Source organism: Chionomys nivalis, chromosome 20 (assembly GCF_950005125.1).
Source record: "Chionomys nivalis chromosome 20, mChiNiv1.1, whole genome shotgun sequence".
Taxonomy (NCBI): domain Eukaryota; kingdom Metazoa; phylum Chordata; class Mammalia; order Rodentia; family Cricetidae; genus Chionomys; species Chionomys nivalis.
The window spans coordinates 11,378,460-11,450,548 of NC_080105.1; the positions used below are offsets into that span (position 1 = coordinate 11,378,460).

At 41.2% G+C, this 72,089-nt stretch overlaps 1 protein-coding gene across 1 annotated transcript; it reads right to left on the minus strand.

Moving 5' to 3' along the window:
• Positions 1 to 16,120: 16,120 nt before the first annotated feature.
• LOC130862565 (zinc finger protein 431-like) lies at positions 16,121 to 32,628 on the minus strand. Its single transcript, XM_057752213.1, has 4 exons — positions 32,497 to 32,628; positions 19,919 to 20,045; positions 19,271 to 19,331; positions 16,121 to 18,131 (listed from the first exon to the last, which is right to left on the minus strand). Exons 1-4 carry the CDS (start codon positions 32,497 to 32,499, stop codon positions 17,090 to 17,092), a joined length of 1,233 nt encoding a protein of 410 aa, XP_057608196.1. The 5' UTR covers positions 32,500 to 32,628; the 3' UTR covers positions 16,121 to 17,089.
• Between the last annotated feature and the right edge of the window lie 39,461 nt (positions 32,629 to 72,089).

The window sequence follows — 72,089 nt, forward strand, 5'->3', positions numbered from 1 at the left end:
TCCAGGATAAAAACAAATTTAAACAATACATAGCCACAAATCCAGCCTTATAGAAAATAATTGAAGGAAAATCACAACCCAAGGAGTCCAACATTGACCACAATAACTCAGACATCTAATGACCCTTCACCAGCACAACTTGAAAGAGGGAAACACACAAACTCTACTACCAAAAACAAGAAAGAAAGAAAGAAAGAAAGAAAGAAAGAAAGAAAGAAAGAAAGAAAGAAAGAAAGAAAAAATGACCGGAGTTAACAACCACTGGTCATTAATATCTGGACTCAACTCTCCTATAAAGAGGCACGGGCTAAGAGATTGGATACAAAAACAAGATCCAACATTCTGCTGTTTACAAGAAACACAACTCAACCACAAAGACAGACATCTACTCAGAGTAAAGGGCTGGGAAAAGGTTTATCAAGCAAAGGGACCTAAGAAACAAGTAGGTGTGGCCATACTAATTTCTAACAAAGTTGACTTCAAACTAAAATCAATCAGAAGAGATGGAGAGGGACATTTTTTACTCATAACAGGAACAATTCATCAGGACAAAGTCTCAATCCTGAATATCTATGCCCCTAATATAAAAGCACCCACTTATGTAAAAGAAACATTACTAAAACTCAAGGCAGTCATCAAACCACACACACTAATAGTAGGAGATTTCAACACTCCTCTCTCACCAATGGACAGGTCAATCAGACAGAAACCTAACAGAGAAATAAGAGGATTAAGGGAGGTAATGATTCAAATGGACTTAACAGACATCTATAGAACATTCCACCCAAATAGGAAAGAATATACCTTCTTCTCTGCAGCTCATGGAACCTTCTCGAATATTGACCACATACTCGGTAACAAAGCAAACTTACACAGCTACAAAAAAATATTAGTAACCACCTGTGTCTTATCAGATCACCATGGATTAAAGTTAGAATTCAACAACAATGCTACCCCCAGAAAGCCTACAAACTCATGGAAACTGGACAGTCAACTACTGAATCACACCTGGATCAAGGAAGAAATAAAGAAAGAAATTAAAGTCTTTCTTGAATTCAATGAAAACGAAGACTCAACATACTCAAACCTATGGGACACTATGAAAGCAGTGCTAAGAGGAAAGTTCATAGCACTTAGTGCCCACTTAAAGAAAACGGAGAAAGCACACATTGGAGACTTAACAGCCCACCTGAAAGCTCTAGAAAAAAAGAAGCAGACTCACCCAGGAGGAGTAGAAGACTGGAAATAAACAAACTGAGGGCTGAAATCAACAAAATAGAAATTCAGAGAATCATTAGATCTTACTACAAAAGCCTGTATGCCACAAAATTGGAAAACGTAAAAGAAATGGACCATATACCAAAGTTAAATCAGGACCAGGTGAACAATCTAAATAGACCTGTTAGTCGCGAAGAATTAGAAGTTGTTATAAAAAAACCTCCCTACCAAAAAAAGCCCAGGTCCAGCGGGCTTCAATGCAGAATTCTACCAGAACTTCTGAGAAGACCTTATACCTATACTCCTTAATGTATTTCACAATATAGAAACAGAGAAGTCATTGCCAAATTCCTTTTATGAAGCTGCAGTTACTCTGATACCAAAACCACACAAAGACACAACCAATAAAGAGAACTACAGGCCAATCTCACTCATGAACATAGATGCGAAAATCCTCAAAAAAATACTGGCAAACCGAATCCAAGAACACATTAGAAAAATTATCCATTATGATCAAGTAGGCTTCATCCCAGGGATGCAGGGCTGGTTCAACATAAGAAAATCTATCAATGTAATCCATCATATAAATAAACTGAAAGAAAAAAACATATGATCATTTCATTAGATGCTGAAAAAGCATTTGACAAAATTCAACATCCCTTTATGATAAAGGTCTTAGAGAGATTAGGGATACAAGGGTCATACCTAACTATAATAAAAGCTATTTATAGCAAGCCAATAGCTAACATCAAATTAAATGGAGAGAAACTCAAAGCCATCCCACTAAAATCAGGAACATGACAAGGCTGTCCACTCTCTCCATACCTCTTCAATATAGTGCTCGAAGTTCTAGCAATATCAATAAGACAACATAAGGGGATCAAAGGGATTCGAATTGGAAAGGAAGAAGTTAAACTTTCATTATTTGCAGATGATATGATAGTGTACATAAGCGGCCCCAAAAACTCCAGCAAAGAACTCCTACAGCTGATAAACACCTTTAGTAGTGTGGCAGGATACAAGATCAATTCCAAAAAAATCAGTTGCCCTCCTATACACAAAGGATAAGGAAGCAGAGAGGGAAATCAGAGAAGCATCACCCTTCACGATAGCCACAAATAGCATAAAATATCTTGGGGCAACTCTAACCAAGGAAGTGAAGGATCTATTTGGCAAGAACTCTAAGTCTTTGAAGAAAGAAATTGAGGAGGATACCAGAAAATGGAAGGATCTCCCTTGCTCTTGGATTGGGAGGATCAACATAGTAAAAATGGCAATTCTACCAAGGGCAATTTATAGATTCAATGCGATCCCCATTAAAATCCCATCAAAATTCTTCACAGATCTTGAGAGGACATTAATCAACTTTATATGGAAAAACAAAAAACCCAGGATAGCCAAAACAATTGTATACAATAAAGGAACTTCTGGAGGCATTACCATCCCCGACTTCAAACTCTATTACAGAGCTTCAGTATTGAAAACAGCTTGGTATTGGCATAAAAACAGAGAAATCGATCAATGGAATTGAGTAGAAGACCCTGATTTTAACCCACAAACCTATGAACACCTGATTTTTGATAAAGGAGCTAAAAGTATTCAATGGAAGAAAGAAAGCATCTTCAACAAATGGTGCTGGCAGAACTGGTTGTCAACCTGTAGAAGAATGAAAATAGATCCGTATCTATCGCCATGCACAAAACTCAAGTCCAAATGGATTAAAGACCTCAATATCAGTCTGAACACACTGAACCTGATAGAAGAAAAAGTGGGAAGTACTCTACAACATATGGGCACTGGAGATCACTTCCTACATATATCCCCAGCAGCACAGACATTAAGGACAACATTGAATAAATGGGACCTCCTGAAACTGAGAAGCTTCTGTAAAGCAAAGGACACTGTAACTAAGACAAAAAGGCAACCCATTGACTGGGAGAAGATCTTCACCAACCCTGAAACAGACAAAGGTCTGATCTCCAAAATATATAAAGAACTCAAGAAACTAGACTTTAAAATGATAATTAACCCAATTAAAAAATGGGGCACTGAACTGAACAGAGAATTCTCAACAGAAGAAATTCAAATGGCCAAAAGGCACTTAAGGTCATGCTCAACCTCCTTAGCGATCAAGGAAATGCAAATTAAAACAACTTTGAGATACCATCTTACACCTGTCAGAATGACTAAAACCAAAAACACCAATGATAGCCTTTGCTGGAGAGGTTGCGGAGTAAGGGGTACACTCATCCATTGCTGGTGGGAATACAAACTTGTGCAACCACTTTGGAAATCAGTGTGGTGATTTCTCAGGAAATTTGGGATCAACCTACCCCAAGATCCAGTAATACCACTCTTGGGAATATACCCAAGAGATGCACTAACATATGACAAAAGCATTTGTTCAATTATGTTCATAGCAGCATTGTTTGTAATAGCCAGAACCTGGAAACAACCTAGATGCCCTTCAATGGAAGAATGGATGAAGAAAGTGTGGAATATATATACATTCGAGTACTACTCAGCGGTAAAAAACAATGACATCATGAATTTTGCATGCAAATGGATGGAAATAGAAAACACTATCCTGAGGGAGGTAACCCAGACCCAAAAAGATGAACATGGGATGTACTCACTCTTAATTGGTTTCTAGTCATAAATAAAGGACATTGAGCATATAATTTGTGATCCTAGAGAAGCTAAATAAGAAGGTGAACCCAAAGAAAAACATATAGTCATCTGCCTGGATATGGGAAGTAGACAAGATTGCCGGGCAAAAACTGGGAACTTGCGGGTGAGGTGGCATGGGGCTAAGGGGAAATGGGGTGAGAAACGTGAGAAGGGGAGGATGCGGGGAGCTTGGGGGAATGGGATGGTTGGGATATAGGAAGGGTGGATACGGGAGTAGAGAAATATATATCCTAATTAAGGGAGCCATCTTAGGGTTGGCAAGAGACTTGACTCTAGAGGGGCTCACAGGTGTCCAGGGAGATGTCCCCAGCTAGTACCTTGGGCAACTGATGAGAGGGAACCTGAAAGGACCCTATCTTATACTGATGAATATCTTGCATACCACCTTAGAACCTTCATCTGGCAATGGATCGAGATAGAGACAGAGACCCAATTTGGAGCAACGGACTGAGCTCTTAAGGTCCAAATGAGGAGCAGAGGAGGGAGAACATGAGCAAGGAAGTCAGGACCACGAGGGGTGCACCCACCCACTGTGACAGTGGAACTGATTTATTGGGAGCCCACCAAGGCCAGCTGGACTGGGACTGAATAAGCATGGGATGAAACCGGACTCTCTGAACATGGCAGACAATGAAGGCTGATGAGAAGCCAAGGACAATGGCACTAGGTTTCGATCCTAATACATGAACTGGCTTTGTGTGAGCCTAGCCTGTTTGGATGCTCACCTTCCTGGTCCTAGATAGAAGTGGGAGGATCTTGGACTTCCTGCAGGGCAGGGAATTTGGACTGCTCTTCAGTACCTAGAGGGAGGGGGAATGGAGTGGGAGGAGGGGGAGAGGATTGGGGAGACAGGGAGGGGAGTGGGGGGAGGGGGCGATGTGTGGGACTAGGGGGAGGGAAATGGGAAATGGGGAGGAGGCAGAAATTTTAATTAAAAAAGAGTAAAATAAATAAATAAATAAATAAATAAATAAAATTATCTACTTGATACAATTGACTATTTTTTTCCTGGATTGTCCCCACATTAATTAATATCAATAGGCATTACAACTATGTCAACCTTATAAAAAGCAAAAAATCCAGGAGTTTTTAGAATACATCTGTATTCTTTTTTTTTTCTTGATAAAATGCATGAATTGCTTTAATGAAGACATGGACAGATAGCATTATTTCATAAAGCATCTGAAATGTCCGTATAAAATATAGACAAGTTCTGGCAGTAAAATTAGGGGTAGATTTGTGACTCACTATTGTACACAAATGTAATCTCTCCATTTGTGTGGGTCAGGAAACTGGACCAAGTTCACTGGGTGGCTCAGGTTTGTGGCTTCTCCTGAGGTTATAAATCAGGGTGGCAGCTGAGACCGTGGTCATCTGGAAGCGTGACTGAGACCTAAGGGTGTCTTTCAAGAAGGCTCATTCTGATAGCTGTTTACTGCAGGCACCATTTCCTGGTCATTGGCTTTCTCTTTGGGTGGCAATAGCTTTCTCACCCCAGAACCAAGGATTCAGGAGAGTAACCAGAACAGAAACCATGGACCATTTTTTTTTGTCATTTTTATCAATTTTTTTTATTATTAATTTATTTATTTATTAAAGATTTCTGTCTCTACATCTGTATTCTTATTAGATTATGACTGGGGGGATTGAGAGTCCCTAACCAGCCTTGGCTCAATAACAAACTTTGCACCCTAAAGAAGAAAAAAATCAAATGGGTGAGTGGATTGTGTCCTGTGCTCAGTAGTCTGCAATGTATTGAAACTGAAAAAAAATTGTAGAAAAGAATAGTACTCACATTAGAGTTTGCTTTGACTACCCAAGATGTCCTCATGGATTCTTTTCAGATGTGTGAAATGTCTGAAAAACAGTACAATGTTCTCTGATCTCCAACAGGCATAGTCACTGTCATTTTCCTGAGGATCACTATATGTTTTAGAATTTCACCTTTTGGTGGGTTTTTAAAAGGCCAGCAGAGCTGAGCATGTATGGTGATCTTAGGCTTTTAATACTTATCTATATTTTTCTGATGATTCTTCTATTATTATGACCTTTTTGTCAATAATCTTGTGGTAAATTCCATAAAAGCACAACATAAGTAATAGCAGGTCATTCGGTCAAAAAGGCTCCTAATGTCTGACACAAATATCTCCTATTCAATGGGGGGGAATACTGGTCATAGAGAAATGTGAATAAAATATTTTTACATTGATTCAGAGAAATGACTAGATTTTTAGATTTGCATACCAAAACAGAAGTTATGTTGTTGAGAGGAAACAGAATATTATTTTTTACTTATTGTATTGAGCTATACATTTTTTTCTGCTTCCCTCACTGCCTCTCCCCTACCCTTCAACCCTCTTCCAAGGTCCTCATGCTCCTAATTTACTCAGGAGATCTTGTCTTTTTCTGATTCTTATATAGATTAGATCCATGTATGTCTCTCTTAGGGTATTCGTTGTTGTCTAGGTTCTCTGAGGTTGTGATTTGTAGGCTGGCTTTCTTTGATTTATGTCTAAAAACCACATATGAGTGAGTCATATGATATTTCTTTCTGGATCTGGGTTACCTCACTCAATATGATGTTTTTTAGATCCATCCATTTTCCTGCAAATTTCAAGAAGTCACTATTTTTTTCTGCTGTATAGTACTCCACTGTGGAAATATACCACATTTTCCTTATCCATTCTTTGGTCAAGGGGCATTTAAGTTATTTCCAGGTTCTGGCTATTACAAACAATGCTGCTATGAACATAGTTGAGCACATGTCCTTATGAAACTGTTGAGCATCCTTTGGGTATATATTCAAAAGTGGTATTACTAGGTCTTGAGGAAGGTTGTTTCCTAATTTTCTAAGAAATCACCACACTGACATCTAAAGGTACTGTACCAGCTTGCATTCCCACCAACAATGTAGGAGTGTTCCCTTTACCCCACAACCTCTCCAGCATAAGTTGTCATCAGTGTTTTTGATCTTGGCCAGTCTTACATGTGTAAGATGAAATTTCAGAGTTGTTTTGGTTTGCATTTCTCTGATGACTAAGGATGTTGAACATTTCCTTAAGTGTCCTTCAGCCATTTTAAATTCCTCTGTTGAGAGTTCTCTGTTTAGGTCTATAATCCATTTTTTTTTCCATTGGATTATTATTTTTTGATGACCAATTTCTTGAGTTCTTTGTATATTTTGAAGATTTAAAGATTTTAAATTTCGCTTTTAGATTCATTTGTGTTTGTAAGTTGTTTTATTGCATGTATACCTGTGCACCACTTTGTCCTCATTTCTGAGGAGGTCTGAAAAGGGAATCATATCCTCTGGAGCTGGAGTTATGCCTAGCACACAAGCCTGAATGTGGAATCCAATGTTCAAAACTTTTAGAAACCAGACCTTCAGTTTTCCAATCTATCTTCCCACTGCATACCAAAAACAATGCCTGTGTGTGCACATTGGACAATGATATTACACTCATCACAGGTTCCTATGGCCAGGGCTGCAGAGCTTTTCCCTCTCAGTTAATATATGCTTAGGGAGACTACGAAGCTAAGGGCCACTGCCCAGGTCACCACATGGGCCAAGAGTCACAGTTGTCACACAGTCCATCCCAATTCTAGCAGCTTGGACTCTGACAGCTCAGACAAGTTGATGTTCCAGGTCTAGGCCCAGTGGACCCCGTATTCATCATGACACGGTTTTGTGGTCTCCCTCACCGCTATCTGCAGCTACATCAGAGATTCCTGGAAAGGACTCACAAGGTATACCTTGTTATGCCTGATTGCCAAGCTTTCCCAGAGATCTCATTACCTCGGGTCACCAACTTGGGCCTCAGGACGGCAGCAACTCCCCCACTGGGTGAAGGGATATAAAATGACTCACACAGCATAGGCCTTCTCAGTTCTGCCTCCTGTCCTAGGGCCAAACAGGGCCAAAGGCTGGAGAATTTGTATTTTAGTAGAAATTGTTCCAGTTTCCAAGAGCATTTCCTGTTCCTCTTCAAAGATAAAGGGTTGTAGCACATTACATTGCACACTCAATACCCAGTGTAGCCAACCCTTTACCTCACAGCAGGGGGATCCTGAAGTGACTTTCAAACAATAACTCATCATCATCATGTATGCCCCAGCAATGTTTAAGCATGCACGGACAGCCCATTTATGACAGTTCTCTTGTTGTTCCTGTCCTGGGCAGTCCTAGATGTCCGTTATTGTCACACCTAAGGTCTCAAGGTCTTCCTTAATGCTATCTATCTAGCATTTTGGGGGGTCTTCCTCTTCACCTTATCCCCTGCAATCCTCCAAGCAGTGCTGTCTTTAGGCATCTGCTGTCATTCATTCTCATAATATGGCTGAAGTATCTCAAGTACCGCTGCTGTATCTTTTTCTAGATGGAGATATTTCTTAAGGTCATCATTGTGCAGCCTGTCTCTTTGTGTTATATGTAGAATCCTCCTGAGACATGCCATCTCAAACACATTCAACCGCTGTTCTGAGGAGCATTTCACTGTCCAGGTTTCAGAGTTGTAAAGAAGTCCGCTCAAGACAAGTGTCTCATACACTTGTAATCTTGTTGCTGTCATTACGTCTCTTGCTGACAAAACCTTTCCCAGTGCCTGGAATGCAGCCCTTGCCATCCCTGTCCTCCTCTTGACATCTGAAATAGTTCCGTCCTTTGGACTGAGGTTTCCTTCCAGATAGACAAAGCTTAAGGTTCTGATTCTTTATTACAATGTTAAAGTCCTTGTGTGCCCTTCCCAAGTGTTGTATCTTAGTCTTCTCCATGCTTGCTTTCATACCAAGGTTCTCACTGACTTCCACCACTCTATTTACCATGGCCTGCAGTCATTTGGACTTTCAGCAAGTAGTGCTTTATCGTTGACAAAACGTAAGTTATTGATTCGCACACCACCTATCTGCACGCCTATCTCCTCATCCTCCAGGGCTGTTGCTATCATTAATTCAAGGAATATATAGAGCAGTGGTGAGAGGACACATCCCTGCAACACTCCTATGATTATCTTAAACTGATCACTTAGTTCTCCACAGACGTTGACTGATGCAAAGGTGCCTTTATACACATTTTCTAGTATTCTTATGATTTTCTCTGCGTACCTGCGGAACCTCATTGTTTCCCAAATTCCTTTCCTGCAAATGCTGCCAAATGCCTTCCTGAAGATGATGTTATAGACATATAAGTCTTTTCCAAACTCTTGGTATTTTTCTGCCAGTGAAAGTGAAGATCTGATTAGTCATGCGCCCGGTAGCTGCCTCATTGATAGCAAGAATGTAAATGACCAGCTCAGTTCTATGGAAACCTGGGGGGTTTAGCACATGGGTGGAAAGAGGTCCAGCTGGTAGGCTAAAGGCTACCACATGAAGAGGAAGAGACCTGGTCAGTTGTCCTCATCAGCTCAGACCATGAAACCCAATATGGACAAGAGAGAGTTGTTACTATTTAACTGTTGTTAAAGCAAAAAAGGGCATGTATTACAAAACAATGAGGAGTCTATGCGAGGGCTTGGAGGCAGGAAAGATATGGTAAAAATTATGTAATTTTAGTCCCATCCATTTCAAAAAGCTGAAACAGGCTTTACAGCCATGTGCTCCAGAGACTAGGGCTTTGTATTAGAGAACAGCGGAGATTACTCATCTCTTTTCTCTACGAATGCACATATTAAACCTGAAAAATACAATCCTGTTGGGCAGGGCCACATCATTTTACGGTGTTCTATTTTGGTGGAACAAGTGTAAGTACAGCAATTTGAGTTCACAGTAAGTTTAGGTCTTTAAATGTGAAGAGAGCCAAGAGCCTTATGCACACAGATAAGTACTGGAAACGCCAGGAAAGTTAAACACACAGTTACCTCTTCAGATGAATGGGGTGCTAAGGCGCATAGCTGTTCTTCCAGGAACACAGTGATGTCATTTTACAACCTGGTGATCATTTGTTGTCTGATGAGACAGGCTCTGGCCTTATCTTCCAAAACTTATGATTTTCACTTACCCAAGACCTTTTCCCATAAAATTTGAGCATTACTTTTAGACCATAAAACCCACTTTTATGAGTGAGGTCACTTGTGTTATCTGAGTGCTAGGTCAGTTCTAACACCCACAGGCATTATATTTACTTCAGTCAAACTTCCTAGACCCTAAATCTTGGGCACTATATCTGAGTCAACAGTACTCATTTCTGTGAAAGAAACCAGATGTACTTTATAAGGAATCTCAGTGTAAACATGTCTTAAAATGTGTACTTGGGAATAAGTTAATTGTTATCTGAATACATTTTCAAAACTGTGCTATGCTTAAATAAGGCTAAAGTAAAATGATCTGGGTCAGAGTCTAGAAGTGACTAGACCACACCGGTTACAATAAAATTAGGCTGAGCCAAGTTACATTCTTTTCTCTTTATAGGTTTTTTTTGTTTGTTTGTTTTTTGTTTTTTGTTTTTTTCTCCTGCCTGCTGTAAAGCCTGAAGGGAAACAAGAATATTTACCCAGATTCCTTATTGCCTGGTCTGTGGCCACAAGAAATGGCTAGTCAGAGCCAAGCAGTGGTAGTGCATGCCTTTAATCCCAGTACTCAAGGAGGCAGAGGAGGTGGATCTCTGTGAGTTCAAGGCCAGCCTGATCTACACAGTGAGTTCCAGAACATCAAGAGATGCACAGAGAAACCCTGTCTCAGAAAAAAAAAAGAAAGAAAGAAAGAAATGGCCAGTCAGGACGTATGTTAGTCATCTATAATTTATTACCTCACTATTTATTGCTAATGTCAACCACTCTCAAAGCAGAAAAACATCCACCCCACTTCTTACCCCTCCCTTTCTGTGCTGTGTCTGTAGCTGCATTAAAGCTGGTCAGTGAACTTAATTCTTATACCCTTCCCTCTTCCAATAAAAGAGGGAACTTCTGAATGTGGGTGACAGTTGCATGGCTGGGGCAGACTGCAGGACCACTGGCAGTGGCACCAGGATTTATCCCTACTGCTCGTACTGGCTTTTTTGGAACCTATTCTCTTTTGATGGATACCTTGCTCAGTCTAGATATAGTAAGGAGGGCCATGGACCTTTGGCGAAGCAATGTGCCTTACCCTCTCTGAAGAGGTGGGGTGTTGGGGGTCATGGGGGTGCAGTGGGGGGATAGGTAGAGGGAATGGGAGGAGAAAGTAGGAACTGGGATTGGTATATAAAAATTCAAAAGATAGTTTCTTTTTAAATAATAATAATACTTCTAAAAAAAAGTCAGAGAGGCTAGATGACACTCATTAACTGGTCTGTTTTTCCTTCTCAGTGACCAGGCAAGGCCCAGCCTGTAAGGAGTTGCAGGACTGTCTTCCCAGTCCTGGGCAGCAGAGGTAGGATCAGGTGTTCAAAGCAATTCTCAATTACATAGCTTGAAGGAAGCCCGAGCTACAGGAGGCACTGCTCTAAACAGAAATAATCAACAGTACTTGGGAGAAATGGAAAGAAATTATTAATGACCGAGGAACACTGGAGAATAAAAAACAAATAAGAGATTAGAGCAGTGATGCCTTTCAAAAATAATATTTTAAAAATGAAACTAATACTTGACTTTTTAAAATTATAGATGCAATTGAGAAAACATATAGCTATACTGGCTTTTAAAAAGAGCAGGCCGTTCCCTGGTGAAAAGAATGGCATTAATAAGATATTGTTTGATCTTAAATCTATATACAATGTCACCTGCGGAGCTCTGACACACACAAATCAAGCCAATGGCCTGTGTTTCAATCCTCTGAATTGACTTAATTGTGTAAAGGAGCTATGTCAAACATATGTGCATAGGAGAGTTCCCTAATTGGAAATCCGATATTTATTGACTCGAGTTAACCTTCCCAAACTGAACACCCACCAATCTGGTCTGCCTTCATTCATATGACATGCTGGAAAATTACAATAACCATTCCCCGTTTCAGGTCCTTTTTCATAAGACTCCAACCGATAATTGCCTACTCTGTTTACCCCTATGTTACACACAAGAAACTATTCTTCTCATTCTGTTCTGAAGGCAGAAGCTATAATCCACAGGTAAATCCTTTTCTTGTTGCTGAAATGGACAATTGACTGCATGGCTCAAATGCGTATTGTTAAAACTCAGTGGTAGTAGAGCCATTTAAGAATTTAGTTGACTTGAACAAGAGGAAAGAAAGGTCCTTGCCCTGTGGAGCAACAGAGTGAGATCCAGGCTACCTGGGGTCAACAAAGGAGAGCTTATCTTGGAAACATTTTTTCTAAAAGGTTGGAGGTACAGCTGTTCTAGAATTAATATGTCTTTCAAAAGAGAAATCACTCCCAATACTTAAAAGATTAATAAACAAACTTCTCTGTAATACATCTCTGGATGTCCAGCTCTGCATAATGCTTTGGAGTCGTGTCAAACCCCGGGAGTCCAGATCCTAAGGCTGCACGCAGGTTGCCAAAAGAATACATCAGAGTAGCAAGGACTTTAGGAAATTTTCTTCTCTCTCTAAAGGAAAAAACTCAAATATATGATCTGAGGATCATGCTCTTTTTATTCTCTTTTCCTGTTCCAATTCTCTAGTTCTAAACCTTTAATTCCAATTCTCTATTCCAATTTTTCTTCCCAATTCTCCTCGGCTCCCCTATTCACAAAGCTTATATATATTTAACTTTCGGCAACAAAAAGATTACAAAACTTTCTCAGAGTCACGATGTATTCTTGAGTAAACAATAAGGGGCAGGACTACTTACCATGACTAGACACAGGCAGGGCAAAGACCACTGGGCACTTCAGCACTTTCCTCAAGGCTGGCATTCAGTGTCCAAAATTTGAAGATACATTTTCTTGTCCTGTGTGCAGTCCCAGAGTTCCAGGAGGGAGGTACAGGAGGGATGCTTGTAACTTTGTAAGACTGAGGCTACATTCTGTAGTCCGGCCATCTGTGAAGCCTTGCCTATGTGAAGCTGTTTCTCTCTGCACTTGGTCAATTGCTATCCTTGTCCTTCATCTAAGTTTTAGGACTTAAACAGTTAGTTAGCTGAGTCTTGAATTGTGTACCATAAGCTGAGATTAGAAGTTTGTGCAGAGTGTTAATTGCTAAGGAATTTAATAACCACTTATCTGCTATCAGCCAGGCCTGGCTAGAAAAGACAGCATAATAGTTCTAGGTTGCTCTGCACTAACAAGCTTGGTTAGACACCAGCAATTATGTCCTTGTGCATAACTGCAGTTTTTAACTTACAATCCATTCACAGAGACATTTGGTCTAGTTTGAATTTGCTCTTGAGGTTATGAGCCAATTAACTGTATGTGGCTTGTCTGACAAAACAGAGCCTAAGTGTCTTACAGCCCTCGTGGGAAAGATCTGGTTATGAGGCATATTCTAGTATGTTTTCCATACATACAATTATGCAGTTTAATGAGAAGTCATCTTCTGACCATTCACAGACATATGTGCCCATAAGATTGAGTGTAATCATGAGATTACATATACACAAGAGATTACACATTACAGTCCAGGTACTGGTGAGATACCATGTCTGCAGGTGATTGGCTGACAGGAACAGTCAGTATTTATAGGCAGTATTTTCATAAGCCTTGTCTATGAATTTCATCCGTCAGATTAGTTGATCATTACCTGGTGGGTTGGTCTTATAAATATCAGTTGTCATCTGTTAGAATCATGTCATGGCCAACAATACCTTGTGACAGAGTCTTGTAGAGATTTTGCAGTCCACACATGCTGTCATCCTTAAGTCTTTTTTAGATTCAGGTCTCAGACTATACTTTGAACAAGTTAAACAGGAACAAGAGACTACAAGTCTTGCCACTTAGACAGATGGAGATTTACAGAGCAAGTCTAAACTTTAGATTATATGGTCTAAAGTATACACTTAAAAGATGTATCAATGCGACAATTCTGACACATAAAAAGAACAGAGAATACAAATACAGAAATCGTCAAGGAAACACCTGCATCAGCACTGTCGATGCTGGTCTTAGATGAACAGTCCTGCCAAGCTAGCCAAATCTCAGAATGATGCTGCTTTTGCTCCTGAGAATGCTGACTTAGGGAGAGGTCACAATTGCTTCCGTGCAGTAACAGATAGAGCTCATCTTACCTAGCACTGACTGCTATCTTTCTCAGGATTGTGACATCATCACAGAGAATTTTGTTTTCTTTTTAAACAAATCTTATTTACTCATTTTTATTTTATGTCTACTGGTATTTTGCCAAGAGTGTCGGGTCCCTGGAATTTGAGTTACAAACAGTTGTGAGTCATGTGGGTGCTAGGAATTGGACCGAGATCTTCTGGAGGAGCAGTCAGTGCTCTTAAGTGCTGAGCAATCTCTTCAATCACAAGAGTTCCATTTTTTAACTTTATTTTTATGTTATGTATATAGATGTTTGCCAGCATGTCTGCGCACAGTACGGCAGAGGCCAGAAGAGGGCATCAGATGCCTTAGGAGTGGAGTTACAGGAGGCTATAACTAAGCTATCAGGAGTTTTCTGGGAATAGAATCTGTGATGTCTGTAATGTCAATCAGTACTATTTCTCCAGCCACTTTTTAATTTAAAATTTATTTTTATATTTTAATTAAAAGTATTATAGGGGCCATATTATACAGGCCCATATTTCTATATGGTATGGTGACCAAAATTTCAGGCCACAGTTTGCACCTGCCACACAGAAGGTGGTCACCTAGCCTTTTGAGACAAACACCATCCAAAACAAAGGGTCAGGATATGCTAATGTCGCTCTGCTCCTTCTAATTTGGGAGGTTGCCTGGAAAAGAGGTGTTAATTCAGTCTACGTGACAGAGCAGGCATACAGAGCAGGAAATGGACATAGAAAGGCGTGGACATGACCACAGTCATTGTCCTGGTTACCTAGGAAACAAAATGCTAATAACATTCCCCCTCAGTTTACGATTTGGTATAAAAGCTGTTTGGAGAATAAATGCGGGTGATTTTTCAGGATGTGAACTCAGGATTTCATGGGGGATCCCTAAAAACTCCCTCCTGATAAAGTCATGTGAGTTGTGTCTGTATTCCCATGCCTCCTTGCTGGTCCAAGAGATAATTTTAGGTCCAGACTGGCCCCAGACCCCGACAAAATATCCCATCACTTTCTCCCTTTCTTGTCCTCTCCATCCGTTCCCAAACTGCCCCCTCCAGTTGCTTGGGAAGTACGTGTGAATAAGTATGCACAAATACATGGATACCACTGACTGAGTCCATTTCTTTTAGTTGTGTGTATATGGTTTCAGGGCTGAACACATCGCATTTGGATATGTAATTAGGGAGCTCATTCCTGCCTCAGGCTAATTCTCCCACCTGCGGGAGAATTCCACTCTTTAATGATCAGCAGAATTCTGACCCTGAAGTGACCTAGGCTGCGTTGGACAGGAAACATCAAAAACAGAAAACACTGAGTGGCAAACACCTCAGCTAACACTTGCTAGTGTGATGGACCTAAAGTTCTGGTGCTGCAGGGAAGACTGTGGACATTGGCCCAAGACAATCACAGTCTCCCTAGGTTCTGTGGGCCTCCTACAAAGGTTCCTACAATAACCCATTGACCATTTTCACCTTAGATGACTTTGAGATCCTGTAATTCCTGACTCCACTTTCTAAGTACACCTTTCCAAGCCATCAAGCCTGGCTTAGGTGGCTTGGCTCATTTAGTGAGGTGTTAGAATGACAGGAGGATAAGACGGGCAGTTGCACTTAACTATATTCAAAGCCTAGCTCTGTGAGTCTGGGTTTCACCATGTGTAGATTAAGAACATGACTTTGAACTGGTCCACTGATGAGTTATAACACTCAATGATAAATAAAACTAATACTGCTCATAGAAGACAGTGGACTTTAAAGCAGGAGGGCTGCATCTGATGAGAGCCTCTTCTGTTCATGGAGACAGGACCAGAGGCTGTGCTGTGGTTACCATAACCAGCCAGGTTCAGCCACTCATCGTTATTAGGCCAATTAAAAGAACCAAGGAATCGAGTTGTGACATGCCCACTATAACGCAGACACTCTCTAGACAAGGTGGGCAGACCCCTGTGATGTCCTAAGACAGACTATAGAGTGAGTTTCAGGCCAGCTAGACATTCATAGTGAAACTACTCCCTTAAAATAAAAATAAACAATAGAAAAGAAAAAACAAATAAGAAAAAATGAAAACATATTTATTCAGTGTGAATAATCTGTAACAAAGATTATGACACAAGGTAACCGATTGATCCTAGGAGTACAAACAGGTTAAGTGAGATAATGTACCCAATTGATTCTGGGAGTGCAAACAGGTTTAGACAGATGGCAAGAGATATGCACAAGTAAGTAATCTAAGCCATACAATGAATTATTTTCCATCCCTAAATCCCTCCCAATTCTCAGCTTTCTCCAGTGCAAGGTATTCAGATAAGGGGTAAATGTGTCTTCAACGGAGAAGTTTTCTTCTGGAGGACTCAGTCTTTGCCCAGAGTGAGACTCCTGGGAAATTAGAATTTCATGGCATCCACTGCTTCATAAGTTGTTAGTCAAAGGGAGACATATAAATGTCTCTTTAGAATATTCTTATTCCTACCAGGAAGGAAGGTGACAGGGATTAAAGTGTGGGGACCGAGGTGTTTCAAAGTCCAAGTACTGTCCACCCAAAGGGGTTCTGCAGGGTGCTGACACTTACAGCTACATGTAATATTTTTAAAAAAAAAGGAGGAGGAGGAGGAGGAGGAGGAGGAGGAGGAGGAGGAGGAGGAGGAGGAGGAGGAGGAGGAGGAGTGGATGACATGGAGGGACCACCATATCCATTAAGTTTCACACCTGGAAGAATTATTTCATGTAATTGAAGAGAAGTCTGAAATCAAAAAGGGTTACCTTATCATTTAAATTCATTGGGCTTTTGTCCACATGAGTTTATAGGAGCAAATAAAATAATGAGGTACATCATCATGCTTGAATAGATTGTTGACACTTGGCAGAATTTTTTCTTCAGAATAAAAAATCTTGTTTAACCGAATGTAAGTGTGTTGGCTAAAGTTCTTACCAAACCCTTTGCAATCCCTCTGACTCCCTTTAGTCTGAGTTCTTTCAGGGTCTCAAATATTATTGTTATACGCAAAGTCTATGACAGACTGATTACACTAGAGGTTTTCCTCTTGCATAAAGACTCACGAAGTGCAAGGACTTTACTACATGGACTACATTTTTAGAGTTTCTCTCCAGTAAGATTTTTCTTCATGACTTCAAAGATTAATGTTACATACAAAGGGTTAACTACATTACTTGCATTCATAGGGTTTCCTTCAGTATGTGTTCTTTTATGTATTTGGAGACTTCTGTGATGTGCAAAGGCTTTACAACACTGAGTACATTGGTAGGGTTTCTCTCCAGTATGTATTCTTTTATGAATTCGAAGATAACTGTGTTCTGAAAAGGCTTTATCACATTGATTACATTTATAGGGTTTCTCTCCACTATGAATTTTTTTATGTATTCGGAGACTAGTGTGACGTGCAAAAGCTTTACCACACTGATTACATTCATAGGGTTTCTCTCCAGTATGTGTTCTTTCATGTACTCGGAGATAACTGTTATGTGCAAAGGCTTTACCACATTGAGAGCATCCATAGGGTTTCTCTCCAGTATGAATTCTTTCATGCCTTTGAAGATAACTGTGACGTGCAAAGGACTCACCGCATTCATTACATTTGTAGGGTTTCTCTCCAGTATGCATTCTTTCATGCTTTTGAAGATGACTGTGACGTGCAAAGCCTTCACCACACTCATTACATTTGTAGGGTTTCTCTCCCGTATGCGTTCTTTTATGTACTCGGAGAATATTGTGCTGTGAAAAGGCTTTGCCACATTGATAACATACATAGGGCTTCTCTCCAGTATGCGTTCTTGTATGTATTTGGAGACTAGTGGGTTGTGAAAAGGCTTTATCACATTGATTACATCTGTAGGGTTTCTCTCCAGTATGTGTTCTTTTATGTCTTTGGAGGCTGCTAAGATGTGCAAAGGTTTTACCACATTGCTTACATTCACAGGGTTTCTCTCCAGTGTGTGTTCTTTTATGTATTCGGAGATAACTGTGATTTGCAAAGACTTTACCACACTGATTACATTCATTGCGTTTTCTTCCTCTAGGAATTATTTCATGCCTTTGAAGATGACTGTGAGATGGAAACACATTGGCACATTGAGTATATTCACAGGGTTTCTCTTCAGCAAGACTTCTTCCATGGCTGTGAAGAAAATTGGCACATGTAAAAGTTTTAGCACATACATTACACTCATGGATTTTTTTTTTTTTTTTGCCTTAATGAGTTGTAAAGAGGAATCAGATCTTAAGGTTTTATCACTGTGTTTAATTCATGCTGTCCCCTTTCTTACGGGTTGTTTTGAGTTTTTTAAGAGACCTGTGATATTAAGAGTCTTTATCACATGGCTCACATTTATAGCATCATTTATATGAGTTTTTTCATATATTTGAAGAGAACTGGAAAAACTCAAGAGCTTTGACATCCTGCATTCACAAATACTCCTATACTGTGAATCATACATTTACAAAATGGACCAGGACAAACCAAAGAATTGTCACATGCTAATACTCATAGAGCTTTTCTGCAGTGTAGTTTACTGATGTATTCCCAATGAAGTAAAAAAAAAAAAAAAAAAAAAAAAAAAACCTAATTAAATGTAAACTTGCATCACATTTAACGAGTCTACTTAAAGTGGGGGCTATTACATAACTTCTAATTACTCTAGGAAAGAGATTACTTTTACCATATCCCTATGCTCATAGGGCTTGTACCCACAGTGACATATGATATACCTCGTAAAGGAAGAATAGCAAATAAAAGTTTTCCACATTGCATTTATACAGATTGACTTTATGTTCCTCAAGGACATGTGATATAGGGATTGAGGTTTCTCCACAGCTTTCTTGACTCTCAGAAAGTTCCCCTTTCACTAAATTTAGCAAAGTCGCTACAAGTGTACGTGTAAAACCAGCTTTACTATGAGCTATTTAGTTATTACAAGATTTTGGACATATATTTATCATCTATCCCATGTGTATACCTTTAGTATTATCTCAGTAGTCTGAAGCTAAATGAACTGGCAGTTCTACAGCATAGCTCACATGGGACTAAGATTCACATGGTGATATCTGTTAAGGCACTGTTTCCTTGTCTTCCTTCTTAAAAGAGTAACTTACAAACAAAAATCAGTTGGCCGACATTGAGGTACATGACTTTGTGAGAATTTCAGAATCATCAATAAACTTAAGGCTGAGCTTCCTTACACTGCTGTTTCCCTTAAAAAAAGGACACATTAAAATCTCTTCAGAGGCACATTTGTATCACTTGTACATGAAAATTACCTTCCATGTCTTCTAGAACTTTGACAAGGTTCTTCAATATTATGGTCTTCCCAGCTGTAGCCTAAAATATAGTATAAGAAAATGTATGATATATTATTGGAAATTATATAAAATGTAATTTATTATCTTCAACGAACCTTAGAACCCCACGTGATTTATTCAAATCATTCTTCTTTGATGGAGGAAGGTCATTGGTTAAATAATAAAGAAACTGCTTGGCCCTCATAGGTTAGAACATAGGTGGGTGGAGTAAAAAGAACAGAATGCTGGGAGGAAGAGGAAGTGAGCTCAGATGCAGGGCAGCTCCTCTCAGGCAGACGCGATGAAGCAAGCCGCCAGGTCAGACATGCTGAAACTTTCCCGGTAAGACTGGTACTACACAGACTATTAGAGATGGGTTGATCGGGATATGAGAATTAGCCAGTAAGGGCTAGAGCTAATGGGCCAAGCAGTGTTTAAAAGAATACAGTTTGTGTGTTGTTATTTTGGGGCATAAGCTAGCCAGGCGGCCGGGAGCTGGGGCGGCAGGAACACAGCCCGCAGCTCCCACTACACTTCTTCTTTCTCAGTAGAAATGACAGAAGAGCATCAATAATCAAGAAAGAGCTGTTCCCTTGTTTTAAAAAGTGAAGGAAAATCCAGTCTTACCTATAGCAGTGAGGTTCCTGTAGGTCTCCAGCATCACATCTTTGTAGAGATTCTTCTGGGAGGGATCCAGCAAAGCCCACTCTTCCCGAGTGAAGTTGACATGCACATCATCATAGGTCACTGCATTCTAAAATATTCCACACGTGTACAATAAAAAACATTGATAGTAAGTAATGTGTAAATGTATTCTTCTTTGGCAATATATTCATATATTTCTGATGCTTACCAGACTTATTCCATAACACATAAATTCTAAAGTAATCACAAAGTCAGTCTAGAAGAAAACCGAATAGGAGGTTCACCCCTGTCATTTCTGTGCCCTCTGACTGGGACATAGCCTTGCAAGACAAATGCTAATTAACAGACTTTAAAAAAAACAGAGACAAGCAAACAGAGTAACAGTACTGAGTAAACACCAGAGACATTGTATGCACAATTATTAACTACAAAAAAAAAAAAGGTGGACAAGCTGAATGTACTGCCTAAAGCCTATAATCCCAGCATTCAGAAGGCAGAAACAGGTGTGTTTCACTGAGTTGGATGCCAGCATGATCTAGGCAATGAGTCCCGGGATAGACAGGAATACATATGAACACCCTGTCTCCCCCACAAATATCAACCGATCAAAGAAAAAAGACAGAACTCAGCAGTTTTTAATGAAGTTCCTAGAAGATTTATGCATTCACTCCAGATCTGTCTTCATTTTCCTGAAACCTCAAGTGTGCAGTTTAACTGGACCATTAAAAGGATTTTATTAGGAGGGAATGCATGTCTAAACAGTTACAAATGGACAGATGAATATATTAGTCATGTAAATGTGGATCATAAATAAACAGCATAGGGCAGGAGAGATGGCTCAGCAGTTAAAAATGCTTCCTAATCTTGCAAATAAGTGGGCTCAGTTGCCGTGGGGGCTCACAACTATCCATTACTCCAAGCTCAGGAATTCTGAGGTTGTATCTGACAAGGCACAAATGTGGTACATGTCCATGCATACAGGCAAATTACTCATATTCAGCTAAAAAAAACCCTCCAAAACATATACAACAGGTGTTGTAATATGAGCGGCGGGCTAGGTTCCTGGCACCTGGCCGCCTGCATGGCTAGCTTTATACCCGAAATACTTACACGGAAACTGTATTCTTTTAAACATTGCCTGGCTCATTAGTTCCAGCCTCTTATTGGCTAGTTCTTACATACTGATCTAACCCATTTTTAATATTCTGTGTAGCACCACGAGCTGGTTTACCAGGAAAGATCTTAACCTGCGTCTGTCTGGAATGGGAGAATCATGGCGACTGTTTGACTTGGCTTCTTTTTTTTTTAGCATTTTGTTTTGTCTATTTTGCCCACCTAAGGGTTGGCCTATCAAATGGGCCAAGGCAGTTTCTTTATTAATTAACCAATGAAAGCAACAGATTAGAAAGAAATCTCTCCCACATCAAACAGGTAAAAAAAATGTCACGCAACTGCAATCCAATAGTTCAGAAGGCTCGGGCAGTATTAATGTCATGAATACATGCTATCCTGGAAAACAGAATGATACCCTCTGCCAAATTTCAAAATTCAAGACATAGCTGAAGATCAGCACAACAGCATATGCTTGACAAGCACAAAAACCTATATTCCAGACCTACCAGCCAATAACATAAAAACTAAAAGAGCCAGGCGTGTTGGCCCACCTTTCATCAATCCTAGCGCTCGGGAGCCAGTGAGAGGAAGAGCTCCGCATTGGAGGCCGCCAATCTACGTAACTATTTTCAGAACAGTCAGGGCTACACAAAGAAACCTTGTCTTCAAAACCAAGAACAAAAAAGAATGAGTCATCAATAACATTCCAACAGATTTAATATTACGTCTAAGAAATCAACCCATTATTTTTTAATTCTACTCAATTTCTCAGTGCAAGAATCCCATCAATGTGGGATTCCCCTCTGTATGCTGTGAATATGCTTCATTATCATTGCTTAATAAAGAAGCTTCTTCAGCCTATAGCAGGGCAGAATATAGTCAGGCTGGAAGAGCTATAGAGAGAAAGTAGGCAGAGTCAGGGAGACAGCACATAGCTGCTGAAAGAGACAGACGTCAGAGAACCTTACTGGTAAACTTACTTTAAATCTATGTATACCCTTACTGAACCTCCTGGGTATATATAGATTAATAGAAATGGGTTAAATTCAAGATGTAAAAGTTAGCTAATAAGAAGCCTGAGCTAATAGGCCAAGCAGTGTTTTAATTAATATAGTTTCTGTGTGACTATTTTGGGTCTGGGTGGCCAGAAAACAAATGAGCAGTCTTCAACTACATACCATCTCTGTGTTCCAGAACCCAACATCAGGCAGACACCCCTGATCAGACACGCCAAGCACTTCAGAAAACGAGGTAGGCTGTCCGCAGATCTATCACACTATCTGTTACCAGAGACCTAATTTTTACAGTTGCCCCAGAACTGGAATATAATACTAAAGGCAGCTTCCCCTCCCTCACCTCCACTTGTCTTTGTTGATCCCTACGATCTTCTTCCCCTGGCCTCCTGTTCCAACAGCAGCAAACAGTCTCCCATGAACACACACAGGCATACCTATAAAGACGACGTTCAGCCAACACACTCTGAAAATCCAGAGAGACAACAGAAACCAGAAACAAAACTGCCACCCAACCAAGACAAGCCCAGAAATCAGCATCTAGACCTAGAATCACCCCAAATTGAGACACATACATGTCAGCTTACAATCATAATCAACAACAGCCAAGGTATGTCACCACCAAAGCCCAGCTTTCCTACCACATATCTGACGCACAAGAAAAAGACCTTAAAACCAACTATATGATGATGATAGCATACTTAAAGAGGAAAAGAACAAATCCCTCTTTTAAAAAGTCAAGGAAAACAAAAACAATTGGAGGAAATCAATAAATCCCTGAATAAAATTCAAGAAAACTCAAAAAAATTAGAGAAAACCGATAAATCCCTTAAATAAGTGAAGAAAAAAGACACACAACTGAAGGAAACAAATGTAACTGCACGAGACCTGTGACTAGAAATAGGAGCAATGAAGAAAACACAAACCAAGGGAACCCTGGAAATGAAAGACTTAAGACTATAAAGAACAGCACAGGCAAGTTTTACCAACTGAATACAGAGATAAAAGAAAGAATCTCAGGCACTGAAGATATGATAGAATAAATGGATAAATCAGTCAAAGAAAATGTTAAATCTAAAAGCTTCCTGACACAAAATATCCAAAAAATCCGGGAAGCTATGAAAAGATCAAGCTATGAAAAGATCACCTCAAAGGTCCAGAAAATATTGTCAGCAAAATCATAAAAGAAAAAAAAAATTCCCTAACCTAAAGGAGGTGCCTATGAGGGTACAAGAAGCATGCAAAGCACCAAATAGATTGGAAGAGAAAGAAAGTCCCTTTGCTACATAATAATGAAAACATTAAACATCCAGAGGGAGGATCCTGACACCTGGTCTCCTCCCTCAGGGTTTTCAGGACAGCCCCCATTTCTCTGGCCAAGCCTTGGCTTGGGATATTTCCACCTTTGACTCCAGTCCTAATGTGCTCCTCCAATATGGAGATTACCTCCTTCCCAGCAACCCCTCCTCGCCTCTGTTCCAACGGGCCATCTCTGTTTCTAAACTACCTTTGCTCTCTGGAATATCGTGTTTCCCATGTAAGGCTCAGCTATGCTCTCTCACTGTGGTGTATTTGGGCATTCAACTCAGCACAGGGTCTGAGACCCTCACCTCTGACAGAGTCCAAGTCCTGTGGGATCTACATCCCCCGACCACGAATCAGATTTGTTCAGGCTTGGGCCTAATGGGATCCTTCCATTACTGGATCCCTAACTTCACTTTACTCTGGGGTACCCTCCTCACAGCCCCCACCCTAGCTCATCCAGGCCCCAGCTGACCGTATCACCTTCCAACAGATGAAAGGTTGAGAGTGGACACGAGGCTTCTAATACAACTGGTTGGGCCTTCAGAGCAGATCATCACTTTTCTGTTCAAACAACGAGACCCCAGCATCTGCAGCCATGCTTGAGAGCTCTAGCAGCAGTGGCTGAACTCACCGGGGAGATTCTCAAGATTATGCTGCTCCAGCCAGGCACAGTAACTCCACGCACCACCTCTCAGACCTCCGAGTCTCTCCTTCCTTGGGCCCTCACGAGTCCAAGTCTTTCGTTTATTCTTTCTAGAGAATCCACAAATTATCTTGCCTCTAGCCCTACTCTAAACCCTGCAATCCTCCTACTTGTCCCTTCCTTCCCTGGTACCTCTCACTCCTATTCAGAGGCTATGGAGGCTTTCCGCTCACCACAGCCTGGTCTCCTAGACCAAACCATGACAAACCCCCAACTCACCCTCTTTGTTAATGAAAGATCCTTACAGACGGATCAGGAACCCACCAGGCAGCATTTGCAGTGGTCACGTCCACTAAAACAGTTGAAGCAGCCCACCTGCCAATGGGGACCTCTTCACAAAACACCAAATTCATTGTTTTGACTGGAGAGCTCCAGACAGCCAAGGTTCAAGGGGCTGACATCTATACTGACCCTAAATATGCCTTTCTAATAGCCCATACCCATTCTGTCCTTTGGAGGCAAATGGGCTTCTTCACTACCAAGGGCACTCCCATAGTTAACAAACCCCTTATAGCCAAGCTCTTGAAGGCCTTCTAGCTCCTTGCAGATGCAGTCCTCCAAGGACCCAGTGGTCTCCGGCAATGCGCCAGGGCTGACTCAATAGCCCAGGGACTGGTCTCCAGCTCCTCTGGATCAACAGAACATATTTTGTTTTTAATACCCTCCTAGCAGCCTGTTATCAACCAGAGGAGGGGAACAAACTCCTTTTAAAGGGGGCCACACAGACAAAGGATGGGTAGCTCTCCTTAAATAACTGCCTCAGCCTCAGGACCAAGCATTGTTCATCATTTTAGACACCCACCAGACCTTACACACAGTCCCCAAAGCTTTCTTCTATTTCTCAGAGCCCCTCTTTGACCCCACCTATCTTCGAGCTCTTATTCTACAGGTTCACTCCTCTTGCCAGATGTGTACCAAGGCCAACCCAGTAAGCTCTCCAGATACATCAGCCCCGCACCAGCTTTGAGGACACTAACCCAGCAAGGTCTGGCAGGTTGACTTCACCCATATACCCACTCATAAAAAACTCCATTATTTTCTAACTCTTGTTGATACCTTTACAACAAGATAAATAAAGGATGAACAGAAGCACTTCCCACCTCCAGGGAAACAGCAGCTGTGGTGGCTCTCAGTTTGGTGTGCCACAGACCAAAGAAATGGACAATGGGCCAGTTTTCACTTCCAGGGTCATGGAGCTCATGTCAGAAGCTCTCAACATTTCCTGGAAACTCCACATCCTGACCGTTCACAATCCTTGGGAAAGATTGTGAAGGCCAACAGACTCATTAAACAACAGCTCAGCAAGCTCTCCATTGAACTCAGGTTATCTTGGCCTTCCCTCTTCCCCATTGCCCTTACCTACCTCCAGACAACCCCACACTCTCCCACAGGCCCTAAGTCCTTTTGAACTCCTTTACAGAAGGCCCTTCCTCCTTAACCACCACATCCCCACCTAACTCCTCCACTGATCAGGTACCTTCCTTACCTCTGCTTTCTCTGTTCACATCTCAAAGCTCTCTCCCTGCCCCCATGCCAATAGACCCATCTGCCCCTTAGCCCGCGCCACTCTCCCAGGGGACCAAGTACTCCTCAAACAGCTAATGCCTAAGTTTCTCGAGCCCTGGTGGACAGGACCCTACACCATCATCTTCACCACCCCATCAGCTTCCAAGTTCCTGGGACATCAATGCTGGTACCATATCTCCAGGCTCAAGTGGGCACCTACTCAGAACACATGGTCCATCCAGCAGCTGGAACCCTCCACCCTCCAGTTTTCTAAGATATCCTAATGAAGAGCCTATCTGCTCTTCTGCCTCGATTATTCATCTTCATCAGTACAACCAGGGCGCATCTCCATTCTATTCTTGCTGACAAGAATGGGACTCTCCATGGCTAGTCCCGTTCACAGGACCAATGATAATAATCTATTTTTTGCCTAGCAACCTGTCTTCTCTGCTTCCTCAAGAAACAGATTCCTGAGGTCTCCAGGATGGCAGTTAACCAAATGTTTCTACACCCACACCACCCGTTGAGCGAGAGTCCTCTGACTCCCCAACCCCCCCCCCCCCACGTGTCCCATGCCCACAGGAAGTAGCAAGACCATGAACCAATGCCCATATATTCAAGGAATCTGGGATGTTCAGATAGAAGCTCCAACTTGGCCCTCCTCCCCTCACTTTTTTCCCCTCTCTCCAAACCATGCCCCATCTCAGGAAACCCACCAAACGGTGGCTCCTCCCCCAAAGATGCTCAAGGCCACACCTACAGGGTATTTAAGCTGCCCACTAGTGTAACATAGACGGGCCTGGCTTGTTTGTTGTTGGGGTTTTTGTCCTCCCACCAGGTACCCCACAACTGTTTAGCCCCAAAGAAAATCACACACAAGTCTCCATAAATTATAAGCTGATTGGCCCATTAGCTCTAGCCTCTCACTTGCTAACTCTCACATCTTGATTAACCCATTTTTCTGATCTATGTTAGCCATGTAGCTCAGTACTTTTTTTCAGTGGGGCAGATCACATCCTGCTGCTTCAGTGGTCTGGGCAGGAGTGGGAGGAATCAACTTCCTCCTTCCCAGAATTCTCCTGTTCTCATTACATCATTTCTACTTCCTGTCTGGTTTTCCTGCCTGGCCAATCAGCGTTTATTTATAACATGATTGACAGAATATAGACAATTCTCCTGCACACTAGAGAACGGCCATGTGGTTTTTCAGTCTGTTCTTCCTCTCTCCTCTCTGAGGGTGGAAAAAAAAAAATCATCCAGGAGCATTAAATCTAGACTTTTAATTAAATCCCATTAAATTTCATTAAATCTAGACTTTTAATTCTTAATTTGTCTTGACTTGGATTACTGCATCGGTGGAGAGGTTTATTATCAAGGTACAGAAACCTTTCAATCAACAAGATAGACAAACCCTTACCCAAACTAACTAAAAGACAGAGACTATTTAAACTAATAAATCAGAACTGAAAATAGGTCCCTAAGAAATACCAAGGAAACTCAGAGAACCATAAGAACATAGTTTAAAAACCTGCACTCCACCAAATTGAAAAATCCCAAAGAAATGGATCATGCCTGATACAGCACTGACTGTGGAGATCTTCAAGTGTATCATCGTCAACCTCTGCTATTGTCTTCACTCATTCAGCACAATGGCCTCCTAAGACTGGTGTAGGAGGGCCTTCTGTATTTGTGTTGCTTTCACTGGTTGAATAAAGACACTGCCTTGGCCTTTTGATAGGGCAGAGCTTAGGTAGGTGGAGCAGACAGAACTGAATGCTGGGAAGAAGGGCAGAGTGGCAAACACCTGCCCGAGACGGACGCTGGTTAGAATCTTTCCTGGTAAGCCATGGCCTCACTGTGCTACACAGATTATTAGAAACGGGTTAGATCAAGATGTGAGAGTTAGCCAATAAGAGGCTAGAGAGAATGGGCCAAGCAATAATTTAATTAATACAATTTCTGTGTGATTATTTGGGGTATATTTTGGGAGTAAGCTAGCTGGGCGGGACCAAAAGCAGGCCCGCTCTCCTTACAACGTAAGACACCCAGCTTGAGCTCAACAACTTAACATTTTGGTTATTTTCATATCTATGCAGCCATTTCATAGCTGCCATGAACATGGGAATTCTGATATTTTATAATACTAATCTCAAGTGCATGGAAGACATACTGAGATGATCCCTGGGATGCAAAGCAATTCTGCCATTTATGAGGAGTCTGTAGACAGTAGGCACTCACAAACACATGGACAGGAAAAGGATGTCTGGAAAACACTATTTGCTGAGTTGTTTATGGTAATGGGGTTAGTGCGTGGAGGTAATATGTCCAAATATATCAGAATACACACACTAAATACATGCGATTTATACCAACTATAACAATGCAACACAGTTTTAATTAATTTTAGTTGGTATCTGTGGAAAATCCCAACCTACTGCTATCGGAGTTTATTTTGCACGCTGCTACACAGTCCCGTGTCACACTCAGTCCACTGTTCAAATTTCCACGCTTTGTTTTCTCAATTAAATCATACTTGGTGGACAGCTTTTATGTAACCATAACAATGTATTCTGTGTCACTAACCTCTACACTGCTGCTCTTTCTATGGTTTTGTACATTATTTCACATCAATTTCAGATGGACACACTTACTGTAGTTTCTAAACAAATGATTATGTAGAACGTTTGTTACCCTTTTATATTACTGTAAACAATGCCAATAACATGACATATTACACAAAAAGATGTTGGGCATGTTCAACTTTGCAGCATAAATTCAATACAATTCAAAGAAAAATCCCCAATTTTTTAAACTAGAAAGCTAATTCCAAACCTATATGTCATGTTGAAAAACTCTAGAGTTCTCAATAGGTCTGGGAAGGAATAGTACACACAATGACAGAGTGTGACGTCTATACTTACCACAACGGTAAAACAATAAAGAATGTGCACAGTGTTTGTGAAAAATAAGGGGATAGAGAGAAAAAGGCAGAAACAAAAGCATAAAAAGATAGTCAAGCTTTTATCAAAAGACCCAAGGAAACTCAGGCAGGGAAAATGTGAATTTAACCAATGTTTCTTATGGTTGCAGGTATATAGAAATTAAATAAACACAGACTTCACAAAAATAACTCAGTGGCTCCTACACGATTATATTTCTCACCCTCTCATCTACATAGTTACTGATCTCTCATCTACACAGAGAGGCCCCATGGTCTGGAGCTCTCTCTGAAAAATGAGGTCTTCAGGAAGCTAAGCTATGGCTCTGTAACCCCTCTCTGATGCACCCTGTGGATCCAGGCAAGCCCAGCCCCACAGAAGCCCACACATAAAACAATGTTGAAGGATAATTTAAAGTCTTCTTCCTGCCACATAAACTATGGCACAAGGTGTGGACTCTGTCCTATCCACCTGCACAACACCATGCACACCTGAGAAACCTCTGCAGCTCAGAAACTCCTTTGTCCCCTGGAAATGAACTTCCCCAATCAAGTATTGCTGAGGGATGATACCCATCATCTCTCTTCTACCACATTCTAAACTATTTATAAAATTTATCAGATAAAACTGAATGCGGAGTGCAATCTTCAAAACTTCTAGAAACCAGACCTTCCGTTTTCCCATCTCCTTTCCCACTGCACACCAAAAACAATGCCTGTGTGTGCACAGTGGACAGTTCTACTACAAGCACCAGAGTTTCCTATAGCCAGGGCTGCAAAGCCTCCCTCTTTCCAGGGAATCAGCACTCAAGGAGACTCAGAGGCCAAGGGCCACGCCCCATGTCACCACATATAGCAAGAGAAACAGTCTGGCTCATGGTTCACCCCAGTCCCAGCAGCTGGAACTCTGATAGCAGAGCCAACCTGCTCCTCCTGGTCTGGGGACAGTGGCTACCACACTCACCATGGCATGTATTGTGGTCTTCCTTACGGCTTTCTACAGAACTAGAGAAGAATCCTGGAAAGAACCAGCTAACTACCTCCTATTGCTATTCCTGATTGCTAAGCCTTCTCAGAATCCCTCATTAGCTAGAGCCACCCAGCAGGGCCCCGGGACAGTAGCAGCTTCCCTGCTGGGTGAGCAGAGATCCAATGACTCACACAGGACCAGCCTTTCCAGCTCCGCCCTTTTACCCAGCAGACAGGCCCTACTCTGGGAAATCTGTAGTTTAGCAGACTCTTCCATTCTCCCAGAGCACTTCCTGTTCCTCTTCTGAGGCACAGGGTCCTTTGTGTGCACATTCCATTACACACAACGTACAGTGCAGTCAACCCACTGCTTCATAGCTGGGAAGTCTGTGGCCAAACACAGGTCCCATTCAAACATTACTGTTGTTAAAGCAAAAAGAGGCCATAAATTAGCAAACAATCAGGAGCCTATGGGAGGGCCTGGAGGCTGGAAAGAAATGGTGGGAATAATGTAATTATAATCCCCAAAAATTATTTTTAAAAGTTGAAACAGGCTTTACGGCCATGTGATCCAGAGACTAGTGATTTGTATTAGAGCACACCAAGTACTACTCATGAGATTTCTCTCTGGCTGAACATCTTAAACCATGAAAATAATACTCATGTTAGCCACGGTCACACCATTTTATCCTGTTCTTAAATTTGGGTTGAACTTAGTGTAACTACAGTACTTTGGCTTTACTTTAAATTCAGTTCTTTATCCACATTCTTGATTTCCTGCTCTATGAACCTGGAACAGCCAGTCAGGACATCTATCAATCAGCTAATATTGTTTACCTAATTGCTCATTGCTAATGTCAACCAGTGTCACAGCAGAAAACCTTATACCCTTGTTCTTGGTCATCTGTGTCTGAGCTGTGACTGCACCCGCTTTACACTTGGTCAGTGAACTTACTTCTTATACAGGTCCCTCTTCACTTGTAAGTTCCCAGGAAAGTTACTCATTTACTAGGTTCCCTTCCTTGAAGGGAAGGACCGTCTGTCCTTCCCTTCTGACATCTTCTGGTCAGCAGAAGCAGGTGTTCAGAGCAATTCTCAATTAGAGAATGTGAGACAAGCCTGAGGTATTGGAGACATTGATTAAAACTAGTGGTCCTCAACCTTCCTAGTGTGTTGACCCTTTAGTACCTCAAGTTGTGGCAACCCCCCAACTATAAAATTATTTATACTTCTACTTCATAAGTATAATTTTGCTACTGCTATGAATGGTAATACGAATACCTGTGTTTTCCAATGGTCTTAGGTGACTCCTATGACAGGATCATTTGATCCTGAATGCCTCCACACTTCATCTTGAGGACCACTGTTTTAAACTGATATTAATAAATAAATAAACAGCACTTAATAAAAAATAAAATGAAATTCTTAGTGACTAGGAAATACCAAAAAAAATAAAATAGAGATTAAAGAAGTAATGTACGTAATCAGAGCAGTAAGTCATTTAAATAAAATAAAATTTTAAAAATACCAATAAAATTGCCTTTTTAAAATGAGAAAAATAATTGGAAGAATTACTGTACTCATTTATACTGACTCTGAAACAGCAGGCACTTCCCTGGTAGAGAGAAGGCCATTAATAAGACAATGTAGGACTTTGGCCGTGTAAAATGTTAGCTGCTGAGTGCTGTAAGCTGAAAGAGTTACAGCCAATGGCCTGTGTCTCAAACCTCTGGGCCGACTTAACTGTGTCAACCAGGATTCCAAACCTACATAGGAGTGTTCCCCAATTGGAAACTGAATACTGAGTAGTTCCGGGTTATCCTTCCTAAATTGCACACCCACCGATTCTGTGTCTTCATTTACAAGGAAAGAATCAGTCACCCTGCCTCATCATGCCCTTATTATGATGGAGACCCCTGCAGCTCACCGCCTTAAACTTCAGCCTGTCATCGAGCTATTTAGTCGTTTCCCCCTACCAGGTAGACAGCACACTATTCCTCCACTTCTGGTCTAAACGGAAAAGCCATGTTCCACACCCAAACTCTTCTCTTGTCAGTACAATGGGCAATCCATTATGTGACTCAAATTTATGCCACAGACCTGAAATCAATGATTTTAGGGTGGTTAGTCAGAAGGATAGCAAAGGCGATGCCCTGTGAGGCTACAGATCTGGTTCAAGTCCACCTCAGTCAACACAGGGGACACTCAAAACTGATTTTCAAAAAGACTGGCGACGCAGCTGTTCTAGAATTCATATACCTTCATGGCACAGCAGGACTCAGTGTTGGCTGTGACCCTGTTCTGGCCCTGGAGCAGCACGTTAGAAGGAGGAGGACGGGTCTTTCTTCTGGTTATAAATCAGGGTTGTCGCCTTTGCATGGAAACATAGCTTTATAGCCGGTTAATCCTAGGGAGCAAATCCTATTATACCAATCTCTAACAAGCATGGTTAGCATACTACTTATCTCTGAGGTATTTGGAAGGCAGCCTCCCTTATCTAAATTCTACTTTACGGGTTTTAAAGTCTCCTAATGCCATCAATTCTATCAGCACCAAATCTGCTCGTCTACACCACAGTTTGGCAGTGGGATGCTACTCTACACTGAGATACTGTTTACAAACTCCACAAAATGAACTCCAGACGGATCCTAACGCTAAATGTTCAATGTTAAAAGTGTGGAACTTCTGGAAGACATTAGAGAGATGAGAGCTCTCCGAGTTTGGCACATCTGTTTTCCACAGCAACAACAGAAACACTACAGGAGCCGGCATTTCACAGCGACGTCAACAACAAGGCTATTTCTAAGCACAGTACCACTCCCAATGCCCTGCACTGACGCAGTCCACGGAGTGAAGTTTTCAGAGGCTGCCGCCCGGCCCACAAACACCCACGCAGGACCACGCCGAACCCCGGCCACCGCTCCCACCCAGTCCCGGGAAGGACCCGCCACCCCGGCTCCCGCGGCTCAGGCGGCCGCTCCTCCCAGCCTGGGGACAGCAGCCCTTCGCTCACCATGGCGGGCCACTCCTCCCCGTCTGCAAACAGCAGCCCCTCAGTCACTGTGAAGCGGCTTTACTAGTTTACCAGCGCTCTCCCCACAGTCAAACCCACGGGGCTGCACAAGGTGGTAGCTTCCGACTTCCGAGGTGGGAGGAGCGGAGCCAGAAGTCTGGCGACCGGAAGAACCCTCCCATCTGACTGTCAGGTTTGCTGGAGGTTCTTATTGGCTAGTGAAGTCTGAATGACAGGAATAGTTTGGTCCCAGTCGTGACTTCCACCCTAAACACAGACCTATCCCAGATTGGCTAGAAATTTGTGCCAAATTCAAAAGGTCTCTTGTTAATAAAAATCAATGGGTTAGGTTTTAAAAGGAAGTATACAAATTCAGGAAGAGGCTAATCAGAGGGTGTTGCACAAGAGGAAGACAAGGTACCTCAAGAACTTTGTAAACAAAGTCCACAGTGGCCTTGGGGCTGATGATCGCAGCAGCCCCACGTAGGCAAAGAGTTGGAATCTCAGGACCTAAAGCAATACCAAAGGCGCTTTCCCCGGACCCTTACCAGCTCTACCAAGCATATTCCCAGACTGAGAGAAGGTGCTGTTTTTACTCTATACATCAGGGCCATAGAGAAATCTCCCAAGGCCGGGGCAGGTTTCCAAACTCACTGAGGCATTTGACATTTGACATTTAGGTGTAAGATCCATTTGGAGTTAATTGTGTGGAGGCTGTAAATGTCATCTCGTGCACTAGGTAGCACTCCACTGCTAAGCTGTGATGTAAAAGAGGAGAATTGGTGATACAAAGGATTCATTAGGACATAGTCACACAAAGGAGAATTTAGTTAAAGGAGGAGTGCTTCTAAAAATACCCCAAAGAAAAGTAACATGCTAACCAGGCCTGCTAGAGATTAGGATGCTAGTTCGTAAATGTTTATTTATCTTTTAAGTATATTGGTTTTTTTAATATTTTATTTATTTATTATGTATACAATATTCTGTCTGTGTGTATGTCTGCAGGCCAGAAGAGGAAGCCCTCATTACAGATGGTTGTGAGCCACCATGTGGTTGCCGGGAATTGAACTCAGAACCTTTGGAAGAACAGGCAATGCTCTTAACCACTGAGACATCTCTCCAGCCCCTTTTAAGTATATTGTTATTGGTCACATAGGATAGCTTTCTCAGAAACATTTTTCTAAAAGGCTGGAGGTACAGCTGTTGTATAATTAATATGCCTTCCCAGGGAGAATTCACTCTAAACACTTAAAACTTTAATAAATAAGAATCTCATTAATAGCAGCATGCATCCAGCTCTGGTGAATGCTAAAAGAGGGACCAAACTAAAAGAGATTTTATAGTCCACATATGCTATCATCCTTAAGTCTCTTTTAGGCACCAGGATATACACTGCACAATTTAAATGGAGACAGAAGACTGCAAGTGTAGCCACTCAGGCAGATGAAATCTACAGTTTAGATTTACATTTAAATGTATCAGTACATTTGAAATATGTATTACTGCCACAATTCTCACACATACAAAGGGCATAGACCATGAATGCAGAAAACATCAAAAAAAAAGTCACCTATCGGCAGTGTGGATGCTATCTTAGATGATAGCTTAGTCCTGCTAAGCTACTCTAACTTCAGAATAAAGCTGCTTTTGCCTATGGCATACTGGCTCAGAGGGTAGACAGAGTTGCTTCCATAAAACACCAGAATGGGTTCATTTTAGCTACCCTGCCTGCTGTCTATCTCAAAACTGTGACAGCATTGTAGAGCATTCCATTCGTTTACATTATAATTTGGGTTTTTGTATATGGGTGTTTGCCTGCAAGTGTCTGTGCACAGTACTTGCAGAGGCCAGAAGAGGGCATCAGATCACTTTGGACTGGAGTTATAGGAGATGGCTAGCCAGGAGGTGGTTTGTGGGCATGGAACTTGTGTCCTCTGTAACAACACCCAGTGCTCTTACCTACTCAGCTGTCTCTCTAACTGCTTTTTGGTTTAAAATTTATTTAAATTAAATAAAAATTTATTAAATTAAATTAAGATATATTACATTACTTTCCCCTTCCTTGTTCTCTTTCCATTCCTCCCCATATTCTTCCCTTCCAATTCCTCCTTGTTAAATATGTATGAATAAGAACATATAAATATATGAATAAAATCTGCTGAATACATTTTTGTTAGTTGTGTGTATATGTTTTCAGGACTGAACACATTGCATTGGATATTCAATTAGGGAACTTATTCCTGCCTGAGACTAATTCTTCCACATGTAAAATTCCATTCTTTAATAAGTAACAGGAGTCTAACCCTGAAGTGATCTAGGCTGCCTTGTACAGGAAACATTATCAAAGATAGAAAACGTGGGGTGTAAATACCTCAGCTAACACTTGTTGGTGTCCTGGCCTTGACGTTCTTGAGCTGCAGGGAAGACTGTGAACACAGTACTGAGTCAGTCACAGGCTCTTTTGGTTCTGTGGCCCTCATACCATACCCACTAATCATTCTCATCTTGAATGACTTCAAAATCCTGAACTTCCTGCCTCAACTTTCTAAGACTCATGATTACAAGTCTGTGCCACCATGCCTGGCTTAGATGGCTTCAACTTCATTTAGTGAGTTATTGGAATGACAGGATCAGTAAGATGAGCATTTACACTTAACTATAGAAGACCGCTTATCTCTGTGAGCCTGGATTTCACCATCTGCGAATAAGAACAGAACTCTGCCCAAGTCCCTTGATGAGTTGTAACAGACTCAGTGATAAAGAAAAACAATATTGCTCATAGTAGTTGGAAGGCAATGAACTTTAAGGCTTGTGGGGGCTGTATTTGGTGAAGGCCTTCTTTTGATACTGGAGTTAGAAACAGAGCCTGTGTCCTAGCTACCCTAACCAACCAGGCTCAGCCAGTTATCCTCAGTAAGCCAATCAAAATACCCAACTCATCCAATTGTGACCTGTCTACTTATAATGCAGGCACACACTGAAGGCAAGGTGGGCAGATCTCTCTAATATCCTAGGACAACCTGGTCTACAGAGTGAGTTCCAGGCCATACAGGCGATCATAGCAGACCATTCTTTAAAAGAAAGAAAGAGAAAAAAGAAAGGAAGGAAGGAAGAAAGGTAAGAAGGAAGGAAGGAAGGAAGGAAGGAAGGAAGGAAGGAAGGAAGGAAGGATAGGAAAGGAAAAAAAGCAAATTTTTTTTTTTTTTTTTTTTTTACACGGAAAGTTAAGCCACTTTATTTAATAGGACGCCGGAACTCTGCCATTTTCGCGGGCGAAGCGGCGGTAGCAGTCTCCAGATCCGGTGGAACCTGGCAGACAGCGCGGCGCGACACACTCGTGAGCATGACGGGAAAAAGCAAATTATTAATGAAAACTGAAGACATGATACTTATTCAGTGTGACTAATTTGGGAAAGTGATATAAATGTCAGGTAACTATTCCATTCTTGGGGTCCTAACAGGTTTGGATAGAAGGCAAAAGATATGCAAAAATTAAGTAATATAATGAAGTCATATAATAAATTTTTCCCATATCTAATACTCTTTCACATTATCAGCTTCTGTCTCTCCTGCAAGGCTGTCAGATAAGGAATAGAGACATTCTGTAGTGGAGACTTGGTCTTTTCCTACAACGAGATTCCCAGGGACATTAGAATTTCATGGGGTCTACTGTTTTGATAGTTTTGGCCAAAGCGGCATATATAAATGTCTCTTTAAAATATCCTTATTCCTATCAGGCAGGCACGTTACAGGGATGTCAGGTGGTGACTAAGGAGCTTTTAGATCCAAGTAGGTACTGCAAAGTGAGAGTCCATAGGGTATTGGCACTGACAGCTACGTGTAGTTCACACACACACACACACACAAAGTCAGGAAGGAGAAACAGACCTGGAGGGGGCTGACCCATCATAGGTGAGTGTTACAGAGATCACAGTAGTAGGTCAGCTTGTCCTCAGGTACACCCAAAGACTATTCTCTGCCCATTTTATCCTTTGACTCTCATGCCCAAAGTTCCTGCCCTAACTATTTCTCCAAACACCACATCTCTTTTTAAATGCCTACTTCTCCCAGTCTTAGAGTAACTTCCTTTTATGTCTCAGATCTCCTGACAACCAGGATGTCATCTGGAGTCACCAGCATTCGGGGTTCCTAGCTGAAGGTTTGGCAGAATCAGGGAAGAAGAATATGATTATGCTCAGACAAGTCAGTCTTCAACTGACTTTTAAAAATTATAAAATAATTTTTCTTAGGGTTAAAAATGTAGTCAAATGCCTCAATATTTACTGTAGGTGGGACCCATTCATCTATTGGTGCTGATCTAACCTTTAAAGGCCTGAGTGTGTTTTTGCATTCTAAGTTGACATTTTCAAAAGCCACATATTCAATAAGTACTCATCTGGCTTCTGGATCTGTTACTTCTATTTGTACAGCTTTTGTTAATCTTTGTAAAAAGTCACTAAAGGGTTCTTTTGGGCCTTTTTTAACCTTAATATATGATTCACTTATTCTTCCTAGCCTGAATCTTGTCTGAAGCATTTAAGGCTGCTGTATAGCATAGGGACAAGATGTGTTCATTATAAAAAGCTTGAGCCTGAAGATCAGCATAACAGCCCTCACCAAAAATTTGATCTTGGGAAGCCTCAAATCCTTTGACCCTTCCTTGCTGTTCTAGGACCTTGGCCTCTTTTCTTTAATAGCACTTCCATTGTAACAGTGGCCCATCTTCCAGAATCACTGAGACTAATTGTGTGGAGTAGCCACATTGCTAGAAGCCCATGTCTTTATCATCTTCCTAACAAACGGTGAATGCATGCCATAAAATACTACTGCTTGTTGAATGTCTTTTAGAACTTTCATACCTGTAGGTTTCCATTTACTTTCTTTGTGTCCATTTGGGTATTGAGTATTTGGTGGTTGTCAGAGGCAATAATGGGATAAGTAGCTGAAACTCTTGGTAAGTCATCTCTGACTCTGAGAGGTACTGGCCATGTGAAATCCTTTGCTGGTACCTCTTTTCCTCGCTTATCAGTTCTGATACTTTCCTCAGTCAAGTCAAATCTTTTTACCGTTATCTTTTGTAAAGCCTGAATCTCCCGACCTGTGAATATGATTTCATCGAATCAAATAATTTCTGGTCCTCATTTTGCACATCTAATTCCAAGGTATTTAATTTTTCTATTAATGATAACTTCTCATCATTGGACATTACTTGGATTACATGCACATTGTCTTCCTGGAGAGATACTCTATCTGCTAATTTATCATAGTTTTTAACAGATTTTGATTGTCAATTTCAATAGTATGAATCCTTTCTGATAATCTCTCAGTAGCTCTTTTGCAAGGTTTCACAACCCATTGACATAGATTCAACTATGTCTATCAAATTAAGGTCATCCTTTTCAATGGTATCAATTTTTCAGCTAACTTTTAATTTTCAATGGTATAAATCCTTTCAGCTAGCTTTTCATTATTAGTCTATAAAGACTGTATCATTCTAAAAGTGTCTTATTCTTGACTCTGTTATCAAACCATTTCTTTAAGTATATAATATGAAGAACAAGGCTAAGTCCCATGATCACAAAAATGGATGTACTAGGCATGTCATATAATCCATGCAGAATTCCATCCATAGTAGAATCAAAAGGGTTTTTTAATTCCTGGGTGGTGATATTGTCTGCCACTTATTATTTATTTATTTATTTATTTATTTATTTATTTATTTATTTATCAAATGAACCTACCTCCATTATAAGTTTTCAGTAAAATGCTGTAAGTGTTATAATAATCTTTATTTGGTCAGCAGATGTCATGGTTGCGGGTACAGGGCAGGGAGACGCATTTGGCAGCCATGCCAACAATCCCGATGTGGTTCTGCAGTGGTGGCAGTTTAAATACCAACAAATATACTATCAGATTAAGAACAATTAAATCAATTTCATATATGGAGAAGGTTTTAGTTGGTCAGAATTTCAAGGAACCCAGAGCCCACAAGCCACAAATGCAAACCAGAAAAGCCTATGATCAGTAGTCCTCTGCATGAGCTGGGAACTGGAACCAAATCCAGCAGCCAAGGGGCCACTCACGCTGTTACATCTGTATATATAGTACATGTGACCACGCCCAAAATGGACCAGTATCTTAAAAGCTATTGGCTGAAGGAACTCCCACAGCATCTCAGTCAAGGAAAGTGTATTAGCCTCTCCCACAGATCTGTGTGTCTGTGAAAACCCTTATCTGATTGCTTACGGGGCAAAAGAATTCCAGCCTTGGAGTCTGCTAGGGATGGGGAATTACTGGTTTTTGTATATGACTAGGAACATTTGTAACAGGTAAAAAAGATGTAGAACAGGGAACAAGGAAGAACAAGAGAGAACAAGGAAGAGTAAGGATATAGACAAGAATAAATAAACATGGACGGACAATTTCCGTTTTGAATACTTTATTACCTTCAGAGTTTTAGCCCTCTTTAGCTATTCATGGTGTCTTTAATTGAACCCTGATACCCATTATGGGCAGTTTATAGTTAAATATGTTCACTTATATGCACAGGTTTATTGAGAGAGAGAGAGAGAGAGAGAGAGAGAGAGAGAGAGAGAACGCTAAAACTACCCTGAACTAGCTGCATGTCAAATAAGGCAATGATCACTCCAGTGGGATCTTCCTGGGAATAAGGTATTTCCTATCTTGTCCAGACTAGATAAACATAAAATAAGATGCATTCTGGTAAGAAACATAAGGGGTGAGCAAAGTTTCCTTAACTCTGCCAACTCAAAAAAATAAAAATAAAATAAAACACCAGCATTATTCAACTCAGCAGTGTCTTGGTTTGCCACTGTCACTGTGACAAACAGGTTTGAGACACCTTCCAGAGGAAAGAGCTCACCTCATGTTCCACTTCCAGCAAACAGTCAGCTACTGAGGAACAATAGGGCCCAATTTGAAGGCGAAAACTGGAGCAGAAGCCATGTGAGAGCACTGCTTCCTGGCCTGCACCTCACATCCTTCTCAACCTGCTTTCTTATATAACCCAAGCTAGTAAGCACAGAAAGTTCCCCACACCACAGACTTAGTTTTGGAGGACTTTTCTTAGTTGAGATTCCCTCTTCTCAGATGTGTCTATAATTTGCTCCTCCTGGAACCAAGGTCTCTGTCTTAGTTACTTTTCTGTTGCTTCAGTAAAACACTATGGCCAAGGCAACTTAAAGAAAGAGGGAGGGGGGCTGGAGAGATGGCTCAGAGGTTAAGAGCATTGTCTGCTCTTCCAAAGGTCCTGAGTTCAATTCCCAGCAACCACATGGTGGCTCACAACCATCTGTAATGGGGTCTGGTGTCCTCTTCTGGCCTGCAGGCATACACACAGACAGAATATTGTGTACATAATAAATAAATAAATATATATTTAAAAAAAAAGAAAGAGGGAGGGAGGGATGGAGGTGAGAGGGGAAAAAAGAAGAGGAGAGAAAGTGAAATATAAATCAAATTTTAATCTGTTTAAAAATAAATATTAGCCAGGTCCTAGATAAATGTCGCAGATATTAATAAGACTCTTGCAGAGGAACTGAGTTGGGTCCTTATCACCCAAGTCTAGTGATTTACAACTGCTTGAAACTCATGCTCCAAGGCCATGATTCTCAACCTTTCACCCCCTGCGACCTTTTAATATAGTCCCTCAGGTTGTGGATACCCCAAAGCATATAGTTATTTCATTTCTACTTCGTAACTGCAATTTTTCAATGGTTATGATTCGTAATGTAAACATCTGTTGTGCAGTACAATCACAGAGTAAGACTACATCCTCTTCGTTCTTTCTGGCTTCCTGTCATACCACAAGTTCTCTCCTAAATGTACCCGCTATGGGCTTTGATGTGGCACTAACACTTTGCCATGATCAGAAGACAAATTGATGACACTAGTTACCTCTGACCTTTGGAAATAAAGAACAGTCAAAAAATAGTCCAGTATGTCTGGTTCTGGTAGTTTGGAGAGGCATGCTAGTAAAGGTTTGAATATTATATATATATATAAATATCTGTTATTCTATAGAAGTTAGTCAAAGTTATTTTAAGAGCCGAACCGTGTTAAGAAATGAAATGCTTGTATCACATTGTCAGTTGTTGCATGAGTCTTAGAATGTTGACATCACACTGGTCTGTCACCCTGACTACTACAGAATACTCAGACTTCAGTTGTTGGTGTACCAACTTCTGTAGCCATCTTTGGTGTTTATTGCCATGTAAGGAAAAGAGAACTTAACATTCATTGAAAGGCTTGCCATTCCAGGCTCCACTCTAAAATAATGTTTTATTAAATGGTTTTGAATCGTAGGATAGACTAATGGTATCACTCCCAGCATTCAATTTAGTTTTCCCCACCTAACTCTGTTCTGCCCTGATCTGCTATAGGCTCAAGACAGTTTCTTTATTAACCAATGGTAGTCACAGCGTAGAGAGGGAAATCCCACATCAAGGAAAAGTGAACTTAGTGTTCATTGAAAGGCTTGCCATTCCAGGATCCACTCTAAAATAATGTTTTATTAACTGGTTTTGAATCTTAGGATAGTCTAATCATATCAGGATAGGTTCTGTCTTGGTTCTTTCAGACCATGTTAACTCAGCAGTGGATCATAAGAAACTACTCATGTTGACAATATTCATTGCCAATTCCCTAAAGAGATGGGGATATATATGTCAGAGGATTTATATCTGGGATACATGGGAGAGTACTGCCTGTAAGTCTATGAAAATGCCTGTCCAAGTTACAAGCAAGGGTTATTCTCTCTCTGCTACATCTAATTGTTTTACCCAGGATTCCTAGCTCACTTTTCCTAAGTACTTGTTATACAATACCAAGTCCTGCCCCCCCAGAGTATAAAATTGTAAACCTAAACACATTCTTTGGAAATTGAAGCTTGCAGCCACTGTTAACTTGTAACAATTACATTCTGCTTAAGAACCAACATCCTGGCAGTTACTGTGTATAGAGATAAACTTTTAACCCTTGCCTCCTGCCTTCCACCTAGGCAGTTAGAGTGGACAAAGGTTAGCTTCTAGCTATTGCCTCTAAGGGACTCCCTGTGCTGCATTCCCTTAACTTTTAGCTGTTCTCCTACCTGACTCTACCTTCTGCCTTGCATTCTCTCAGGGACAGCAAAAAGCATTTGTGTCAGTCACAGACTTTCACAAACATCTTAAGTCCTTTAATCAAAAGTTTAAAACTTAAAACGTAACGTGACTTTAAGCCTGGCCTCAAGGCTGTAAAAGGTCTTTGACACATACCTGGTGCTTGATTTTACTATAAGAAGAGACTCAAAAACAACTCCCATGATCACCGTGTCAGAAACCCAAACTCTGCCCTGTGGCCCCGGTGAGCTGGAAGGTTTTTTGGCCCATGGTGACTGGAATAAAGCTTGCTTCTGGTTCATAGACCTCAGGGTCTGTACTCCATTTTTTGCCTGCCCTTGGGACCCAACACCCACCTAACATTTTGTGCCTTATCACCATCTCCATCTCCTTCTGAACAATACTAGAACTTCTGTTTCAACACAAAGTTTTGTTAGAAACAGGTCACACTCCAACCCGAAGATTTAGAACTATCTGGTTTGCAATAAATTGTTAAAATGCCCACCATATATTGTGTTCTTTAGAACATATTTTCCAATAAGTAACATAGCTTCAGATTGGACAGGAATAACTTCCCAAACATTCTCATTTACTTTCATATGTGTGTATCATGAAACTGAATTGGTACTATAGTAAACCTATCTTCACACCATTGCTTGACATATGTATATGAGGACAACCATTGGCTGTTGTCTCTCTTTGTCTCTTTGATTCACAGGGATCTTAACTGTTTGCTAAGTAAAAGTTAGGGTGTCTGTGCATATTCCTTAAAAGGTATAGTTTATGTCTATGACAGAGTAATATTCAGTTAAGGAAATGTGTAAATTTGAAATATACACACTCTAGTCACAGAGCACGATATAAAAACAACAGGAATGCGAGTCCCATAATTATGAGCCTTTTTTTTATGGTGGGTAAGAGAGAGAAAACTCCAAAGGAATCTTAAAGAGTTCAGAGCAGAGGAAAACAGGACAGACTGGACATACCCAGGGCTATCTGAGACAATAGTGGAGTTAGTGAGGGGGCAGTCTTTACTTTCTTATAGAGAACAAGGTCAGCTCTGGAACATCCTGGGGTCAAGCACAGCGCAGAAGGAGATGGAGAAGTGGAGAAGGGACAAGAGGCTAGGTGGGGCTTAGAACTGTATAAAAGCTACTTGTAAATAAAGAATGAGGGAGCCTGGGGACATGAATTGTGCCACAGAAATCTATCAGTGGAGAGTCACATGTTCCTTCTGCCAGAAACAAGAAAAATGATTCCTCTTACCATCCAGGAAGAATTTCACAAGTTCTTCACTATTATATAAAATAATCAGCAAAACTGTTTCATAGTCCAGTTTGATCTGGGCCAAGTCCAGAATTTCTGGACATATATACTTTCTGAGACCTAACAAATGTAATATAAATCATTAGGGGAACTTGTTTTTGTTTCTTTCATATTAATTTATGTTCTCCTACAAAATAATGAGTTCCATTATGACATCTCAATATATATATTGCACTCTTTTTTGCACTTATTTATCACACTTATTTTATGTCAGAAATGCTCAGCAGAAAGTCTTTATAAAGAACCGTATAGTTTGATAGACTTTTATGTTACTTAGCACTGTATAATCCCACATATCAGTAGTACAGTTTTTGAATGCACATTCCATTACTATCACCAAAATTTTGTCATTTTAAATACATAGACATTCTAGTTTTACATGTTTTTTCTATGACTATTATGTGCCAAGGTATACTATATATTTTATTAGGAGATTTAACAGTGTCTCTCACGTTGTTTCAGTCATGATCCTTTGTGCCTCCGAAGTTCACTTCTAGGCATGTTTGTCTCCTCCCTTGTATTCATAGCTGTCTGACTCCCCCATGTATGTAAACAGAAGCTGCTTGCTCATTTCCCAGCTGCCCAGACCCAAAACAATCACACTGAAACTATATTAATTGCAACAGTGCTTGGCCAATAACTCTAGCATATTCCTAGGTAGCTCTTACATCTTAAATTAACCCATTTCTATTAATCTATGTATCGCCATGTGATTGTGGCCTACCAGTAAGGTTCCATCCAGCATCTATCATCTGTCTCCGGCATCAGCTTCCTGGCTTCTCCCTGACTCTGCCTTCTTTCTCCTCCTCTATCTGCTTGGAATTCCTGCCTTTCCCTATTCTGTGCTGCAATGGGCCCAAAGCAGTTTCTTTATTAACCAATGTTATTAACAGCATACGTTGGGGAATCCCACATCCCCTTCCCTTTTCTGTCTAGATAAAATGGGATGTTTTAACTTTAACATAACAAGATTTCATACAACAAAGCAGTTATCAATCAAAAATTATAATTACAATATTTATGTCTACTTTGTTTTTCATCCCAAAAGAATGTTGAGCACAGAAAAAGCACTCAACTTGGAGCTTGTTTTCTTCTTGGCAAAACTGGCCTTTGGGCAAGGAATTGCCCATGCCTCAATCACTGGCAAAATGTATGGTATCCAGACAGAACAAGCAGGATATAACACAAAAGACTGTCAAACCTTGCCAAGACAAGATAAGATGGCTCTGAAATTTTCCTGCCTCTGAAACTCGTCTGTCAGTTACTCTAGGCCTTAGCCAAAGTTGGTTGCTCCAACATTGCAAATGAGACTTTGGTAGATGGTCCAGGTAGCCAGCTGTCTCTGTCATTTATTATACATTTTGGAAGTTGTTTGATTGTACTTCCCATTTACTCAAGTAATACTATTTCCCTTCTCAGGTCTTCGATGGGGTTGAAGATTACATAGTCATAGTGACTTTCCTCTCATGACTTGGCCAAGCTATTTCTAATACAAGACTTAGACTCCTTAAGATAGGATAATTATTGAAACATTTAACATATGTTTCTTCCTTGATATTGTTTATGCTGGTTGCAGTTCTAATTTTTATACTTGATATTTTTCTTATTGTAGTTTTGTATTAGGCTTAGAACTCTCTTATTTAGACAAAAGTGGGAGGTGTTTTGAGAACTCTTTCAGCCAATAGCCTTTAAGATATCAGCCTACTTGGGCATTGTCTCTTATACTACAGATGTAGCTGTAAAGCTTGTGAACATGCTCTTTCCTGGTTGCTGGATTCAGTTGCTGTTCCCTGTTTGTGCAGAGGACTGTGATCTGTGAGTCTACCCGTAAATAAATAACCCTTTATTATACTCAATTCTGAGTAGTGTTGGATTACTTTATAGCTTCCATCTTCACATGTATGAAGTTTTCTTACTCTATTTCAGCAAAGCACATTTTTTTAAAGAGATTATCTTTGTGTCATTATCTGAATACTTTCTTCCCCTTTGTTGGTTTCTCTAAAGATTATGCATTAAAATTGCTTAGTGTTTCTCCCATATTGAATATGAGAGGTATTTATATTAAATTCAAATAATAAGCACTTCTGTATTTAGGAATATATAAAGTGTTTCATGAGTGCATTTCCATTAAACTCTTTGAAGAAATGAAATTTGGACATCATATTGAGACTAGTTCACATTCAATTAAATATGTATTAGGTATTTTCAATAATTCATGCCACCAAATACCACTGAATTTTTCTGCTACATTACTTTTGTTTTGGTTATATTAGATGTGTTGATTATTCAATGCAGGTTGGAGTCCATAGAGATAGTCAACCCTTCTGACAAAACCAGCTGCAGACAGAATATAATCGGAATGGGGGTGAGCAGTTAATGGTAGAAACATAAAATATGCTTCTCTTTGGACAAGAATCTATACAGAGTACACAGGAACTTACAGCGAATTTCCATGGGACTGTGCAGGTTCAATCACGAATGTAGGACCATGGCAAAGGGAGAAAAAAGTCTCTGTATGAATGTTCTTTACAGCATTAATCATTATTTTTCAGAAAGTGGAAATAATGCATTATTAAACTTATGTATTAAAAAAACCAGTGCATAGCACAGAGTTGTGAACAAGAAGAATAAGAACAGTGAGTTGTATAAGGGTTGTTGTTTGGATTAGAAAAATGTTCCTCAGCAAAATAATGTCACTAATTTTAAGACCTGTGAATGTGCCAAATTTCACTGAATCAAGCTTTTTCAACACATATTTTACAATTTGTGTTATCCAACTTCAGGTTATATTAAATAGAGTGGTGCATGCTATGGCGAAACATAGTGAGCTTACTAGTAATTAGCACCAGAAGACTTGATTTGAGACTCTCAAAAATGAAGAACTAGTTTCCTTTCTTTCTTCCTTTCTTCTTTCCTTCCTTCCTTCCTTCCTCCTTCCTTTCTTCCTTCCTTCCTTTCTTTCTTTCTCTTTTCAGGGTTTCTCTGTGTAACAGTCCTGGCTGGTCCTGAACTTGCTTTGCAGACCTGGTTAGCCTAATTACTAGTAAGAACCAGCAGCTAGCTGTTTTGTTTTTCTGACCTTCAGGTTGAACCCCAATATCTGTCTCTGGGTTTAAATTAATTGTGCTACGCACAAGGAATATACCTTCTTCTCAGCACCTCATGGAACCTTCTCTAAAATTGACCACATACTCGATCACAAAGCAAATCTCAAGAGATATGAAAAGTTTTAATAGCTTATTGTATCTTATTAGATCACCACGGGTAAAAGTTAGAATTCAACAGCACAAAATACAAAAAGCCTAGAAACTCATGGGAATGGAACAATGCTCTACTGAATGACCATTGGGTCAAGGAAGGAATAAAGAAAGAAATTAAAGACTTTCTAGAACTGAATGAAAAATGAATCCACAACATATTGAAACTTACAGGACACTATAAAAGAAGTCCTAAGAGGAAAGTTTATCTCACTAAGTGCCTAAATAAAGAATTTGGAGAAATCTAACACTAGCGACTTAACAGCACACCTGAAAACTCTAGAACAGAAAGAAGCAAATTCAAGAGTGTAGGCGGTGGCTGCTTGTTTGTTCCTGACTGTCCAGACCTGAAAAGAAAAATCACAGAAACTGTATTAATTAAAACACTACTTGGCCAATGAATCTAGCATATTCCTAGCAAGCTCTTACATCTTAAATCAACCCATCTCTATTAATCGATGCATCACCACAAGGTCATGGCCTACCTGCAAGGTTCCGGCGTCTGTCTCCTCCGGTGACTACATGGCATCTCCCTGACTCTGCCTACTTTCTCCCAGCATTTCAGCTTAGTTTCCCCACCTAGCTCTCTTCTGCCCTGCTATATGACCAAAGCAACTTTATTCGTTAACAAAACACATTCACGGCATACAGAGGGGAATCCCACATCACAAGAGGAACAGGTGGCAGGAAATAATCAAGCTAAGGCTGAAATCAATAAAATAGAAACAAAGAGAACAATACAAAGAATCAATTAAACAACGAGTTGCTTCTTTGAGAAAAATCAACAAAATAGACAAACCTTTATCTAAACTACCCAAAAGGCAGAAAGAGAATATCCAAATTAGCAAAATGGAGACATAAAAACAGACACTGAGAAAATCCATAGAATCATCAGGTCATATTTCAAAAACCTGTACTCTACAAAATTGGAAAAATCTAATAGAAATGGACAGTTTTCTTGATAGGTACCATATACCAAAATTAAATCAAGAGCAGATAAACAATTTAAATAAACCTATTACCCCTAAGGAAATAGAAGCAGTCATTAAAAGTCTCTCAACCAAAAACAGCCCAGGGCCGGATTGATTCAGCATATAATTCTACAAGAATTTGAAAGAAGATTTAATACCAATATTCCACAAACTGTTACACAGAACAGATGGAACACTGCCAAACTCTTTTTCTAAGGCTACAGTTACCCTGAAACCCAAACAACACAAGGACACAACTAAGAAAGAGAATTACAAACCAATATCCCTGGTGAACATTGATGCAAAAATATTCAATAAAATACTTGCAAACTGAATCCAAGAACACATAAAAAAAAAAAAAGGTTACCAACCATGATCAAGTAGGCTTCATCCCAGAGATGTAGGTATGGTACAACATATAAAAAATTGTCAATATAATCCACCATATAAACAAACTGAAAGAAATCACAGGATCAGGATCATTTCATTAGATGCTTAAAAAGCCTTAGACAGAATTTAACACCCCTTCATGATAAAGATCTTGGAGCGATCAGGGATACAAGGAATGTATCTAAACATAATAAAGGCAATATACAGCAAGCCAACAGCCAAAATTGAATTAAATGGAAGCTAAAAACAATTCCACTAAAATCAGGAACAACACAAGGCTGTCCACTTTCTCCATACCTATTCAATATAGTACTTGAAGTTCTAGCTAGAACAATAAGACAACAAACGAAGATTAAAGGGATACAAACTAGAAAGGAAGAAGTCACACTTTTGTTATTTGCAATTGATATGATAGTGGACATAAGTGACCCACAAAATTCTACTAGGGAAGTCCTAGAGCTGATAAAACCTTCAGTAAAGTGGCAAGATAAAAGATTAACTCAAAAAAATCAGTAGCCTCCTATATACAAATGATAATCAAGCTGAGAAAGATATCAAAGAAACATCACCCTTTACAATAACCACACAGAATATAAAATACCTTGGGGTAACCTTAACCAAACAAGTGAAAAACCTGTATGACAAGAACTTTTAAGTCTCTAAAGAAAGAAAATGAAGAAGATATCGGAAAAATGGAAAGATCTTCTATAATCTTGGATAGGTAGGATCAACATAGTAAAAATCACAATCTTACCAAAAGCAATCTACAGATTCAATGCAATCCCCATCAAAATCCCATCACAATTCTTCAGAGATCTTGAGATAACAACACTCAGTTTCATACACAAAAATAAAATACCTAGGGTAATCAAAACAATGCTGTACAATAAAGGGACTATCACCATCCATGACTTCAAGCTCTACTATAGAGATGTAGTAATAAAAACAGCTTATTATTAACATAAAAATAAATACATGGATCAATGGACTCTAATCAAAGACCTTAACATTAATCCACACACCCATCAACACCTGATTTTTTACAAAGAAGACAAAATGATACAATTGAAAAAATAAAGCATCTTCAACAAATGGTGATAGCATAATTAGATGTCAACATGTAGAAGAATGTAAATAGATCCATATCTATTCCCATACACAAAACTCAAGTCCAGTCACAGTCCAGCTGGCCTTGGTGAGCTCCCAATAGATCGGCCCCACTGCCTCAGTGGGTGGGTGCACCCCTCGTGGTCCTGACTTCCTTGTTCATGTTCTCCCTCCTTCTGCTCCTCATTAGGACCTTGGGAGCTCAGTCCGGTGCTCCAGTGTGGGTCTCTGTCTCTATCTCCATCCATCGCTAGATGAAGGTTCTATGGTGATATGCAAGATATTCATCAGTATGGCTATAGGATAGGTTCATTTCAGGTTCCCTATCCTCAGGTGCCCAAGGAACTAACTGGGGACATTGCCCTGGGCACCTGGTAGACACTCCAAGTTCAAGTCTCTTGCCAACCCTTAGGTGGCTCCCTTAACTAAGATATGAGTTTCCCTGCTCCCCTATCCAACCTTCCTTTATCCCCAATCATCCCATTTCCCCAAGTTCCCCTCATCCTCTCCTTCAAAAACGGGACTCTCTGAACATGGCGGACAATGAGAGCTGACGAGAGGCCAAGGACAATGGCACGGGGTTTTGATCCTACTTCATGTTCTGACTTTGTGGGAGCCTAGACAGTTTGGATGTTCACCTTCCTAGACCTGGATGAAGGGGGGAGGACCTTGGACTTTCCACAGGGCAGGGAACCCTGACTGCTCTTGGGACTGGAGAGGAAGGAGAAGAGGAGTGGAGGGAGGAGGGGGAGGGAAATGGGAGGCGGGGAGGAAGCGGAAAATTTTTTTTTCAATTAAAAAAAAGTATTAATCCATGGGAAAAGTTCTTAAAGCTTTAAAGAAATATAGTATTTTAACTGTTAAAAAAAAAAAAACTGAAGTCCAAGTGGGTCAAAGACCTCAACATAAATCCAGTTATACTTGATAGAAGAGAAAATGGAAAATAGCTTTGAATGCATAGGCACAGGAGACCATTTCCCAAATATAACACCAGTAGCACACACACCGAGAGCAACAATTAGTAAATGGAACCTCCTGAAACTGAGAAGCTTCTGAAAGGCAAAGGACAAAACAACAGTCTACACAATAAGAAAAGATCTTTGCCAACTCCACATCTGACAGAGGGCTGATCTCCAAAATATATAAAGAACTCGAGAAACTAGACATCAAAATACTAAATAATCTAATTTTAAAATGGGGTACAGATCTAAACAAATGGCTGAGAGAGTTTTAAGGAATTGTTAAACACCCTTGGCCATCAGGGAAATACAAATCAAAATGACTCTGAGATACAATTTTACACCCGTCAGAGTGAGTGGCTAAGATCAAAACCTCCGATGGCAGCTTATGTTGGAGAGGATGTGGAGTAAGTGGAACATTCCTTAATTGCTGATGGGACTGCAAACTTGTACAGTTGCTTTGGAAATCAATATGGTGGTTTCTCAGAGAATTGGGAATCAATCTACCTCAAGACCCAGCAATACCACTCTTTGTCTTATAACCAAAGGATGCTGGATCATAACTCAAGGACATTTCTTCAACTATGTTCATAGTTGCATAATTTGTAATAGCCAGAACCTGGAAACAACCTAGATACCCCTCAACCAAAGAATAGATAAAGAAAATATGGTACATTTACACAATGGAATATCACTCAGTTGTAAAAAAAAAAAAAAAAACCCAAAAAATAACATCATAATATCTGCAGACAAATGAATGGAACTAGAAAAAAAATCAACCTGAGTGAGGTAATCCAGACCTAGAATGACAAACATGGTATGTACTCATGCATAAATGAATACTAGATCTAAAACAAAGGACATCCAGGCTACAAGCCACAGTCCCGTAGAAGCTAGGTAACAAGGAGGACCCTATGAGAGATGCATGGGTCACCCTAGGAAGTGGAAATAAATGAGATCTCCTAGGTAAACTGAGGGTGGAGGTGGAGGGGGATGGGGGATGAGAACATGAAGAAAAGGGATAGTCGAATTGGGGGAAGGATGGAGAGGTAAAGCAATGAAAGGGATATCTTGATAGAGGGAGCCATTATGGGGTCAGGGAGAAATCTGGTGCTAGGGAAATTCCCAGGAATCCACAAGGATGACCCCAGCTAAGACTCCTAGCAATAGTGCAGAGGGCGCCTGAACTGGCCTTCCCCTGAAATCAGATTGGTGATTGTCATCATAGAACCTTCACCAGTAACTGAAGGAAGCAAATGCAGAGATCCACTGCCAAGCACTGGGCCGAGCTCCAGCAGTGCAGTCAAAGAGGGGGAGGGGTGATTATATGAGCAAGGGAGAAGGAGTTTGTCAAGATCATGACGGGGGAAACCCGCAGAGACAGTTGACCCGAGTTTGTGGGACCTCACAGACTCTGAACCAACAGCCGTGGAGCCTGCATAGGGTCAAACTAGGCCCTCTGCATGTGGGTGATAGTATGTGGCTTGGTCTGTTTGTGGGGCCCCTGGTAGTGGGACCAGGATCTACCCTGGTATATGAGCTGGCTTTTTGGAGCTCATTCCCTGTGGTGCTTGATGCAAGGGGGATGTGCTGGGTCCTGTCTCAACTTGATATGCTAGGCTTAGTTGTCTCTCCACGGGAGGGAGGCCTTACCCTTTCTGAAGAGTTGAGGGGGAGGTTGAGAAGGAGGTGAGAAAAGTGGAAGGAGGGGAGAGAGAGGGAACTGTGGTTGGCATGTAAAATGAATAAAAAAAAAAAATAAGGCCTAAAACTTCTAAATGAAAACACAGAAGAAGAACTCCTTCCTAATGACGTATGTGTGATACCCAAGTCACAGGTAACAGAAGTAAAAATAAACCAATGTCACATTAAACAAAAAGGTTTCTTCAGAGAAAACTAAATAATGAACACATGAAAAGACAATGCATATAGTAGTAAAGGTATTGAAATCATATGTCTTATAGGACATGTAATAGAGTAAAAAGAAATTAATACCCCTAATAAGCAAGAAAATCAAGCAATTCAGCAGCTGAATCAGCCAACTTACTTGATTAGATTTTTTTTCCAAAGAAGATATATAAATGACTAACATGTGTTTTCAAACGCTCATCATCAGGGAAGTACAAGTCCAAGGAACAGTAAGTATTTCACCTGCATGCATGGCTGGTATCTGTTCCACAACCTTTTCAATCACTGTGCACAGTTTTGGAGATTGCTCCGAGCAATACAATGAACTTGGCATGCTGAAGACACGTCTGTCACTCTGCTTATTTCCACCTTGCTCTCAATAGCTAAGCTACAGATGAAACCTGGGTGGCCAATGACAGAACTCTGAATAAAGAAACTGTGACATATACCACACACAGGGCAGGGGGGATGGATTATCCTGCATTCAAAAGAAGAAAACCTTGTCATTTGTCATTTTCAGAAAATTGTATGAGCCCAGGGGAAATTCCACTAAAATCAGCAACGATAAACATGGAGGACAGGATTTAAGTGTGAACTCCCTACAAGAATATGGTAGGATCCTCATTTCCAGGAGTGTGGAGTAAGGAAATTGGGCCAATCATGGCCAAAGGACATAAGTGAGTTCTAAAGAAATGACACGCAGCATGGTAACCATGGTTTAAAAGCCGAAATTTGGCCAGGCGGTGGTAGCACTTGGGAGGAAGAGGCAGGAAGATCTCTGAGTTTAAGGTTAACCTGGTTTACAGAGTGAGTTTGAGGACAGCCAGGGAACATTCTATCTTATCTGTGGTGTGTGTGTGTGTGCGTGTGTGTATGTGTACGCGTGTGTGTGTGTGTGTGCGTATATGCATGTGTGTGTGTTATCATAAGGGAGTCAGTCCACCTTCTACCTTGGATCTCAGGTAACCAGCTTTGCCAGCGGGCACCTTTACCCATTCAATGCCAGCTCTGTAATAATTAGAAAACGTGTGTGTATATCAAAGCATGAGTCAGTAAGTATAGCATTTTTATTTCTAAATTCACCAAAATAAAGTTAAGAAAGTCAAAAAATTTTAAACAAAAAAAAAGCTGTTTCTGGCAGAAAAGAAAGTGTAAAGAAATAGGTATTTTTATCCTATTCCATGCAATAGTATGCAGCTATTTTAAAAGACAAGCAGATGGCATAACTGGATATCAACATGTAGAAGAATGAAAATAGATCCATATCTATCACCATGCACCATGCACAAAACACCATGGATCAAAGACCTCAACATAAAGCCAGCCACACTGAACCTCATAGAAGAGAAAGTGGTAAGTACATTTGAACGCATTGGGCACAGGGAACCACTTCCTAAATATAACCCCAGTAGTACAGACACTGAGAGAAACAATTAATAAATGCGACCTCCTGAAACTGAAAAGCTTCTGTAAAGCAAATGACACAGTCAACAAAACAAAATGGCAGCCTATAGAATGGGAAAAGATCTTCACTAACCCCACATCAGACAGAGGTCTGATCTCCATAATATACAAAGAACTCAAGAATTTGGTCATCAAAAGAACAAATAATCCAATAAAAAATTGCAATACAGACCTAAACAGAGAACTCTCAACAGAGGAATCTAAAATGGCTGAAAGACACTTAAGAAAATGTTCAACATCCTTAGTCATCAGAGAAATGCAAATCAAAACAACTCTGAGATTCCATCTTACACCTGTAAGGATGGCCAAGATCAAAAACACTGATTGAGGCCCAGGTGGCAGAGTCACCGGCAGGCAGGCCTAGGCGGCGGAAGCACCGGCGCGCAGGCAGGCCCAGGTGGCGGAGTCACCGGCAGGCAGGCCTAGGCGGCGGGGGCGCCGGCGCACAGACAGTTCCGGCCAGCGGAGGCACCGGCAGGCAGGCCTAGGCGGCGGAAGCAACGGCGCGCAGGCAGGCCCGGGCAGCGGAGGCACCAGCATGCAGGCAAGTCCTGGCGGCAGAGGCACCGGCGTGCAGGCAGGCCCGGGTGGCGGAGGCACCGGCAGTCAGGCCCGGCAGGCAGGCCTAGGCAGCGGAAGCACCGGTGCACAGACAGGCCCGGGCAGCGGAGGCACCAGCACGCAGGCAAGTCCGGGCGGCAGAGGCACCGGCGTGCAGGCAGGCCCGGGTGGCGGAGGCACCGACAGTCAGGCCCGGCAGGCAGGCCTAGGCGGCGGAAGCACCAGCGCGCAGGCAGGCCCAGGTGGCGGAGTCACCGGCAGGCAGGCCTAGGCGGCGGAGGCACTGGATACAGGATAGTGCGGGCAAGAAACAGTGAAGCCTGCACTGAGAACAGATTGCCCCGCTACAATTAAATCAAACCCAATAGATAGCATCGGTAAGAGGAGATGGGCAGACGCCAAGGCAAGAATTCACCCAACAATCTGAAAAACAACATGAAAACACCAGAACCCAATGATCTTACAACACAAGGACTTGAACACCCTATCACAGGAGAAGAGGAAAAAACTGACTTTTTGAAAGCAATAGAGTCCCTTAAACAACATGTAAAAAACGCCCTCATAGAAATGGATGAGAAGTATAACAAAAAGTTTGAAGAAATGAGTAAATACGTAAATGATACCCTGGGAAGCCAAGAAAAAACGATCAAACAGGTAATGGAAACAGTCCAAGAATTGAAAACTGAAATGGAAGCAAGGAAGAAAACACAAACTGAGGACCAGCAGGATATGGCAAATATAGGTCAACGAGCAGATACTACAGAAACAAGCATAATCAATAGAATACAAGAGATAGAAGAAAGAATCTCAGATTCTGAAGACAACATAGAGAAAATAAACGGACTGATCAAAGAAAACACCAAAACCAACAAATTCTCATCACAAAACATTCAGGAAATATGGGACACAATAAAAAGACCAAACCTAAGAATAATAGGGATAGAAGAAGGAGAAGAGGCACAGCTCAAAGGTCCAGAAAACATTTTTAACAAAATTATGGAAGAAAACTTCCCCAACATAAAGAAAGATATTCCTTTGAATATTCAAGAAGCATACAGAACACCAAACAGACTGGATCAAAAAAAAACGTCCCCTCGCCATATAATAATCAAAACACAAAATATACAGATTAAAGAAAGAATATTAAGAGCTGCAAAGGAAAAAGGCCAAGTAACTTATAAAGGTAAACCGATCAGACTTACACCTGACTTCTCTATGGAAACCATGAAAGCCAGAAGGTCCTGGATAGAGGTACTACAGAAACTAAGAGACCATGGATGCAAACCCAAACTACTATACCCAGCCAAGCTATCGTTCACTATCAATGGAGAAAACAAGACATTCCAGGATAAGAACAAATTTAAACATTACGTTGCCACAAATCCAGCCCTACAGAAAGTAACAGAAGGAAAATCACAACCCAAGGAATCCAACATTGCCAACACTGCCTACAATAACCCAGGCATCTAGCGACCCTTCAACAGCACAACTCAAAGAAGGGAGACACACAAACTCTTCTACCAAAAGCAGTAAGAATAACCGGAGTTAACAACCACTGGTCATTAATATCACTTAATATTAATGGTCTCAATTCACCAATAAAAAGGCACAGACTAAGAGATTGGATACGAAAACAGGATCCAACAGTCTGCTGTTTGCAAGAAACTCATCTCAACCAAAAAGACAGGCATCTACTCAGAGTAAAGGGTTGGGAAAAGGTTTTTCAAGCAAATGGTCCTAAGAAAAAAGCAGGTGTGGCCATACTAATTTCTAACAAAACTGACTTCAAACTAAAATCAATCAGAAGAGATCGACAGGGACACTTTATACTCATAACAGGAACGATTCAGCAGGATGAAGTCTCAATCCTGAATATCTATGCCCCTAATATAAAAGCACCCACTTATGTAAAAGAAATATTGCTAAAACTCAAGGCAGACATCAAATCACACACACTAGTAGTAGGAGACTTCAACACACCTCTCTCACCAATGGACAGGTCAATCAGACAGAAAACTAATAGAGAATTAAGAGAATTGTTGGAGGTAATGAATCAAATGGACTTAACAGACATCTATAGAACACTCCACCCAAATAGGAAAGAATACACCTTCTTCTCTGCAGCTCATGGAACCTTCTCGAAAATTGACCACATACTTGGAAACAAAGGAAACCTCCACAGATACAAAAAAATATCAGTGTCCACCTGTGTCTTATCAGATCACCACGGATTAAAGTTAGAAGCCACCAACAAAGCTACCCCCAGAAAGCTGACAAACTCATGGAAACTGAACAGTCAACTACTGAACCACACCTGGGTCAAGGAAGAAATTAAGAAAGAAATTAAAGTCTTCCTTGAATTTAATGAAAACAAAGAGACAACATACTCAAACCTATGGGACACGATGAAAGCAGTGCTAAGAGGAAAGTTCATAGCACTAAGTGCCCACTTAAAGAAAACGGAGAAAGCATACATTGGGGACATAACAGCCCACCTGAAAGCTCTAGAAAAAAAAGAAGCAGACGCGCCCAGGAGGAGTAGAAGACTGGAAATAATCAAACTGAGGGCAGAAATCAACAAAATAGAAACACAGAAAACAGTCCAAAGAATCAATGAAACAAAAAGTTGGTTCTTGGAGAAAATCAACAAGATTGACAAACCCCTATCCAAACTAATTAAACGACAGAGAGAGAACACGCAAATAAATAAGATCAGAAATGAAAAGGGGGACATAACCACAGACACAGAGGAAATTCAGAGAATCATTAGATCTTACTACAAAAGCCTGTATGCCACAAAACTGGAAAATGCAAAAGAAATGGACACTTTTTTAGATAAGTACCATATACCAAACCTAAACCAAGACCAGGTGAACGATCTAAATAGACCTGTTAGTCGCGAAGAATTAGAAACAGTTATCAAAAATCTCCCTTCCAAAAAAAGCCCAGGGCCAGATGGTTTCAATGCAGAATTCTACCAGAACTTCCAAGAAGAGCTAATACCTATACTTCTTAATGTATTTCACAATATAGAAACAGAAGAGTCATTGCCAAATTCCTTTTATGAAGCTACAGTTACCCTGATACCAAAACCACACAAAGACCCAACCAAGAAAGAAAATTACAGGCCTATCTCACTCATGAACATCGACGCAAAAATTCTCAATAAAATACTGGCAAACCGAATCCAAGAACACATTAGAAAAGTTATCCATTATGATCAAGTAGGCTTCATTCCAGAGATGCAGGGCTGGTTCAACATACGCAAATCTATCAATGTAATCCACCATATAAATAAACTGAAAGAAAAAAACCATATGATCATTTCATTAGATGCTGAAAAAGCATTCGACAAAATTCAACACTCCTTTATGATAAAGGTCTTGGAGAGATTAGGGATACAAGGGGCATACCTAAATATAATAAAAGCTATTTACAGCAAGCCGACAGCTAACATTAAATTAAATGGAGAAAAACTCAAAGCCATCCCACTAAAATCAGGAACACGACAAGGATGTCCACTCTCTCCATACCTCTTCAATATAGTGCTTGAAGTTCTAGCAATAGCAATAAGACAACATAAGGGGATCAAGGGGATCCATATTGGAAAGGAAGAAGTTAAGCTTTCATTATTTGCAGATGATATGATAGTATACATAACCGACCCCAAAAACTCTACCAAAGAACTCCTACAGCTGATAAACACCTTTGGTAATGTGGCAGGATACAAAATCAACTCCAAAAAATCAGTTGCCTTCCTATACACTAAGGATAAGGAAGCAGAGAGGGAAATCAGAGAAGCATCACCTTTCACGATAGCCACAAATAGCATAAAATACCTTGGGGTAACTCTGACCAAGGAAGTGAAAGATCTATTTGGCAAGAACTTTAAGTCTTTGAAGAAAGAAATTGAAGAGGACACCAGAAAATGGAAGGACCTCCCTTGCTCTTGGATTGGGAGGATCAACATAGTAAAAATGGCAATTCTACCAAAAGCAATCTATAGATTCAACGCAATCCCCATCAAAATCCCATCAAAATTCTTCACAGATCTGGAGAAGACAATAATCAACTTTATATGGAAAAACAAAAAACCCAGGATAGCCAAAACAATCTTATACAATCAAGGATCGTCTGGAGGCATTACCATCCCTGACTTCAAACTCTATTACAGAGCTACAGTACTGAAAACGGCTTGGTACTGGCATAAAAACAGAGAAGTCGACCAATGGAATAGAATAGAAGACCCTGACTTTAGCCCACAAACCTATGAACACCTGATTTTCGATAAAGGAGCTAAAAGTATACAATGGAAAAAAGAGAGCATCTTCAACAAATTGTGCTGGCAAAACCGGAAGTCAATCTGTAGAAGAATGAAAATAGATCCATATATATCACCATGCACAAAACTCAAGTCCAAATGGATTAAAGACCTCAATATCAGTCCAAACACACTGAATCTGATAGAAGAGAAAGTGGGAAGTACTCTACAACACATGGGCACAGGAGAACACTTCCTACGTACAACCCCAGCAGCACAAACACTAAGGACATCATTGAATAAATGGGACCTCCTGAGACTGAGAAGCTTCTGTAAAGCAAAGGACACTGTCACTAAGACAGAAAGGCAACCCACTGACTGGGAGAAGATCTTCACCAACCCCGCAACTGACAAAGGTCTGATATCCAAAATATACAAAGAACTCAAGAAATTAGACCGTAAAAGGTTAATCAATCCAATTATAAAATGGGGCACTGAGCTGAACAGAGACTTTTCAACAGAAGAAGTTCAAATGGCCAAAAGTCACTTAAGATCATGCTCAACTTCCTTAGCAATCAGGGAAATGCAAATCAAGACAACATTAAGATACCATCTTACACCGGTCAGAATGGCTAAAATCAAAAACACCAATGATAGCCTCTGCTGGAGAGGTTGTGGAGAAAGGGGCACTCTCATCCATTGCTGGTGGGAATGCAAACTTGTGCAACCACTTTGGAAAGCAGTGTGGCGGTTCCTCAGGAAAGTCGGGTTCAACCTACCTCTTGACCCAGCAATACCACTATTGGGAATATACCCAAGAGATGCCCAAACATACAACAAAAGTATATGCTCAACTATGTTCATAGCAGCATTGTTTGTAATTGCCAGAACCTGGAAACAACCTAGATGTCCTTCACTGGAAGAATGGATGAAGAAAGTATGGAATATATACATATTAGAGTACTACTCAGCAGTAAAAAACAATGACTTCTTGAATTTTGCATACAAATGGACGGAAATTGAAAACACTATCCTGAGTGAGGTAAGCCAGACCCAAAAAGAGGAACATGGGATGTACTCACTCATATTTGGTTTCTAGCCATAAATAAAGGACATTGAGACTATAATTCGTGACTCTAGAGAAGCTAAATAAGAAGGTGAACCCAAAGAAAAACATATAAGCATCCCCCTGAATATTAACCTTCATCAGGCGATGAAAGAAGACAGAGACAGAGACCAACATTGGAGCACTGGACTGAAGTCTCACGATCCAAAGGAGGAGCAGAAGGAGAGTGAGCACGAGCAAGGAACTCAGGACGGCGAGGGGTGCACCCACACACTGAGGCAATGGGGATGATCTATCGGGAACTCACCAAGGCCAGCTGGCCGGGGACTGAAAAAGCATGGGACAAAACTGGTCTCGCTGAACATAATGGACAATGAGGACTACTGAGAACTGAAGAACAATGGCAATGGGTTCTTGATCCTATTGCATGTAATGGCTTTGTGGGAGCCCAGGTAGTTTGGATGCTCACCTTAATAGACCTGGATGGAGGTGGGTGGTCCTTGGACCTCCCACAGGGCAGAGAAACCTGCTTACTCTTTGGGCTGAGGAGGAAGGAAGACTTGATTGGGGGAGGGGGAGGGAATGGGAGGTGGTGGCGGGGAAGAGGCAGAAATCTTTAATAATTAAATTAATTAATTAATAAAAAAAATCAGCAAGAAAAAAAAACAAAAACAAAAACACTGATAACAACTTATGCTGGAGAGGTTGTGGGGAAAAGGGAACACTTCTGCATTGCTGGTGGGAGTACAAATTGGTACAGCCCCTTTGGATATCAGTGTGGCGATTTCTCAGAAAATTAGAAAACAACCTACCTCAAGACCCAGTAATACCACTTTTGGGTTTATATCCAAAGGATGCTCAATTGTGCCACAAGGACATGTGCTCAACTATGTTCATAGCAGCATTGTTTGTCATATCCAGAACCTGGAAACAACCTAAATGCCCTTTGACCAAAGAATGGATAAAGAAAAGTGGGACATTTACACAATGGGGTACTACACAGCAGAAAAAATTCTTGAATTTTGCAGGCAAATGGATGGAGCTAAAAAACATTATTTTGAGTGAGTAAACCCAGACCCAGAAAGACAATTATCACATGTACTCACTCATAAGTGGTTTTTAAACATAAAGCAAAGAAAACCAGCCTACAAACCATAATCCCAGAGAACCTAAACAACAATGAGGACTCTAAGATAGAGACATACATGGAGCTAATCTACATGGGAAGTAGAAAAGACAAGATCTCCTGAGTAAATTGGGAGCATGAGGACCTTGGGAGAGGGTTGGAGGGGAAAGGAGAAGCAGGAAGGGGAGAAGAGAAAAATGTAGAGCTCAATAAAAATCAATAAAACTAAAAAAAGAAAAGCAGAGCACTGAAAGAAACAGAAATACTGTGTAACAGACAAAGCAGAATGTACAGAGGAGTGAAACAGGTATGATGGCCTCAGTCTCCAGAATTCCTCAAAATAAAATCTATTTTATTAATCTGATGATAGAAATGAATTTGTTATTCTTCCTTTAAAAGGGCTTTTTAGTCCTGAGTTCAATTCCCAGCAACCACGTGGTGGCTCACAACCATCTGTAAAGAGGTCTGGTGCCCTCTTCTGGCCTGCAGACATGAACACAGACAGAATATTGTATACATAATAAATAAATAAATAAATATATTTAAAAAAGGGTTTTTTAAAGGTATTGGAATAGCATAATTTTACAAACAAGAAAATAAAATCACGAGTCGTTGGTTTAACTGCATCTCTTAAGATGAGCATATTTGTAGCACAGGGTTTCACAGAGGCCCCTGGCAGTGGCCTTGAGTGCTGCTCCACGAGGTGCTACTTCACTTGCAATGGCTCAGGTGATAAAGTGTTTGCCACACAGTCTTGGAGACTTGAGTTCTGGTTCTCAGCAATCACACAAAGAGCCAGGCACAGGGCATATGTCTGTAACCCTAGTGCCAAGGAGGTGGAAACACCTCTGATGCTCACTGGCAACCAGCCTAACTGAACCCCCAGGCTCAGGGAGAGACCCTGTCTCAAGAAATAAAATGGCGAATAATAGTGGAAGAAACCTGAGTCACCCTCTCGCCTTCAGACACAGATGCACGCACATATGTGTACTCATATGGGCACGCACACACACACACACACAACTCACAAATCATTTGGGACCAAATGGAAACACAAACTCAAACCTCTGGCTGAATCCCTGTCATCTCCACCTAAAGGGCAGAGAGAAGGACAGCGAGTGGCCACTCAGATGTCACTGTGATCTGCTGTAGATCTTCAGCAGACCTTGCCCACACAGTCTTCAACGCCTTCTCTAAATAATTGCTGAGAAAATATTTAACATTTATATTAACATTAATAATGCATTTCTGTCATTTCCAGTAAATGTGCCAAAAGTTGACCTCGCCCTCATTCATTGCCAGACTCTTTGCTAAACTCCGAAGGCCCAGGAGGAATAGCAATGTGGTTCCTGCCTGTCAGAAGCCCAGTATATGAGTTACTTGTGCTGTTGTTCTGACAAAAGCACTTAAGGAAGGAAAGTTTATTTAGGCTCAGAGTTGGCAATGGTTTATCATGGTTTCTATCATGGTTTGTAAGTCCTGATGGAAGGAGCTCAAAACGGCTGGTCCATTGTCTCCGAAGTCAGGAAACAGAGCGATGAATGCTGTTACCCATTTCACCTTCTCCTTTTTCTTCAGTTCAAGACTCCAATCCAGGAAATGGTGCCAGCCATGGCTAAGGTACGTCTTTCCACCTCAAATAACTTACTCAAAATAATCCCTCTCTGCCATTTCCAGAGGCTTGTCTCTTTAGTGATTTGGATCCTGTTGAGCTGGCAGTCAATAGTAGTCCTCACATCTAGCATTATCAGATAGTTGTATAAACCAATAATTGCAGGGTTCCAACTACTTGCTGCTCAGAAGTTTACTGAACCATCTGGAAGCCTCTCCCCCAAAATCAAAGAAATACATGAACCCCACAGTGTCCTTCAAAGAAGACTACCCTAAAGAACCCCACAAACGACATGTCACACTCTTGAAATTTCTTCTCTGCCTCGAAAATCAATAGACAAGCCCCTACCCCCAAACAGAATAACAAAAAAAAAAAAAAAAAAAAACCTAGCCAACCAACCAAAAACAAAGAAAACACCACCACCACTACCACAAAAACCCTTTCCATAATTCATGCGGCCTTCAGTATTCTTATCATAGAAATAGAAAAGGAATTCGGACAGGACTAAGCATACAATACGTGACTTTCTCTTTGTGCCCTCTAGTTCACTGATAGCACTTAACACTCTTATGGTATTACTTAGCAGTAATGAGGAAAGTGCATGACAGGGGGGTGGTTGAACTTGGTAGGTGCTCAATAAACAATCACTATTAGTTTTGAGTTGTTCCTTGGTTTATTATATAGCCTATCACGGAGACTTATAAAAGTCAAAGCAGGGGATTTTTTTTTACCCAAAATTGTGTGCAAATTAAATTTCCATGAAAATAAAAACGAAAGGAAGCCCCTGGTATGGGAAAAAAAAAAAAAAGAACCCCACAAACTTTCTTCTCCTTCTTCTTCAACATCTTTTTTTTTTTTTTTTTTTTTTTTTCGAGACAGGGTTTCTCTGTGGCTTTGGAGCCTGTCCTGGAACTAGCTCTGTAGACCAGGCTGGCCTCGAACTCACAGAGATCCGCCTGCCTCTGCCTCCCAAGTGCTGGGATTAAAGGCGTGCGCCACCATCGCCCGGCTCTTCTTCAACATCTTGTCGTTTTCTGCATCAGCTTATCCCAAGTAAGTTGACCCCAGTCTGTTCAGACACCATTAGGTCCCCAAAACAGGTTGTCAGCAGGCAAAGGCCTCCTCGCTGCCCCATCTCTGTCTGTCTCTCCCAAGAAGAGGAGGTGCCAGGATCCTAATGGAAAGCCCACACCACATGCAAACCTCAGACCTCGCCAGACAGGTCCAGGTGCTTCTTTCCATTCACTGGTGTAATGAGCTGGAAGAGACAGAGACCTAGAACAGCTGTGAAACTTCTAGAAGACCCTGAGCCCCGAGCTCCCTACTGAAGACAGAAAAATAAAAAATAAAAAAGACCACAACTACCGATTTATAAGTTATAGAAAAGAAGAAACAAAGGAACATTAAATGATCTACTCCAAGCTGAGTGGCTCTGCCTTGAGAGGGTGAGCTTAGTGGCCAGAGCTTAGTAACCTCACACAACCCAATCTGCATTCCTTAGCACCTATCCAGCCATTATTTTGAGGGACTGGATAGTGAGGAAGAAAAACTCTTTTTCTGAGAAACAGAAACATTGAAAATAGCTGAAACTCAAACCCACCAAGCTGTAGAGAGTGAGGCGAGAAGGCACCTACACGTACCTGACTCTAGGGGGTCTCCCAAAAGCAAGCGCTCTGCTGGTACGTGGGGAAACACGATGCTTGGGTGGGCAGCAAGGCAAGAGATGCGTCTTAGTTTCATTTCCTTCTGCTGTGATAGATCACTCTAACTAAAGAAACTGAAGGAAGAAATAGTTTTTTTGTCTTGTGTGTCCAGGTTTTAGGTCACCATCACATGGAAACCAGGGCAGCAGAAACTTGAAGCAGCCAGTCCCGGAACATCCACAGTGAAGAGCAGAGAGCTATGGATTCGTGTGTGTGCCAGAGCTCAGCTCTGAGTCCACAGGAAACGGTTCTACCCACGTTCAGAGTGGGGTTCCCGCCAATTAGTCCAAGGAAGAAAATCCCTCACCGGCTTGGCCACAGGTCATCACAGTCTCAACAGTTCCTCTGAGACTTCCTTCCCATGTGATTCTAGATCGTACCAATTGACAGTGTATCTCAGCATCGTGGCAAGGAACTCAACTGAGCTGTTTAAAAACTTTGGAATTTAAAGAGCAAGTTTCTGAAACACACTTTGCCCTCAGATATGTGGGAAGAAATGTGATCTGCATCTCCACACTGCACCTTTCCCCAGCTATCTCTTTCTTCCCCAAGAAAACTCACTAAGCCATGGGCTATGGTTTCAATGTGTCTCTTAGAAGTTCAGGAGCTGAGAGCTTGGTTTCTAGTATGAAGATGTTAAGGTGATCCAGTGTGATGGCGGTCAGGACGGCTAACAGGAGGAGCGGACAGACTCAGAAAGACAGCCACCAAGAACAAGTACGCTTAAGGACCAGGTACAGTCACGGACCAGGTACAGTTGCGCACACCTTTAATACTCGGGGACCATCTTGGAATACATAGACAATTCCAGGCCAACCAGGGCTACACTGTAAGATCCTGTCCAAAAAATGTATTAATTACTTTTCCCATCTCTGTGACGAAATACCTGGTAAATACGACCTAAGGAAGGATGATCTTGTGGCTCACAGTCTGAGAGTTTGGTCCGTCATAGTGGGGAAGGTGTGTTGGCAGGAGCATGAGGCACACGATGCCCACAGTCAGGAAGCAGACGTTGGTGCTCAGCGTGCTATAGCGATTTTGTCTTTATTTATTCAGTCCAAGAATCCAGTCCATAAGATAGTGCTGCCCATATTCAAGGCACTCCTTCCCTTCTCAATAAAACCTCTCTGGAAACACCCCTACAAACACACCCAGAAGTGTGTCTTTTAGATGATTCTATACCCCATCAATCAAGATTAACCATGCATTGTGAATGTGTGTGGGGGAGAGGGGATATTAAAAAAAAAATTCTGGTATTTTGTTACAGAAAATGAACTGTTTGCGCAGAGAGTCTTTGCAGAATGTTAGATGCGACACATTGCATAAAGTGCTGTGTGAAGACTATTCCTTTCTGCTCTACACTGCAAATGAGCCAAGGAACAAAACACTCTGAGGGAACTCAAGTGTACTCACTTAATTCCCGTTGCACACAGCCACCGCAAACACGTTACCTTTGTTTGTACGAAGGCTGGCCATCCAAACACAGAACTCACTGGGAGGCACTTATAAAACATTCAGGCTTGGGTAAATGGATTTTAATTGAATGGAAAAAAAAAAAAGCAAAACGTGTTCACATGGGAACCAGCTTTTATCTGCTCAGGTAGTCTGAAGTCAGGAGGCAACCTGTGCTGAGGTTTTTTTAATTGACCTTAAAGGGCTCTACAAATACAGACCTAATGGGGCTCCTAAATTTAAAAGGGCTCATAGCTCTATTTGGGCCATCAAAGAATACTTACGGCTACTGCTTAATAAGAGCTGAAACCAAAAGTAGAGAAAGAAAGAAAGAAAGAAAGAAAGAAAGAAAGAAAGAAAGAAAGAAAGAAAGAAAGAAAGAAAGAAAGAAAGAAAGAAAAGGATTCCGGTGATTAGTAAGGTAAAAACAAAACCATTAACTTTGAGGTTATGTGTCTAGAATGTGCTATTTTAGGAGCATGAATGCTCTAAGAAAGGCTGCACAGAGATGGCCACCCTTAGGGCCATAGGACAAATTGCCGGTAGCCAGTTATGACTGCACCACTGAACTGTAAACATAGTTCAGAAGATACTCAGAGGCAGTCTTCTTAATAACAGGCAGTACTAACAGGTGGCCCTCCTCTGTAGCAAGCCGAGCCCCAAGCGTCACAAGTATTTCATTCTCTTCAGCCTTTTCTGCCATCCTGAGAAACCTTTTACTATCCGATGGAGTAATGAAAAGTCGCTCTAACTCTGGATCAAACAAAAAGGTCTCTCTGAAAGGGTCATTTGCCCTCCCCAAGGGGTCACGGCCCACAGGTTGAGGACTGCTGATTTCGAGCCTCAGTGGAGAGACAAGGAAATCCAGACCCCAACGTCTGAAATGCCTTCCTTACGGTCACACTCCAATCCACCTTTGAAGTACCAGCCTCGTTCGGCTGGCTCTCTCACACTGGCCTGTTCTCAAACCTTCGTTTACCCAATGCCAGGGCTTTGTTCCCTGCTTCACTTCCAGCCCCAGGTGTTTGCTTTGTGGCCATCACAAATGATTTAAGCTCTTCGGTCACTGGCCTGAGCTGCACATCACCTGTGGTCCATGGATTTTTTTTAAAATCTGTCCTGCACTGTCTCTCATGCCCCATGCTTTAGACTTCCCATTTGGACATAATTTCTGAGCCATCCTTGACTTGCTGTGAGGCGCAGGAGTTGGAACAGAAGAAAGCATAGGCAGCAGAAGTCAGCCCTCAGGTCCTGTCTGCTCTCTGTTACTTTCCTCTGAAATTCCAGCTTGGGTTCTTACATAGTCTCTACCCATCTCTCTTGGCAACTTCACTTTCCATCCCAGTGCCTCACCTCATCCTCTACATTTATAAACATTTCTATCTGCAAGAGAGGCGAAGGTTGTAACTTCCCATCTGTAACTATAGAGATGTACCGGTTATGTTGCAATAACTGCACAGCGCAGGTTTCCTCTCAGGGCTGAGCTACCTGCCAGAAATGGCAACAATCAGGCTATTGGCAGCGAAGAATCACACATCATTTGAAATTCTTTACGGCTACATGTTTCCTGGTCTGAGAATTGGATGTTAATCAGACAGTTGTCATGGTAACCCAACATCCCATAGCTCAGGACTGACATGCACCCAGCTCCACACGCGCAGGTGAATTGGAGTGTAACCATAGGGAAGGCATTTCATACATTGGGTTCTGGATTTCCTTGTCTCTTCCCTGAGGCTCAAAATCAGCAGTTCTCAACCTGTGGGCTGTGACCCCTTGGAGAAGTCAAATGACCCTTTCACAGAGATCCCCTAAGACATCAGAAAACAAATAGTTACATTGTGATTCATAAAAGTAGCAAAATTACACTTATGAAGTAGCGACAAGAATACTTTCATGGTTGGAGGTCACCACATGAGGAACTATATTAAAGGTCACAGCATTAGGAAGGTTGAGAACCACTGCTCTAAACATAATGAAACTGTTTACAAGTATTCTAAAGATAGCTCCTGGTTTAGACTAGCTTCTTCTTTTTTTCACCTTTTCTAGGGACCTCTGACTCTAGATTTCACAAATAAACCCCTTGAGTGAGATTAAGAGCTTGTTCTCTGACATAAGAAAAACCATCCACCATGATCAAGTTGACCTCATCCCAGAGATGCAGGGATGGTTCAACCAAAATATGTCAATGTAATCGACCATATAAACAAACTGAAAAAGAAAACCCACATGATCATCTCATTAGATGCTGAAAAAGCCTTTGACAAAATACAACATCCCTTCATGATAAAGGTCTTGAAGAGAGCAGGGATACAAGGGACATACCTAAACATAACAAACCCAGTGTACAGCAAGTCAACAGCCAACATCAAACTAAATGGAGAGAAACTCCCAGCGATTCCACTGAAATCAGGAACAAGACAAGGTTGTCCAATCTCTCCATATCTACTCAATATAGTTCTTGAGGTTCTACCTATAAAAATAAGACAACAAAAAGAGATCAAGGGGATATAAATCAGAAAAGAAGTCAAACTCTCACTATTTGCTGATGATATGAGAGTTTATATAAGTGATCCTAATAATTCCACCAAGGAACTTCAACTCATAAACACCTCCATTAATGTCGCAGGATACAAAATTAACTTGAAAAAACAATAGCCCTCCTTAACACAGAGGATAAATGGACTGAGAAAGAAATTAGAGAAATAACACCCTTTACAATAACCACAAATAACATAAAATATCTTGGAGTAACACTAACCAAACAAGTGGAAGACCTGTATGACAAGAATTTTAAATCTTTGAAGAAAGAAATTGAAAAAGATACCAGAAAATGGAAAGATCTCTCATGCTCTTGGGTAGGTAGAACTAACATAGTAAAAATGGCAATCTTACCAAAAGCAATCTACAGATTCAATGAAATGCTTATCAAAATCTCAGCAAAATTCTTCACAGACATCAAAAGAATAATACTCAACTTCATGTGGAAAAACAAAAAAACCATGGATAGCCAAAACAATCCTGTACAATAAAAGAATTTCTGGAGGCATCACAATCCCTAACTTCAAACTCTACTACAGAGCTACAGTACTGAAAACATCCTGGGGGCTGGAGAGATGGCTCAGCAGTTAAGAGCATTGCCTGCTCTTCCAAAGGTCCTGAGTTCATTTCCCAACAACCACATGGTGGCTCACAACCATCTGTAATGAGGTCTAGTTCCCTCTTCTGGCCTTCAGACATACACACAGACAGAACATTGTATACATAATAAATAAATATTAAAAAAAAAAAAACCATCCTGGTATCGGCATAAAAACAGACAGGGAGATCAATGAAGCTGAACTGAAGACGAGGAAATCAATCCACATACCTATAAACACCTGATTTTTGACAAAGAAGCAAAAAATATAAAATGGAAAAAAGAAAGCATTTCAAAAATGGTGCTGGCATAACTGGATATCAACATGTAGAAGAATGAAAATAGATCCATATCTATCACCATGCACAAAACCCAAGTCCAAATAAATCAAAGACCTCAACATAACACCAGTCACACTGAACCTCATAGAAGAGAAAGTGGAAAGTAATCTTGAACACACTGGCACAGGAGACCACTTTCTAAATATAACCCCAGTAGCACAGACACTGAGAAAAGCAATTAATAATTGGGACCTCCTGAAACTGAAAAGCTTCTGTAAAGCAAAGGACATGGTCAACAAGACAAAACGGCAGCCTACAGAATGGGAAAAGATCTTCACCAACCCCACATCATACAGAGAACTGATCTCTAAAATGTACAAAGAACTCAAGAACTTGGTCATCAAAAGAACAAATAATCCAATAAAAATGGGATACAGATCTAAACAGAGAACTCTCAACAGAGGAGTCTAAAATGGCTGAAAGACACTTAAGGAAATGCTCAACATCCTTAGACAGCAGAGAATTGCAAATAAAAAGCAACTCTGAGATTTCATCTTGCACCTGTAAGAGTGACCAAGATCAAAAACACTGATGACAGCTTACGCTGGAGATGATATGGGGTAAAGGGAAAACTGCATTGCTGGTGAGAGCACAGGCTGGTACAGCCGCTTTTGATTTCTGTATGGCAATTTCTCAGAAAAATTGGAAACAACCTACCTCAAGACCCAGCAATACCACTTTTGGGTATATATCCAAAGGATGCTCAGTCGTGCCACAAGGGCATGTGCTCAACTATGTTCACAGCAGCATTATTTATCATAGCCAGAATCTGGACATAACCTTAATGCTCCTCGACTGAAGAATGGATAAGGAAAATGTGGTACATTTACACAATGGAGTACTACACTACACAGCAGAAAAAAATATCGACATCTTGAAATTTGCAGGCAAATGGATGGATCTAGAAAACATTATATTAAGTGAGGTAACCCAGACAGAGAAAGACAAATATCATATGTACTCACTCATAAGTGGTTTTTAGACATTAAAAAAAAAAAAACAGTCTACAGTTCATAATCCCAGAGAACCTAGATAACAATGAGGACCCTAAGAGAGACATACATGGATCTAATCTACATGGGAAGTAGAAAAAGACAAGATCTCCTGAGTCAATTGGGAGCATGAGTGTCATGGAGAAGGTAGAACGGGAGGGGAGAGAAAGGGAGGACAGCGGAGGAAAATATATAGCTCAGTTAAAACAATTTTTGAAAAGAGCTTGTACTCTGACACTCTGGTCCTTAGACAGCACTCAGAACACACCTAAAGTAGAAGATGTCAGCACATCCACAAGACACCAGCACTCCCATTGCTTATTGCAGCACTATGCACAATCACCAAGTTCTGGAATCAGCCAAGATATAGTGACATATTGTTTGTGTTTAAATAAATAAAGCTTGTCCGAAGGTCAGTGCAAAGCAGCCACACTACTCAGCCATACAGGCCAGGCAGTGGTGGCACACACCTTTAATCTCAACAGCCACACCAGTCAGCCATAGAGGCTGGGTGGTGGTGATGCATGTCTTTAATCCCAGCACTAGAGAGGAGTATAAAATGAGAGGAGACAGGTCTCATGCTCAGTCTCACCTGAGAAATTCATGGAGGCAGGATCAGACATTTGGATCTGAGGTAGAGGTAAGAGTGGCTGGTTGCTTTGCTTTTCTGATCATCAGGTTGAACACCAGTATCTGTCTCTGGGTTTTTATTATTTGTGCTACACCAAGGTGTGCATCAACAGGTGAATGAGGACTAAGAACAGTGGTACTTATATATAGTAGAATAACCAACCACAGGAAAATGGAAAAAAGAAATCTTCTCATTTGTGTCAACACAGATAAGCCTGGAGGACATTGTGCTAAGTGAAATAAGTTGAGCATAGAAATAAAAATACCGTATGTTTTCACTCATATTCAGAAATTAAAACCTTAATGTCTTGGAAGTAGAGAGTAAAGTATCAGTACACAGAAGCTGGGAAGGTAAGAGGGAGGGTAGAGAGAGAGTCATTATCAGATATAGGCACACAGCTGCATAAGAAGAATAAGTTCAAGCAGCGCAAAACACAGCAAGGTAGCCATAGCTGACTTTTTACCTTTTTCCAAAAAGTAGAAAAGGTTTTGAGTCAGTTGGTGGTGGGGCATGGCTTTAATCCCAGCACTTGGGAGGCAGAGGCAGGCGGATTTCAGTGAGTTCAAGACCAACCTGGTCTACAAAGAGAGTTTCAGGACAGCCAAGACTGAAACACAATGAAAGCCTGTCAGAAGGAAAGAAAGAGAGAAAGGAAGAAAGAGAGAAAGAGAAGAGAGAGAAAGAGGAGGGGGAGGGGGAGAGGAGAGAGGCAGAGAGAGAAAGAGAGAGAGAGGGGGAGGGGGAGGGGAGGGAGGCAGAGAGAGAGAAAAAGAAAGAAAGAACAAAAGAAAGAAAGAAAGAAAGAAAGAAAGAAAGAAAGAAAGAAAGAAAGAAAGAAAGAAGAGGTTTTGAATTTTTCCAACAGAAAGAAATAAAAAGAGAGCATCAAGATGGCACTGGCCCCTGGGCATCTTGCTCTGGGCTCTCCGTGGTGGCTTCATCTCTGCAGAGAGTGAGTGCTCCCAAGAGGAGGCTTGAGGAGCACCGGGAGAGGAGCACTCATGCCAGGCAGGCCCCAGGACTGGAATCATCAAGAAACAGATCCCAGAAGTACCAAGACAACACCGTGGCCTGGTCCAAGAGCCACAGAGTGCAAAGACAACACTATGGGACCGCACCCAGCTGGGAAGAGAGTGAGAAGATGGTGGAGTGATGGGAGAAAAAGAAGCGAACCCGTAAGTGGTGGGGAAATGGAAGACAAGCTGTTGGTGTGCTCTGAAGTGAGGTGGAACAGGAGCTGCAAAGCCATCGCTGTTACTGCTCCTTGGTGAACTACACTGCCCATCGACAGAGCCAGTAACAAACACAGTGCTAGTGGGTCTATGCCTTCTTCTTTGGGAAAACCAATCACTGTATGAGTCTTTCTCTCCCAGCAAGAAGAGTGTACCTGTAGAACAGAGACCCACAAATGACTGGACATGTTTTCCTGTGTTTACTTCTCTTCCGTGGCCTCTATGCTGATCTCTCTAGCTGGCTGTGGTGGTGGTTCAACCTTGAGACTGAACTATGCTGAATTACAGTTTTACTACGCTGCATCTAACTCTGGCCAGGGATTTGTTTCCTTTGGAAGCTTCGAGTTGGACAACACTTGAAGACACCCAGAGACCCCACCCGACACATGGCCTGCCCACAGCACAAACCACTATAATGTGCAGTTCGGGGTAGAGAGACAGGAGAGAAAGAGACATCAAACAGTTTGAGCACTATGGAGAGAGGCAGATCTGGAGATCAAGGGTAGAAAGGAAGCGCCAGAAGTGAGTAGGCTGCAAGTCCACCCGAGGCCGCGGTGAAGTCCCAGCCCATGATGCTGCCGAGGGCCATGTCTAGGTCTGTGGCCATGCAACAGCAGAGTTCTGTGTTACCATGTTACCACCACAGGCCACGTGGATGTCCCTGGTCTGGCCTGCATTGCTATCCAAGGGCTACACAGAATTAGTTCTGCCCTTCACTGGCTGCACACTTGAGAGAGCGAGCCCAGCACCTCTTCTAGGCAGCTCAGGATAGCGGATCCCATTGACAGCAGTATGGGTGAGCTGGCCCCACAGGAGCACAGAGTCCGCTACTCAACTGTCATGTGGTGGCATGGGCAATGGAAAGATGGCCCTCTCCTTGCCCCTCACCACCTGCGGCAGGTGGAAGAACTGGCTTCAGGAACAGGAGAATGGGAGGACTGGCTCTGCCTCCTCACCAGCAGCAGCACAGTAAGCTGGC

Excerpts from the sequence above, each read along its gene's own strand:
- LOC130862565 (XM_057752213.1), bottom strand. Across the intron at positions 19,332-19,918 it reads CAGGAACCTCACTGCTATAG|GCTACAGCTGGGAAGACCAT; the intron begins GTAAGACTGGAT and ends ACTATATTTTAG. Across the intron at positions 18,132-19,270 it reads AGTTCTAGAAGACATGGAAG|CCATGGAAGAAGTCTTGCTG; the intron begins GTAATTTTCATG and ends TTTTCTTCACAG.